We start from the raw sequence: 67,894 nt of genomic DNA on the forward strand, positions 1-67,894 counted from the left end.
CCTCATATAAGTAGAATCATATAATATTTGTCCTTTTCTGCCTGGCTTATTTCACTTACAATGTTTTCAAAAATCATCCATATTTTAGCATGTAGGAGAACTTCATTTCTTTTTATGGCTGAATAACATTCCACTATATGAATATACTACATCCGTTGATATACCTTTTGGCTCTTAGGAGTAATGCTACAATGAACACTGGCATACAAGTATCTGTTTGAGTCCTTGTTTTCAATTAATTTGGATATATGCCTTGGAGTGAGGTTGCTTGGTCCTATGGTAATTATATGTTTAGCTTTTTGAGGAACCCCCATACTGTATTCCACAGTAGCTGTACCATTTTATTGTCCCACCAGCAATGTACGAGGGTTCCAATTTCTCTACATTGTCACCAACACATTATTTTCCATTCTATAAATTACAGTCATTGTATTAGTTTGCTCAGTCTGCCATAACAGAATGCCGCAGATGGGTAGCTTAAACAACATAAATTTATTTTCTCACAGTTCTGAAGGCTAAAAGTCCAAGATCAAGATCAACCCTACTGGTTGGTTTCTGATTAGGCCTCTCTTCCTAGCTTGCAGACAGCAACTTCTCATTTGTCCTCACATGGCCTTTTTTCTGTGCATGCAAGGAGAGACAGAGAGAAAGAGACAGAGAGAGCGTGCTCTGGTGTCTCTTCCTCTTAAGGACATCAGTGCTATTGGATTAGGGTTCTACCCTTATTACATCATTTAACTTTAATGATCTCAAAGGCTCCATCTCCAAACAGTCACATTGGGGGTTAGGGCTCCAACCTATGAATTTGAGGGGGGAGGGCACACACAAATCAGTCCCTAAGAGCCATCCTAAATAGGTGTGAGATGGTATTTCATTGTGGCTTTCTCTAGACATTCTTCTATCTCCTTTGATGATTCAACCTACTCTTCCTAGCCATAAATGTTGGAGGTGTCAAGACTTGTCCAGAAGCCCTCTCTTCTTCTCATCCCACACATGCTCTCTAGGTACATTGTGTTCTTCCCTATCGTTTCAGTTACATGCCACTGAATCCCAATTTTAAAATGGAGAACTCTCTTCTGAATTCCAGACTCTATTACCAAATCTATTCAATACTGGGAGACTTTATATATTGTCTGTGTAAATAAACTCTTCCATAATGCTTACTATGTGCCAGGCACTATTTTAAGTGCTTTATGATCAGCTCATTTTCTGCTCATGACAACCCTAGGAGGAAGGTAGTGTTACTCCCAGTTACAGATGAGGGGGCTGTGTGTAACAGATTTACATTAACTTGAGTGTGCTCCCACAGTTGGTAAATAGCAGAGCCTGGGTCCAAACCCAGGCAGATGGCTCCAGAGTCCATGCTTTTAACTACCTTGTTATGTTGTTTCTCAAATAGCCCCTTAAAGTCAGTTTGTCCAGAGTCAGATTTCTGATTTTCATTCCTATGTTAGTTTCCTAGGGCTCCTATCACAGAGTACCACACACCAGGTGGCTTACAAAACAGAGATTTGTTGTCTCATAGTTCTGGAGGCTAGAAGTCTAGGATCTAGATGTTAGCAGGGTTGGTTCCTGCTGAGGCAATGGGGCATATTCTGTTCCATGCCTCTCTCCCAGCCTCTGGTAGCCTCAGGCATGCCTTTACCTATAGATGGTCTTCTCCCTGTGTTTCACATGGTCTTCTCTCTGTGCATGTCTCTGGGTCCAAATTTCCCCTTTTTATAAGGACATCTATCCTTTTGGAATAGGACCCACCCTAATGACTTCATTTTAACGTGATTACCTCTGTAAAGACACTATTTCCACATGAGGTCACATTCTGAGGTACTGGGGGTTAGGATTTTGACACACCTTTTTTGAGGGGGCACAATTCAACCTGTAATAATCCCCAAACGTGGCCTACCATGTTTTCCTAGCTCAGTGAATACCTTAATCATTTGTTCAAGTTAGGAACCTAGGAGTCATCCTGGCACTTCACTCTCCCCTGCCCCCCATGCCCAGTGCACTGCCAAGTCCTGTTATGGCTCCTAAATCACTCTTCCTGTCTTCACTGCCCTCCGTCTCCATGGCCACCATCACAGGTCATGCTCTCATTCTCTCTCACCTGGACTTCTACAGTAGCCGGGAGGTGGTCTCCACTCACCCGCCCATTCAGTCTCTGTGTTGTAGCCAGCGTGATCTTCCAAACCAGTTCTGACATCTGACTGTAGCCACCCCATCCTCATCCCCTTCCTGAATTAAAATTCTCTGTTACTAGGAACCCCACTTGCTATCAGGATATAAACCAAAAGCCTTAACCTGGCCCACTAATCCTCCTATGATCTGCCCTGGCCCCCTCCCAGCTTCACTGAGGCCATTGGTCCTTCTAGCGCTCCCCCTTCCTCCACTCTGTGCTTCTCTGTTTCTGGATGAGCCTTGCTCCCTCCCACCATTGGCACCTCACCCTTGCCTCTCCTCTGCTTAAGCTCTCTCCAGTCCTTTCTCTCCTCTCTAATCTCCCCCTTGATCTCTCAGCTCTTGTCCTTTTCTCTGGGAAACCTTCTGGGGCTCTCAAAGTTGGTTCAGTTTCCTTCCTTCTACCCTCTGATTGACCTGTGTTCCTTTTCTTCACAGCTCTTCCTTCTGTTTGAATTAGGCTCATTCTCAGTGGCCTTCACCAAACTGTAAGCTCTATGAAGAAAAGATCTGTTCTGTTCATTCCTGTAGGCACTGGACCTGTCATGGACTACACATTCAGTACACATTTGTTGAGGGAATGAATAGCGAGAGAGCTGCCTATTCTCTATTTGCCCCTACCTGATCCATTCCCTACTTCTCTGTACGGGACAGTTGGCCCCTGTGATTGCAGTCCTGGTTCCATTTGGTCATCTGGCTTCTGAGTTGGAGCAGGGGGTGGGCTCCAAAAGATCAGAAGGGCAGAAGAAAGAGATGTTTCCCAGCTGCCTCCTTCCATGGCTATAGCTCCTAAGGAGCGGCAGCTCTGGTGTAGTTTGGCCCTAGGCATGGTTGCAGTTTCTCACTGTTGCTAGTTTCTGGATGTCTCCCTATTACTTAAAAAAATTATTTGCCCTGGGGCGCTTGGGTGGCTCAGTCAGTTAAGCATCCGACTCTTGGTTTCGGCTCAGGTCATGATCTTGGGGTCGTGGGATCAAGCCCAACATCGGGCTTCATGCTCAGCACAGAGTCCACTTACCCCCCTCCCCCAAATAAATAAATTCTTTACATTGCCTACAACTCTGAGTAGATCTCCCATGACCTGGCTAATAACACAGAAGACCAGTTTTTTTTTTCTTTTTAAGATTTTATTTATTTCTTAGAGAGAGAGTGAGAGCAAGGGGGAGGGAGAAAGAATCTGAAGCAGACTTTGTACCAAGCACAGAGTCTGATGCGGGGTTCTATTCCAGGACGGCTGTGAGATCATGAGCTGAGCTGAAACCAAGAATTGGAGCTTAACCAACTGAGCCACCCAGCCTTCCCCAGAAAGACCACTTATAAGACTATTGTCCAGGCAGAGAGGGCCTGTACCAGAGAATCAGAAGAGAAATATGGGGAGAGATACATGAGAAATGAATCCTATACAGTTTAGTGACTGAGTCCATGTATGAACTCTATGCTCTTTGGAAGTGGGAATTGTATTTCATTCATTCTTTAACCCCAATGTCTAGTTCTTATTAGATGCTCAATAAATAGCAGTGGAATGATTGACTGGAAGGATCAACAAAGATTCCAAGGTTCAAGCCTGTGTACTTTCCCTTAAAGAAAGGGGAGATCAAGTCAATTTACAAGCAGTAGTTAAAGTAACAGTAAGAATGACACAGAAAGATACTGTAGAAATAGCATCACTTTTAGAGTCAGATGGATCTAAAGCCCAACTTTCCCACCCAACCTTGGGCAAATGACTTGATATCTCTTTTTGAGGTCAGTTTCTTTCTCTGTAAAATAGGAGTAAAAATCTCCAACTCACAGAGCTGCTATGAGGAGTACCTGAGATTATATATGCGGAGCACATCCGGGACCATTCACGGGGTTTCTCTGGATGTATATTTCAGGTCACCATGAAACAAACCATTAGTTGTGTCTGTTCTGCTCTTCCTGGAATACCACTGCAGATTTAAAAATCTTCCTCTACCTGCCCTCTGTGGAGTCCAACAAAGTTACAGCTTGTGCCATTGTTACTCACTAGCTTATATTTTAGCTCTTAGAGTTCTGGGCTGACGATAGGAGCCTTCCTCCTTTCTTTTTTTTTTTTTTTTTTTTTTAAGATTTTATTTATTTATTCATGAGAGAGAGAGAGAGGCAGAGGGAATAGCAGGCTCCCCACAGAGCAGGGAGCCTGATGCAGGACTCAATCCCAGGACCCCAGGATCATGACCTGAGCTGAAGGCTGATGCTTAACCCACTGAGCCACCCAGGCACCAGAGCCCTCCTCCTTTCATTGTGCTTTTGCCTTAGGCACGTGCCTGCTGACAAGCAGGAATACACTAACTCTGTAGCAGAGATGGAATTCAGACTCAAACCTTCCTTTCACCTTTGGTGCCCTTTTTATCTTTGTCTCCCCTATTCTTCCCTAAATGCGCTTGGCCAGATCAATGCCTATTGGTCTCAAAGAGCTAATTTCCCACCTCCAACTGGACATACGCCTTCATATTTCAGTCTGTTAAGTAACGGTTTGTTATGTCTGTTAAAAAATGGTTGTCTCCACGACTCTACGCTGAATTTGCTGAACTAACCATAAATGCTTCCCCAGGAGACAATGCAGTTGCGGGAACGGGGCAAACAAGAAGAAGAAGTTCCTTTTCAGGATATTTATAATTCAGATAATGACCTCTGTCGACCTGTTACCCAGGATTAACCTTCCCTTCTAACTCATGACAGTTGACTTTCTTATTGTTTTAGTTGTCACTCCTTTCTCCTTTAAGACATCGCTGTTAAGACTTATCTTTCAAAGACCCTCTATCCATCAGGTTTTATTTTAGCATTCCAAGCCTCGGGTGTCCAAGAACTCTTGTTCAGCATATAGCTTACTTACTCTGGTTGAATATTCACAGCTTCCCACCCATGTGAGTTCTGTAAGTTTATTGAAGGCAGTTAGTGACTTTACACTGAGAAAGTATGCTTTAAAGGTGCAGATATTATATATCTTAATATGTATTAATATGTTGGAACAGTAAGACTGAAATACTCAAAGTCCCTAAAATCCAATATAAATCCAATAAAATCCATACTTTTTTTTTTTAAAAGAGTATGTAATGAGTTTTCATTTGAAACATAAAATTTATTCTTTCCTATAATTTCCTATTTTCTGGATTGCTTAGTCTATAGTTTCTTAGGCTTATATGAAAATGCTCCTGCTACCTCATGGAAATATTTGCATTCTAGCCAAATAATTGCAGAACTTCTCAAAGGCAGAGAGGGATCCAGGCTGCCTCCATTATTTTTGGGGTTCCCAGTATATTAATTTTTTAAAAATTGCTAAAAGGATTAAAAACTGTGGTGTTAAGAGTGCCCAGGTGGCTCAGTCGGTTGGGCATCTGCTCAGGTCATGATCCCGGGGTCCTGGGATCAAGTCCCGCATTGGGCTCCCTGCTTCTCCCTCTGCTCCCCCCCCGCCCCAGCTCGTTCTCTCTCTCTCTCAAAAATAAATAAAAATTGTGGTGTTTTAAATGTTCACATTTTGAACAATTGATGACTGTAACACAAAAAAATTACAACAAAAAACAGCTGTGCTAGTCACAAGATAATTTAAAGATTTAATTTTTAAAATCTGTAGTACATTAAAGGCGATATAGTTTAGTCAGGGATCTCAATTTTAAATTTGGATGAGGGTGTCTTCTTTCAATCCCATCAGCATATTTTTGTGTAATCTCCTTTGGAGGTAGCGTCAAAAGCCTAAATTCAAGGCCTTTTATAAATGTAAGGACTGGGCCACATAGCCTTCCAGCTCTGTGCCTGCTTCTCTTCCTCCTCCTTTTCCTTACCATAAGCCAAGAATATTTAATTAGTAATTGGGAAACTACATTATTATTTAGTAATACATAATGAATTAAGGATGATGATCATCAGGTCTTATCCATTTCCAGTGTGTAAAGAAACACTCTGAATAATCCTAACTTGGGGAAGTGTAACAAAGGGCAAATTCTAAGACTAGTTTTTCACACAAATGCTGAGGCCTAGGCTTTTCTTAACTAATTTTTTTTTTTTTAAGATTTTATTTATTTATTTGAGAGAGAGGAGAGACAGTGAGAGAGTACAAGCGGGGAGGAGAGGGAGAAGCAGGCTTCCCGCTGAGCAGGGAGCCCGATGCGGGGCTGGATCCCAGGACCCTGGGATCATGACCAAGCCAAAGGCAGTTGCTTAACCGACTGAGTCACCCCGGAACCCCTTTCTTAACTAATTTTGTAGGTATTGGTTTGATAAGTCTTATTTAGATCACAAGCTCCTTACAAAGGAACTCTATTTATCCTGAGCTGTTACTAAAAACAGTAATTAATCTTATTGGGTAGTTCCCATTTAAACTATTTAAGACTTAAACAGGAAAACAATTTTCCATTTATGATATGGGTTACACTAACATTTACACATACATATTATAGATGTGGAAATATCCTGAACTCTGTGCTTATGAACACACATGCCATCACTGTCAGCCAACATGTAATACATACATACAAGGACACATAAGGAAATACCGTTCACTCAAATGATCGCCTCTGATTTGGAAACACCCTGTCTCAATTTTAGTAGCACAGAAAAGATACTCAACCATCTGTGTGTAATTTGTAGCTGAAACTACCCTTTCGTATAGACAAGTTGGCTGTTCCATGGTGTCAACAGAAACCAGGTAGAGCTGGACTCAGATCCTTAGCCATCGTGCCCTGGGAACTACTGGGTCAGTGGGTCACAGGAGAGAGAGGGTGGATGGTGCACAGAGTTCCTCAAAGCAGCAGCAGAGAAAGGTCTAGGGACCAGGGTCTTCCTAAGAGGCTGAGAAATCTCACTGTAACCTCATCTGCTCCACGCCAGCTGGGGTGGAAAGTGGATAAATGAAGGTCAAGCAACTGGGTCTGAAGTTGAGCTTCTCCTTTTTGTAAAGGAGAAAGAGCCAAGTGCAGATGTAATTTCAGCAGAGATCACAAAAGAGGGCAGAGAACCGAGCGTTTACAGAACAAAAGGAATTGACAAATATATTCCCCTATCAAACACACAGAAAAATCATTTTGAATGTCAACTTCCCCCCTTAACATATTTAAAGGCATATTAAACAAGTAATAACTATTTATTGTTATTTTTAAGGTTACGCATTTTTAAAAGTAATTTTTTTTCTTCTTAACAAAACAAAGAATGTCCCTCCCCACAAAAATACACTGTATTGAATTAATGAATACAAATTCCCCAGCACATAGATCAGAAAGGCCAAGTGGCCTTTGGTGTTGCTTTTCTGAAAAAGAAAGCTGAGTTGTCTTTTTAAGAAATGCAGTTCGTAGGGGCGCCTGGGTGGCTCAGTCCTTAAGCTTCAGCCATCGCTTGGGTCGTGATCCCAGGGGGATCCCTGCTCAGCGGGAAGCCTGCTTCTCCCTCTCCCACTCCCCCTGCTTGTGTTCCCTCTCTCACTGTGTCTCTCTCTTGTCAAATGAATAAATAAAATCTTAAAAAAAAAAAAGAAAAAAAATGCAGTTGGTAAATTGAAAACAATGAAAAGGAAAATGTATCCAACAGAAAAAAAAAGATCCTAAAGATCAAACTTTTTGTTCTCCTTGAATAACTTAAGTGCTAGTTTCTCTAGGTGGATGTTACCACCAAGTATGACGGTAATCCTGAATAAAGCAAACATAGTCATAATTACTTGGAAGGTTAACTGTTTTTACTAAGATGGTTGCAAAGTTGTGTTGTTTGCTGTCTGCTTCTGTAACTAGAGATCTAGATGACAATTTTCAAGGGCTCTGTGGATGAATGCTCCCATGCAAAGTGACAGACTTTAATTGGAAGGAACTTCAAGATCTTTTCTTACTCTAAGACTAGGAATCTACTGTCCATAAAAGGTAGAAAGTTTTGTAGCAATATTTGTCAGGTCTTTTCCCTCTGGAATTTATTCCATTTCTTTTTAACAACAACAAAAAAAAAGAAAAAGAAAAAGAAAGAAAAGGAATATGTTCCGGAGGGAGCTTGTGATTGTTTGCTCAGAAAAAATCGGTCATCAGTCAAGGTTAAACGGTGACTGTGTGGCAGAGAACAGATTGGCAATTATTTGGTTTTAAATTCTGACCTTGAAATTAAAATGAGAGAAAGTTCCTTTTGGTGTCTTGAAGATCCCCACTGGTGTGAAACGTCTGCAGTTGCAAAGGAGGGGTCTTTGGCTGTGCCAGGTGGGCTCTCCTGGGAGCAGGTGCTGAGACAGGGAAAGGATGGGAAAGGCTTCTGGGGGAGTAAAAGCTGTGAAGACAAAGGGGAGGCAAGCCTGCCTGGGCAGGGCTGGGGCGGGGGGGGGGGGGGGGAGGGGGGGGGCGGCCTCTGACCCAGGCTGACTTGACAAAGTCTTGGCCAGAATCACGGACGCTCAAAGCACAGCCTACACGGTAAAGGCGGAAATGTCTAGGCCTTCTCCATGGCCTGCCTCAGTCATTGCTGGGGGCTACCCTGAAAAGAGCGGGACCCCTCCCCACCTCCTAAAAAAAAAAAGCTAGAGTGGCTCCTGAAGGAGGTATAAGTTGGACGCTGTCCACCAACCATGCACCCTGTGGCTCCCAGCTGGGCTGCAAACTGGGGAGGAAGCATCAGAGAAACTCCCAGGCCTCCAGTGCCCTGTGCTGGCTGAGCCTCCCCTTCGCTCTCAAACCCCCTCAAATCTCACCCATTTCCCTGACCCTCCTCTCCTCATGCACTCTAGGAGATGTCCAGCTTCTTCTCACTTTGTTATGCAGAGCAGTTGACACGATAAAAATAACTTCTTTCCTAGTCAGAGGAGTCCCATCTTTTCTATTCCAAGAGGCCTACTACCTGGTCTTTTCCCTGGCTATAAATATAGAACATGAAGCCCCTCCCTTAATATGAGAAAGTGGTTGTGGCAAATTTTTGCTCTAAGTCGCACTTTCCCCTTCTCATTACAAACAGAAACAACCAGGGATGGCAAGAGCAGAGAGTGACATTTGGGGACAAAAGCTGAGAGATTTACTGCCCTGGGTGCACGCCCTGCCTTTCCCACTTCTCACTTAGGTTCACCTTTGGGTGAGAGACTGGGTTAGCGAGGGAATGATAGAGGCCGAAGAGTTATTCTCTTAAATATTCACAACTAAATCCCTACGACAGCATTTCAAGGAATCTGACTATATCCCTTGCCTCTACTTTTTGATTCAATGTTGATTGTGCTATTTAATTAATAATTAATTCTGTAGAGAGCAGGAATTTTACTCCATAAATTCAAAAGTACAACAAATATCATATTCTTGATTTAAAACCAAATGGGCACCCCTAGGTCTTTCCTATATTGAAATTCTGGAGTCTTATTGATGTGTATCATTTTGAGGGCGGACTCTTTTCCTAAACATGGGATTTTGGGGTCAGAAGGTCAATGTATTTCAAATCTGAACATTCCATATACTGTCCCACACCCAAAAGTTTCAAAGTGTCTGATTATCCACACTCTCACCAGCCTGGAAGTTTTCAACTTCCGGCAAGCAGATGGGCAAAAATTCAATTTTGTTATTATTTTAATTTGTATTTCCCTGGCTCCTGGCAAGATTGAGCAACTTTTAATGTTTATATGGCACCTGCACTATCTTTGATCCCCTGAGTCATTTGTCTTCTTAGTGATCTATAAAAGCCTTATGTAAGTAAGGGCTCTTAATTCTTTTTTGTGTGTGTATGCTGCAAATATTTTCTTTTAATTTACCACTTGTCCTTTGACTGCCTATGGGCTAGCAAAGACCGAGCCTCCTGCCCCTCAGCTCATAGTCTAGTGGGGGCATCAGATGAAAGACAGATAATAGTAAGACCACTTGATAAAATTATCTACAGATAGGGGCGCCTGGGTGGCTCAGTCGTTAAGCGTCTGCCTTCGGCTCAGGTCATGATCCCAGGTTCCTGGGATCGAGCCCCACATCGGGCTCCATGCTCAGCGGGGAGTCTGCTTCTCCCCCCATCTCTGCCCCTCCCTCCCACCCCTGCTCATGCTCTCTCTCTATCTCAAATAAATAAATAAAATCTTTAAAAAAAAAAAAGCTTTTCCTGGGGCGCCTGGATGGCTCAGCCGTTAAGCGTCTGCCTTCAGCTCAGGTCATGGTCCCAGGGCCCTGGGATCGAGTCCTGCATCGGGATCCCTGCTCCACGGGAGGCCTGCTTCTCCCTCTCCCACTCCCCCTGCTTGTGTTCCTGCTCTCACTATCTCTCTCTCTGTCAAATAAATAAATAAATAAAATCTTAAAAAAAAATTATCTACAGATAATACATCACAATAAATGCCACAGGGGCCACTTCTAATATCTGCAACAGGCAAAATTTGTTTTCATATTAAATAATGTTTTTTATCTTTATTTTTTATTTTTTAAATATTTTATTTATTTTAGAGAGAAAGAGAGAGCGCACGCACGTAAGTGGGGGGAGGAGCAGAGGGAGAGGGACAAGCAGACTCCACGCTGAGCGCTGAGCGCAGAGCCCCATGCGGGGTTCAATCCCACGACCCTGAGATCATGACCTGAGCGGAAATCAAGAGTCAGATGCTTAACTGACTGTGCCATCCAGGTGCCCCTAAAAATGCTTTTTAATGTGTAATGAACACAATGTAACTCCACTGAAGGCCAGTGGCATACTTTTATCATGAAGTCAGGCATAAAGATCACTACTTTTAGATTTTGCCATAACTTGACCACTTTTAACCTCATTCAACTTCTACCACTTCTTACATGTCCTCTCTCAACCTACCACTCCCAAATTCCATTCTTCCACCGAGTGTTTCTACCCAGTCTTCTATTTTCAAAGTAATGGTATTTGTTAGTTTGTGATAGAGATTTTGGGTAGATCTCCAGTGAGTCTTAGACTCCAAATATGTACATTAAAGAAACTGGAGAAGTCTTAGTTTCTCCAAATTCTTTTTTTTTTAAGGTTTTATTTATTTATTTGACAGAGAGAGATAGCGAGAGCAGGAACACAAGCAGGGAGAGTGGGAGAGGGAGAAGCAGGCTTCCCGTTGAGCAGGGAACCCGATGCAGGGCTCGATCCCAGGACCCTGGGATCATGACCTGGGCTGAAGGCAGACGCTTAACAACTGAGCCACCCAGGCGCCCCTCCAAATTCTTTTTTTAAAAGATTTATTTATTTATTTTAGAGAAACAGAGAGAGAAAGTGTGGGGGGAGGTGCAGAGAGAGAAAGAGTCTTGAGCAGACTCCACACTGAGCGTGGACCCTGAGATCACGACCTGAGCTGAAACCAAGAGTCGGACGCCTAACTAACTGCACCACCCAGGTGCCTCAGTTTCTTCAAATTCTTGACTATGCAAACAGAGTTTCAGACTTTAATATTTTAAAATTGGAGAATCTATTTTCCTGTTTAGTATTTACTCATTTACCAAATATTTGATTGCATACCTTCTATATACTTAGGCACTGTTTTAAATAACATTATAGCCACATGTTCATGGAACTTACATCCTAGTTGGGAGAGAGAGACATTAAATGGTTATAATGTAAGTTTATAATATGTCAGACAGTGATACATACTATAAAGAAAAATAAGGCAAGATAAGAAGGGTATTATGGGTTGAACTGTGTCCTCTCCAAAACTGAAGTCCCAGTACCTGTGAATGTGTGACTTCATTTGGAAATAGGATCTTTGCAGATGATCAAGTCATGATGAGGCCATTAGAGTGGGCCCTAACCCAATGACTAGTGTCCTTATAAAAAGGGGAAGTCTGACACGGAGATATGCACACAGGGAGAACATCATATGAAGATGAAGGCAGAGATCTGCGTGATGCTTCCACAAGCCAAGGAACATCAAAGATTGCCAGCAAACAGCCAGAAGCTAGGAGTGAAACATGGAATAGATTCTCTCTCATGGTCTTCAGAACAAACCAACTCTGTCAACATCTTGACCTCAGACTTCTAGCTTTTAGAACTGTAAGACAATAAATTTCTGTTGTTTAAGCCTCCTAGATTGTAGTACTTTGTTATGACTGCCCTAGGAAACTAATACCGAAGAGGAAAAGTGAGATTTTAGATGGAGTGATGAGGGAAGTTTGCATATGAAAAGAGAACAGAATGTAGTCAAGAAGGTAACTGGGAGAAGCACAGACCAGGCAGATGGAAGAACAAGCACAAATACCTTCTGGTGGGAGCACATGAGTGGCAAGTGTAAGGACTGCCAAGGTCAGAGTTCCTGAAGCATAGTGAGCAAAGTGAAGGAAAGTGGGGGGAGATAAGGTTAGACCACGTAGGGACCAACGGGTCATGTGTGGATAGTTGCTTTCTTCCCTGGGTAAGATGAGAAGCCATTGGAGGGCTGTGGGCAGAGAAATGACACCATTGTCAAAAGTAGCATATGTAGTTTTCTGTTAAGCAGAAAACAAGTTCCAAGTTCCTGATTTATGGTTTCGCTTATGCATCTGTGTCAGCCAGGACTCTTGGGGTTGCAAGTGACAGATTCAGCTCAAACTCTCCTAAGCAAGGGAGGGAACTTATTAGCTCCCTTAACCAAAAAGCCCATGAGTAATTTAGGCAGAGCTGGGGATCAACCCTTATCATCAGTAATCTGTCTCCTTTTCTCCTTCTTTCAGTTCTCCTTTCCTCTATGTTGACTTTATTTGCAGGTAAGCTTTTATTATGTGGCAAAAGAACCACTAGCAGCCCTAGACTTCATGCTTCTTAATATTAGACATCCCAGGAGAGATTCTTTCTCTCCTACCATTCACATAATCCCCCAAAGAATGCTGGTTGGCTCCCTTGGTCATGAACCTAGTCCTACAATAATCAATGGTGGTTTCTTGAGACAGTTCTTTGACTAACTGGCCTAGATCACATGTCTACTTCTGTGGCAAGGAAGCACACCCACAGGTTGGACTAACTAAGTGGATGAGGAGCATTTACCAAAAGAAAAGAGTTATATCAGAGCCACAAAGTTGTACAGCTTCAGAACTCTGATTCATGTTAATGTCTATATGAATGGGACCCGCTGCAGTGCACAATCCATAAGAGACCATACTTGGTGGTCCTTGGTTCTCTAACCTAAGGAAGGGGGAAAAGAAGCTGTGCAGGCAAAAACAGCAGGCATCCCCTAAGATGCCTAGTACATCTAATTACAAAGCTAGTCATTTATAACTTTAAGAACTTTTTTTTTTAAAGACTATTTATGGAAAGTCGGCTGGACTTTTGGCTTCCTGGAACAAAATATGACTCACAAAATGCAAATCTACAACAGATACATAAATACATTTATTTTATCTAAAGAACGATATCCAATAGTCCTCATTATGGCACACTCTTGAGCTTAAAGCAAGCAAATAATTCACCTTTGATAACTAGTATAAATGGAGTTATGATTCACAAATGCATGGTTCTTCCTAAGAACTTTGTGTATTCCTTTATTTCACAGATATAGATTGGCCCCTAATATTGACAGGTATTATGTCAGGAATTACAAATATAGTGGGGAAACCAAACAAACCTGGTTCCCGTCCTCATGGGTGAGATGGACATTGGACAATGAACACACAAATAAATATATACTTACATTGTGATAAGTATGAAGAAGGAAAAGAACTGGGTTCTATAAGAGAAAATTAATAGGAGGTTGGAGGTTAATTTAGATTGGGATCAGGGATTTATCTGAGGTTGTGCCATTTAGGCAGAATGCTGAGGTATAAATAGGAATTTCCTAAGCCAGATGAAGAGTGGGAGAGGAAGGCAGAGTATTCCAGGCAGAAGGAACAGTATGTGCGAAGGCCTTAAAGAGTTTCAGATATCACCAGACATCCCTGCCCAGGCCCAGGGACATTATCCCAGATGCTTACCATTTCTATTGTTTGTTGCTTTCCATGATATTTCAAATTAACTAAATCACACACATTCCCTTTGCATCATTACATAGTAGATGGAATGTTTAGATTTCCCCCCACTGATTATAATTTTTATATATTAATGTATTAGTATACAAAGATGGCAAAGAGACCAAAAGTGATCAAAAATGGAATTGATGAAAGGATGATTGTAATTATTTCATGCTGGCAACATATTTTCAAATGTTTTTCAGTCATTTACCACTTGTTTCCATAACTTCATGGTAGAAAAGAAGAGGATGAAAGGATTTAGAAAGAGCTGAGGACACCAGCTATGGAGAGGAGGTTAGTATTTACAGGTAATTCTCTAAAGTTCTCTTCTGGCATCTGCTAAGTGAAGGACAGAAGCCTTGGTGCTAACTACTGGGGAGGACATAAAACTTGGATGTCATAGTCCAGGCCCTTGATCAATCAGGATCCAAACAGAAAATAGATGGTACACTCAGAAGGGGCTAATTTGGGGTGTCTTAAATATGAAGGGACTGTTTTCAAAGGTGTGTGTATATGAGCTCTTAATACATAAGTCCACAGGGATGAGAAAAGATGGTTACTGGACCTAAGAGGCAAAGATTATCTCTCTCTCTCTCTCTATCTATCTATCTATCTATCTATCTATCTATCTATCTATCTATCTACAGAGAGTCACAGAGTCATGTAGAGTTGCCACTCTGTATCAGAGAGGAGCAATGACCTTCAGTCAAGAGACATAGCCAGCAGGAGGCAACTTTATAGAAAGGGAGCAAGTGGGGGCGCCCGGATAGCTCAGTCGGCTTGGTTTTGGCTCAGGTCATGATCTCAGGGTTGTGAGATCCAGCCCCGTGTCAAGCTTCGTGTGCAGTGAGGAATCTACTTGAAGATTCTCTCTGCCCCTCCCCACACTTGCATGCATGCTCTCTCTCTCAAATAAATAATCTTTAGGAAAAAAAAAAAAAAGAAAGGGAACAAAGGGATCAAGCAATCTGACCTCTTTTCCTCCTTCTTCCCTTTGACTTCTAACTGAACCCAACTAGAAGGCAGAAATCATGAGCATCCACTGATGTGGTCCATACAGGTCAACCTTCCAGGAAGAGAGTAGGATGGAGAAGAGGAAGAGTAGAATTGACCTGAAGGATGAAAAGATACTTTGCCAGAATTCTCTACAGGATTTCTACCAACCCCCAGGTATTTAGCTAGCTAACACCATGTCGCCTAGATTGATCCAATTCTTCTTGACCATATTTCATAATTCATAGAGGCTGGATATGTATTAAAATATTCCAAAGTGCTTATCTGCTGATTCCTAAGATGCCCTGACAACTGGACAAGTAGTGTAATTCCTGCTTTTCTAGTTCCAGAGTTATTTGCTGCCTTTTTCTCCCCCTACCAGTCAACTCCTAAAAATGTACAGCCCAATACACTTCGGCAATCATGTGTACTTGGAACAATTCCCTAATTAAGTGATGAGATACTTGAAGAAAGGCACTTTTGTCATACTGCTATCACCCCTATCATTCATCTTGGTTTTTCAAAATATTGTAGGAATTTTCAAATATGAAAAGCATCATGGAGAGTAACATAATGTGTACTCATATATCCACCACCCTGATTTGGAAAATGTTAATATTTTGACGTTTCCAAATTTTTAAATAAAAATCACAGATAAAGTGTAAGGCTTCTTGTTACTTGTTGTTACCTCCTATTTATTCATTCATTAGTGCCTTCATTCATTCCTCTCATTTTAAAAAGATCTATTGAACAACTACTTAGTATGCTATAAAAGCCACGGGAGAAAAACAAGTAAGTTTGAGACTTATTTCCTTTCCTCAAGGTGTTCTCAATCTAGCAATGATATCCCCCAAACGGCTGACTGTTTTCAGTAGATGGGCGTGAACATAGAAAAGTGGGGGAAAAAAACTAAAGAAATGACAGCTTCTGCATTGAAAAATTGGCAATATAAGGTCACAGTGGGAACCAAAGAGCGAGATGGATAGAACTCCAATTGCACTAACATAGTGACCACTTTGCCTCTTCTTGTTTCTGATGGAATTGTATGGTAGATGCTCTTTTAGCAAATGAAAAGCCTGCCACTAAATAGGTATTTGACATCAGCCAATTTTTATTACAGTTTCTAGTACCTAGTCCGTACTGAGCATATAGACAGTATTAAATTCTCAAAAAAAAAAAAAATCAATAGATAACTTTCAGGTCTAAAATTGTATAACTGTGTACATTTTTTAAATTTTATTTGAGGATAGGTACACTACATTGAAAGCACAGTGCATTCAAATTCCTCTTATCCATACCTGACGGTAAGTTCTCTAAAATCAGATAACTATAAGGCTTGCCTATTAGATGAGTAGTGGAAACTTTTCACAAGGGAAACTATTCCTTTCAAGCTTGAATTTCTTCACATTCTGCCATTCTGCTGGGTCTGGTTTGCCTGGGTCTGCAGTTAGGAAGATTGCAAGTCTATGTAGTATCTTGGTGCAATTTAGGAGGTCCCCCCTCTGGCTCATACAGCCCTGCTAGCTTGTGACTCTGTGGGGGAAAAAATCGACCCCCTTTCCTCAGAGACAGCCCCAAACCAGCCCACAGCAGCCCCACTCACCCCCTTCGCCCGGCCTGTTTGTGCCCTGCACACACTGTACAACCAGGTGCCTTGTTTCTGGTGCCAAAAAACGTGGCTTTCAGCACACTACAGTGAGCACCTCGCAGTGCTGGGCACTTGGCCAGGTGCTGGAAACAAAAAGAGGACTAAGACAGAATCTACCTTTGGTGTCTGGGACGAAGGCCATATAAACAGATTACCACAGCAAGACCTAGTAAAGTGATCAAAGAGAAACACAAACAGGATCACAAATGAAGGAACCACTCATTTTTCTCGGATGGGGCTGTGGTCAAGGAAAATTCAGAAAGGAAGAGGCTTCTGAACTGGGGTTCATAGAATGAGTAGAAGTTCATGAGGTGGGAAAAGGGCATTTGGGATCCTGATGACAAGGATAAGCTAGGGAGTCTCTTCCTGCAGCCTCAGCCTCAGGAAAACCTGGACGGCAGCTTCAGCACTTTGATCTAGGTTTTGGGTCCCACCATTTCTGTTGGGTATGTCTCTTTTTGTCTTTGAAGTGATCCAGACAAGCTCAGCAGTGGGGCTCATATAAACAGTGTAAAAAAAAAAACAGTGTTCACTTGCCAGCACTGTGCCCCCACATAGCTCTCCTGGGAGTCTGCAGAGGCAGGAGGTGGCTGGTCAAAGGCCAGGGAGTTGGGAACACGGCCAAATGGCCTCCTTGAAGATACAGCACACAAGGACATTCCAGGAAGAGGGAGCAGTATAATACCACGGTATTTTGTTTGCCAGATGGAAATATCCTTAGTGACAAACATATTTAATTTGGCTGCAGGTGTGACCTCTGATTATGCAACAGAATTGTGGATCAGCTAGAATGTAATTTTTGAAAGACCGAGACTGCTTATTTCCCTAGAAGGATCAGTTAGTTTTGCCCAGAAAAGCTGTTCAAAGACCGCGGACCACAATTTCTAACTCGAATGAACCTTTCCCTCTGTTGGCATGTTCCGCTGGTTGCTAGAAGAATCGGGAGGAAGCACGTGCACAGCACAGCTCCACGGAAGCCACTGTCACTCTCAGAAAAACAACTAGGTGTGTGTCCCTTCGGCAGGGAGTTAGAGAGCGCTTCCCTGGGTCATTAAGGGAGAGTGGTCAGACGCAGGCATCGGACTGACTATAGAGGGTGGGGGGTCAGTGGCAAAGACCTTTCTTTGTGCCCCTACGGTAGGGACTCTGACGTTGCTGTGATGTACTGAAATGATGGTGTCCTCCGAACCTGTTTGTGGAGTTCAAGGAGGACTAGAAGCTTCACTGGGCACTGTTCAGCACAATAAGGACAACAACAACAAACCTGCTGACTGTGTTTTTACTGATGAGTTCCAAACTAGCTATTCCAGGCCACACACTCATAAACTAGGTTCTCCTTTGATGACCCCTATGTTGAAATAAAAGGAGGTGGTGAGTTATGCAGCACCAGCCCTCAGGAACTGCCTGAGGGCCCTCGTTGCAACAATCTGATAACAGCAGAAAGCACTGAGGAGTACCTCCCCGCCCCTGTTTGTGATCCTCCAGTGCCCGAAACAGCTCCCACTGACTAGGGAATGGAAAACCTTGGCCCATATTAGTACACAGGTAGGAGTCATCAATGAGAACACAAGACAAACTCAAGAACACTTTGTAAACACAAAAGAACATTTCTACCAAGTAGGCAGGCCCATTAAAACATGGCGGTGAAAAAATAAAATAAAATAAAATAGACCAAGGGCAGCCACAGAGAGTTGAGGGATATGTCAGCTTGTATTTAAGTACCCTGCAAAAGGGGATCACATGTCAATGAATAGCATTGGGAAAGTATCATGCACCAAAATGTCCTCCATCACCCTATAAAGACTTGACATTCTTCAGCTCAGGAATGAAAAAGATACCCCATTCCATCAGGTGCATATGCCAAAAATTCAGGAACCAGTATTTAGTTCTCTCTTTTCTCCACTACTTTCCTCCCATCAGTCTGTCAGCAAGCTGACCTCCAAATTATATATTGATCTGTCCACTTCTTTTTATGTCCACTACCACCATCCCAGTCCAAGCCACAATAATCTCTTGCCCAGACAACCTCAATATCCCACCTACTGGTTTCTCCATACTCACTTTGGCTCCCCTTCATCTCTGATTTCAGTATGGGAAGGTCTTTCTAAGCATAAACTGATGGAAGAAATTAACAAAGGAAGAGTTACATATATTTGACAACAAAAAAAGCTTAAAATTTTGAATGTCAAAAAAACATCACCACACATATCCCTTAGCAGAAGTGAAAGCAAAGAGAAATTTCACTTTCTACTATACATGTTTCTGTATTATTTAGTCAGTGCCTATATATGTCTTTTAAATAAAGAAAATTGCACACAACAAAACATGTTATAAACAACTAAAAATAACAAACTGGAAAAGTATTTGACACAAATATGATAAGACTTAATAGATTTGATAGTCTTAATATATAAAAGCTCATACGAATCAAAAAGAAAAATATTAAGACCATCAGTATTAAAATGGGTAAAGAAAGGGGCACCTGGGTGGCTCAGCTGGTTGAGCACCCAACTCTGGGTTTCAGCTCAAGTCATGATCTCATGGGTTGTGGGATCAGGCACTCAGCGGAGAATCGGCTCGAAGATTCTCTCCCTCTGCCCCTCTCCCCGCTTGTGTGCATATATGTACGTGCATGCACGCGCTCTCTCTCTCAAATGAATAAATAAATCTTTCAAAAAATGGGTAAGAAAAAAATTATACTTTGAAATAAGCTACTAGGTTTTTAACAAAAAAATGAGTAAGGATATTGACAATAAATCACTGAAAATCAAATACAAATATGTAGTAAAGAAAAAATGTCCCATCTCACTAATAATCAAATAAATGAAAATTAAAAGCAAGATAACACCTTTTACATTTTAGGGTACCAAGACTTTTTAAAAATTTAATAAATCTATCACTTTCATCCACATTTTGGGGAGTACATAATTTCTTTGGTAAGAATTTTGGCAATGTCAGGTATCTCAAAAGTTTATAGCCTCCCCCCCCTTTTTTTGAAGATTTTATTTATTTATTTAAGAGAGAGAGAGTGAGAGAGAGAGAGTGCGGGCAAGTGCACAAGAGCTCAGGGGGAGAGGCAGAGAGAGAGGGAGAAGCAGACTCCCAGCTGAGCAGGGAGCCCAACACAGGGCTAGATCCCAGGGCCCTGAGATCATGACCTGAACCAAAGGAAGACACTTCACCGACTGAGCCACCCAGGTGCCCCAAAAGTTCACAGCCTTTGACTAGTGATTTTACTTCTAGGAATTTATCACAAGGTAATAAAATCACAGATATGGACAAAGATTAAACTACAGTGGTTCATCCAAGAATTATTTATAAAATCAAAAATTGGGGAAAACATAAGGATCAAATAAGAGCACAGTTAAATCAATGCTGTTAAATCTAACAGTAAGGTAAGTTATAATAGTACCATCAAAAATGTTTATGGGGGCATCTGGATGGCTCGGTTGGTTAAGCGTCTGCCTTCAGCTCAGGTCATGATCTCAGGGTCCTGTGAATGAGCCCTTAGTTGGGCTCTCTGCTCAACAGGGAGTCTGCTTTTCTCTCTCTCGCTCTCAAATAAATAAAATCTTTAAAAAAATGTTTATGAAGGCTCAATATGATAAAAATACCTATTTTCCATAAGTTAAATATAATTTTAACATAATTCCAATAAAAATACTTTCAGAATTTTTTCAATAGAAAACCTGACCCTAAAAGTCAAATGGAAAAATAAACAAGAATGGCCATGAAAACACTGGCAAGGGAGAAGAGCAATGAGAAAGACCAGTATTACCACATATATATGAAAATATATTTTATGCAATAGTTAAGAGAGTACAGTACTAGAATATTAATAGCGAGACAAGTGGAACAGTATAGACACCAAATACATACATTAGTTCATTCCAAGGAAAAGGAAGCATCTTAAGTCAAAGGGGAAAAGGTGGACCCATGAGTAAACGATGTCAAGACAACTAGAAAGATACAAAGAAAACAGTTGGATCCATGTCTTTGCAACATTTATCCCCTCCAAAAAAAACCCAAGAAAGACAAAGAAATATAAAAATTAAAACTATAGAAGTACTAGAAGAAAACAAAGATTAAAAAGTTTTTTAAATGGGAAGGCCTTTATAATGATGATTCAAAATCCAGAAGCCATAAAAATAAATATTAAGTCTGACTATATAAAAATATATTCTAAAATTTCTACATGGGAAGATTCTACAAGAAAAGTCAAAGCCAAAACAAACTGGGAAAAAAGTTGTGATCTATGTCCCAGACATAGGGCTAATCTCCCTCATGTACACAGAGCTCCTATAAATCAATATGGAAGGCCTGTAACCTGTAGAAAAGTGGGCAAAGCTTATGAAATGACAGTTTAGTTCCAACAAATTTTAGGATTGTTTGTTCCAGCTCTGTGAAAAATGTTGATGGTATTTTGGTAGGGATTGCACTGAATGTATAGATTGCTTTGGGTAGCAATATTTGTTCTTCCAATCCATGAGTGTGGAATGTTTTTCCATTTCTTTGTGTCTTCCTCAATTTCTTTCCTAAGTGTTCTATAGTTTTCAGAGTACAAACAAAGAGTACCTGTTTGGTTAGGTTTATTCCTAGGTATCTTAATAGCCAAAGTACTGTTGAAAAAGAAAACCAAAGCTGGAGGCATCACAATTCCAGACTTCAAGCTCTATTACAAAGCTGTAATCATCAAGATAGTATGGTACTGGCACAAAAACAGACACATAGATCAATGGAACAGAATAGAGAACCCAGAAATGGACCCTCAGCTCTATAGTCAACTGATCTTTGACAAAGCAGGAAAGAATATCCAATGGAAAAAAGATAGTCTCTTTAACAAATGGTGTTGGGAAAATTGGACAGCAACATGCAGAAAAATGAAACTCTACCACTTTCTTACACCATACACAAAAATAAATTCAAAATCGACGAAAGACCTAAATGTGAGACAGGAATCTATCAAAACCCTGGAGGAGAACACAGGCAGCAACCTCTTTGACCTTGGCCTCAGCAACTTCTTGCTCTACACGTCTCCAAAGGCAAGGGAAACAAAAGCAAAAATGAACTACTGGGACTTCATCAAGATAAAAAGCTTTTGCACAGCAAAGGAAACCGTTGACAGAACTAAAAGGCAACCTATGGAATGGGAGAAGATATCTGCAAATGACTTATCAGATAAAGGGCTAATGCCCAAAATCTATAAAGAACTTATCAAACTCAACACTCAAAAACCAAAAAATCCAGTCATGAAATGGGCAGAAGACATGAACGGATATTTCTCCAAAGAAGACATCCAAGTGGTTAACAGACAAGTGAAAAAATGCTCAACATTATTAAGCATCAGGGAAATACAAATCAGAACCACAATAAGATACCACCTCACACCAGTCAGAATGGCTAAAATTAACAACTCAGGAAACAACAGATGTTGGTGAGGAGGTAGAGAAAGGGGAACCCTCTTACACTGTTGATGGGAATGCAAACTGGTGCAGCTACTCTGGAAAACAGTATGGAGGTTCCTCAAAATGTGAAAAATAGAGCTACCCTATGACCCAGTAACTGCACTACTGGGTATTTATCCAAAGGATACAAATACAGTGATTTGAAGGGGTACATACACCCCAATGTTTATAGCAGCAGTGTCCACAGTAGCCAAAATATGGAAAGAGCCCAGATGTCCATTGACAGATGAATGGGTAAAGAAGATGTGGTATATATACACCATGGAATATTACTCAGCCATCAAAAAAAAAAAAAAAAAAGAAATCTTGTCATTTGCAACGATGTGGATGGAATGAGAGGGTATTATGCTAAGCGAAATAAGTCAGAAATAAAACAGATGAACATAGGGGAAGGGAAGGAAAAATAAAATAAGATGAAAACAGAGAGGGAGGCAAACCATGAGACTGTTAACTATAGGAAACAAACTGAAGATTTCTGGAGGGGAGGTGGATGGGGGAAATGGGGTAACTAAGTGATGGGCATTAAGGAGGGTACTTGGTGTAATGAGCACTGGTGTTATATGGAACTGATGAATCACTAAATTCTACCCCAAAACTAAAAAAAAAAAAAAAAAAAAAATATGGAAGAATTCTGTACCGGATGTCCTTTTCAAGACTCTTTAAGATTTCATGCCACTTTAAAGAAGTTGAAATTTGAAATTGTGGATAACACATTATAGGTGTGATTTATGCAAAAAAGAGATAGCAAGGATCCCCAGTGAGGGCACCAGGCTCAAAGAAAAGGCTTTGGCTCTATGTCAAAATACTGGCAAATAGGGGTGCCTGGCTGGCTCAGTTGGTAGAGTGTGGGACTCTTGACGTTGGGGTTGAGTTTGAGCCCCATGTTGGGCATAGAGTTTACTTAAAATATACATATATATATATGTTCTTTTTAAAATATTGACAAATAAATGACACGTGTTTTAAGTTAAAATGTTTAAAGATGTAAAATGTAAAAGACAGTTCATAGGAAAGGATTTAAGAATAATTCTAAACTATGAAAGATTCTCATTTTCACTTTTTTTTTAGAGAGGGAGAGAGGGAGGGAGGAGAGGGGCAGAGGGAGATAGAGAATTTTTTTAAAAGATTTATTTATTTATTTATTTGAGGGGGGGGAGTAAGCAGGGGGAGAGGAAGAGAGAGAATCCTCAAGCAGACACCCTGCTGAGTGTGGAGCCCAATGTGGGGTGGCCGGGGGAGGGGGGCGGTGGGGATCCCAGGACCCTGAGATCATGATCTGAGCCAAAATCAAGAGTCAGATGCTTAATTTACTGAGCCACTCAGATGCCCCTCATCTTCACTCTTAATAAGAGAAATGCAAATTGAAACTAAATGGAAATACTACTTTACTTATCCAATTAGCAAAAATGTCCAATCTTTTGGCAAGGCTGCAGAGAACTGGGTTCTCTCACAGCTAGTAAGAGTGCAAAATGCCATAAATCCTATGAAGGGAACTTAGCAGCATCTATCAAAATCATAATTTTGACCCAGAAATTATAACTTTGGGGGGGGGGCCCTGGGTGGCTCAGTTGTTAAGCGTCTGCCTTCGGCTCAGGTCATGATCCCAGGGTCCTGGGATCGAGCCCCGCATCGGGCTCCCTGCTCAGCAGGAAGCCTGCTTCTCCCTCTCCCACTCCCCCTGCTTGTGTTCCCTCTCTCCCTGTCCCTCTCTCTGTCAAATGAATAAATAAGATCTTTAAAAAAAAAAAAAAAAGAAATTCTACTTCTGGGAATTTATTTATGCATTTGCATGCAAAAATAATGTACAAAGCTAATAATTTAAGCACCGGTTGTCATAGGAAATGAATAGAGAAAAACAACTGTCTACCACTAGAAGACTAGTTAAATTAACCAGTATGTACCTATAAAAAAATGGTAAAACTCACTATGGAAATACCTATAAGAGAAATTATGATAATGTGAACAATATACTATCTTTTATGTAAAAAGGTGGGGGAGAGAATAAAATCTATATTCATATTTGCATGACGCTGCAAGGAAGCGTCAGCTGGGGCTGCGGTCATCTGAAGGGGCTGGAACATCCACTACTAAGCTCACTTGTGATGGCTGGCAGGAAGCTTCAGTTCTTGGCCATATGGGCCTCTCCTTAGGGCTGCTCACAAGCATGGCAGCTGGCTTCCCACAGAGCAAGTGATGGGTGGGGTGGGGGTGGGATCCTAAGATGGCAAAATGCAGACCTTTCATCACCTCATCTCAGAAGTGGAATATTGTTCTATTTGTTAGAAGCAAATCCACTTCATGCTCCTGGGGAGGGAAATTAAGCCTAATCTCTCCGAGCAAGGAGTACTATAGAATTTGTGGACATGGTTTTTAAACTACCACGGATACATACTAACTAATGATAATGGTTACCTAGGGGTTATGGGGGAGTGAGGAGATGGGCAGATATGGAATGGGTCAGAGAAACATTTTCACTGGTATCTTTAATTGTGGTAAAATATATATAATAAAATTTATCATCATAACCATTTTTAAGTGTACAGTCCTACATCATTAAGTCCATTCCCACTGTTGTGCAACCATCACCACCACCCAGCTCCAGAATTCTTGTCATTTTGCAAAACTCAAATTCTGTACCCATCGGAAAATAACTGCCCTCTGCTTCCCTACAGCCCTGGCAACCACCATTCTTTCTATCTCTGTGAATCTGACTCCTCCAGGTACCTTATATAAGAGGAATCATATAGTGTGTGTCCTTTTGTGACTGACTTATTTCACTTAGCATGATGTCTTCAAGGGTCATTCACATTATAGCTTGTGTCAGAATTTCCTTCCTTTTTAAGGCTGAATAATATTCCACTGTATGTATAGACCATATTTTTTATCCATTCATCAGTGAACATGTGGTTTGCTTCTACCCCTTGGCTATCATGAATGATGCTGCAAAGAACATCTGTGTACAAATATCTCTTTGAGTCCTCACTTGTGTATTTTTATATTTAAAATTTTTTATACCATGGAAATTGCTTTAATAATCAGTTGCTACATAACAACGACTTAATATTTCTCCTGGTTCTGTGGCTTGGCTGGGTGGTTCTTCTGCTTGTTTACCTAGCCTCAGTCACATGGTAGCATTCAGCTGGGAGATGTGGTGGGCCCGAAGGTCCAAGTTGGCCTTGTTCACATGGCTGCCAGTTGGTCTTGGCTCTTGTTTTCCTCCCTGTGACCTCTAATCCTCTCGTAGGTTAGACCAATTTCCTTACATGGAGGACTCATAGAAGTGTTCAAGACAGGGAAAGCAGAAGCTGCTTTTTTTTTTTTTTTGGAACGCTCTGGAACTTGCACAATGTCACTTCTGCTATCTTCTATTGGTCAAAGCAAATGTCAGACAGCTCAGATTTCAGATAGAGAAAGACCAACGCCACATGATTTCACTTATATGTGAAATCTAAAGCGCAAAACAAACAAGTAAACAACAACAAAAAACCAAGGAGACTCTTAAATACAGAGAACAAACTGGTGGTTACCAGAGGAGAGGTCAACGGGGGAGATGGGTGAAATAGATAAAGGGGTTTAAGAGGTACAAACTTCCGGGTATAAAATAAATGAATCATAGAGATTGCAGACATCATGACACTGTACCCCTACATGATTCAGCCTATATTTCCTTTTTTTTTTTTTAAGATTTTATTTATTTATTTGAGAGAGAGACAGAGCGAGCGCCCAAGTCAGGGGGAGGGGCAGAGCAAGAGGGCCAAGCTGACTCCCCGCTGAGCATGAAGCCTGACATGAGGCTCGATCCCAGGACCCCGAGATCATAACCTGAGCCGAAGTCAGACACTTAACCCACTGAGCCATCCAGGCCCCCCTTCAGCCTATATTTCCTAAGAATAAATATGTCTCCCATAGATCCACAGTAACAGCACACTTAAGAAAAAGCAACAGTAATTCCCTAGTATCGTTTAACATTCAGTCCAAGATCAAATGTCCTCAGTAGTCCTTAAAATGTATTTTAATAAAAAATATTATTTAAATGTATTTAAAATTTATTTTAAAATGCTCATCTTTTTTATACCAGAATCCAATCAAGTTTCATACACTGCATTTGTTTTTATGTTTCTTTGGTCCCTTTTCATTTAGAATATTTCCTCAATTTGATTTCCATTGCATTGTGTTTTTCTTTTGAATCATTCTGATATATTTCCTCATGATGCCATTTATTTTGTTCCTCTTGTCTTTGTATTTCTTATGAACTTCAAAATTAGATTTAGATGCTTGACTAGATTTATGTTAAACCTTTGGCAAGAATATTTCGTAAGTGGTTTACTGTACCTTAATTAGTGAGGAGAATTTCTCAGAAGCCCCATAGCAGACTTTTTCATAAGTGCCATTGGCCAGAGCAGGGAAACATGCACTGGCCTGGACCACTCACTGGTGATAGAAGTGGAAATTTCATGCTAGGTTCATTCATAAGATGTACCTCTGTGGGCTGAGGGTGGTGCCTGGCTCCTCGAGGGAGGAATGTGGATACATGTACAAAAAGGGTTCTGCCAGGTAGAGGAAGCAGGATGCACCCTTTCCCTGACCCCTCCTATGCATTAGCAATTTCCACTGGTGCTACCTTTGCCCACGTGATATCCACCCACTTTTCTCCATCTCCACTACCGTGCCTGTCCAAGTCACCAATGATGCTGGCCCAGGCTCCAGCCACAAGCTCCTAACCAGTCTCCCTGTTTCCAGTCTATTCTCCAGACAGACATGGCAGAGCTGTCTTTTAGAATCTAAGTTGGATTATGCCCAACCCCGCTGTTTTAATCCCTCCAGGAGCTTCTTTGTGCACTTAAGCTAAAATCCTCAAATCTCAACTTGGCCGACAACATACCACATCCCTCAGTTCCTGCTTACCTCTCCACTTTTCACTTGGCCTACCTCCTGCACATTCAGTAAATGCCAGCTACGCAGGCTTTCGCTCTCTGAATGCACTAGGCCCTTACTGATTCAGGGTGTGTGCACATGCAGTTCTTTCTCGTGGAACACTACCCCCCACCCCCCCACATATCTGTGCCTGGTAGCAGACTGTAACAGTGGTTATGGGCTCGGATTGTGTTCGCCCCAAATTCGTATCTAACCTAACCTCCAGTACCTCCGAATGAGACTGTTATTTAGAGATAGGGTTTTCAAAGACGTAATTAAGGTAAAATGAGGTCATTAGGGTGGGTCCTAATCCAATGACTGATGTCCTTATAAAAGATAATATTAGGACACAGACACAGAGGACAGAGCATGTAAAGACACAGGGAGAAGGGGGCCATTTACCAGTCAAGGGAGAGACGCCTCTGAAGAAATCAACCCTGCTGAGACTTTGATCTTGGACATCTAGCCTCTAGAAGTGTAAGAAAATAAATTTCTGTTGTTTAAGAATCCCCCTCCCCCGTCTGTGGTACTTTATTATTGCTGCCCTAGCAAACTAATACAGTAGTGAAGCAGGTAGCTTCTGCAGCAGCCTTCCTAGATGAAAATCTTGCCTCCGCCAGTTACTAGCTGAGTAAATCGGGGCAACTTACTTAACTTTTTCATGCCTTGGTTTCCTTTTCTGCAAAATCGGGATGGTAACAACAGTACCAACACAGTGACAACCATCCAGTTTGCCCCAGACTGAGGGGTTTCCCGGGATGCAGGACTTTCAGCGCTAAAAACTCAACAGTCACCCTAAAGTGAGTATGGTTGTTGTGAGATTGAATGAACACTGGTAGCAAACAAGAAGAATGCCCGGCACTTGGTAAGCACTCAGACAGTAACAAGTGTTGTCACCATTATTATTATTAATTACATTTCAGATCTCAGCTTAATGGTCACTTTCTCAGAGATATTTTCCTGACTCCATAATCTGGATTAAGGCTCCCTGTTAAATTCTTTCATAGTGTAAGGTTCTTTTTTGTTAGTGACACCCCAATATCCACTCTCCTCATTTTCAATAATAATAGGACCCCTGATTTCTAACTGGGCACATGGCCGACTAGAATAAAAACTAATACCCAGGGGCGCCTGGGTGGCTCAGTTGGTTAAGCAGCTGCCTTCGGCTCAGGTCATGATCCTAGGGTCCTGGGATCGAGCCCCACATCGAGCCCCACATCGGGCTCCCTGCTCGGCGGGGAGCCTGCTTCTCCCTCTCACACTCCCTCTGCCTGCCACTCCCCCTGCTTGTGTTCCCTCTCTCTCTGTCTGTCAAATAAATAAATAAAATCTTTAAAAAAAAAAACAAAAACTAATTCCCAGCTTCCCTTGTAGAAAACTAAATTCTGACCAATGGGATATGGGCAGAAGTGATATGTGCAAATTCTGGGGTGTTTCCTTAAAGTAAAAGGTTTTTTTGTTTTGGTTTGGTTTTTTAAAAGATTTTATTTATTTGACAGAGAGAGACACATCGAGAGAGGGAACACAAGCAGGGGGAGGGGGGAGGGAGAAGCAGGCTTCCCTCGGAGCAGGGAGCCCGATGTGGGGCTTGATCCCAGGACCCTGGGATCATAACCTGAGCGGAAGGCAGACACTTAACGACTGAGCCACCCAGGCGCCCCTTGTTGTTGTTGGTTTTTTTTTAAGATTTATTTATTTATTTGAGAGAGAGAGAGAGAGTGCATGGTGGGGAGGGGCAAAGAGAGAGGGAGAGAGAAACTCTAAGCCTACTCTGCACTCAGTACCAAGCCCCACACAGGGCTTGATCTCATGACCCTTAGATCATGACCCGAGCCAAGACCATGAGTCAGAGGCTCAACCAACTGCACCACCTAGGCGCCCCCAGCAAGAGGTTCTTTTTTTTTTTTTTTTGTCTTCATTATTACTGGATAGTTTATTGAAACCAAACGGATAATACAGAGAAGAGACTGAGGTGGCAGCTGCCAGAATCTTGGTGGATTACAGATGCAAACTGGCTGGAGACGAGTCCTTAAACCCACACTTCAGTAACAGACTGATAAATCAGTTGCATAAATACAGAGAACGAAAGACACGAGACATTTCACAGCTTTTCGCTTTGCATTTCTGTTTCAAACATATGTATGTTACAATTTTACATTTTAAATTACCACGCCACGGATTTTGTGACAATGGCTAAGGATGCAATGGTCCCATCCCCCTGATATAAGCAAAGTTTGGTCTGCAACGTACAGCATTTCAGTGAGATACCAAACAAACCCTTAACACATAACACATAAAAAGATCTTTAAAAATCAGATTAACACAATGCTCTTCGGGTTATACAAAGAAGAACGGGAAAGTGGAAAAATAAGACATTAGGGATGCTTTTAATGGATAGTGTCTTTGAGATCTTGAAAGTTTCATTCCCTTACTCTAAGGGCAAAAAAATTTTTTTTAACTAATGGAAAAAAGAAAGCAACATCATAACACCCTACAATGAGGAAAAACACTTATCCTTACAATGCTTAGATGCTTCCATATAATAAATACAGCAGGTAGCAGAGCAAAAGCAGGAGGTTCTTAACCTAAAGAAGTTGTGGATAGAATTCTTGGAGCCTGTGAACTAGAATGGGAAAAAAATTACATCTGTAGTTTTGTGAACGCTAACTAAAATTTAGCATTTTCTTCAATTATGAATATAGGCAACGAAGCACAAAAATATTGGCAGTAACTGTGATCCTGTCACCAAACAAAATCAGACATTTTCATACCACATAATTGTTTTGCAGATATCTAATATATTGTTTATGTTCATCGCCACTATGAAATTTGAAATTAGACTCACTGCAAGTTTATTAGTTAATGCTTAAAGAAGCACATACTTTGCAATATGCCATGGCACAAAAATGACTTCTCCCTTAAAGAGAAAGGCGTTTTGGCCCTTATCCTTTCACTCTTGCTACTGGCTGCCATAGAGAACTACTAGAGAGTCATTTTGGATATACCAGTGAGGGCTACACTCCTCAGATAGTAGAATGACCAGACTGAGAGGGCCTAAGTCTCTGGGATCTTCATCTGAGACTGCTTATACCCAAATGGCTATGTGACAGAGGGATGTTTACCTTGTTTACAGCACTGTGACTTTGTGTCTTTATTTGAGCAGCTGAATTTATATCCTTATTAACATAATAGCAGTTACCACATTTTATGATTACATATTGATTTGTGATGATTTGGGGGTAAATATCTTTACTACTAAAGAATAAGCTCTTTGAGGACATGAAGCATGTCTATTTGCTCACTCTGGAATTCGGGCAACTGCTACCGTGTAGGAACAGAGTAAACTTCCAATAAATGTTTTAAAATAAATGAAATAATAGCATAATAAATGTTTATAACCATGTTTGGCTATTCAAATAATATTGTACAGGCAATATTTAAAAACAAGCAAAAAAGCTTGTACAAAAAAGGTTAGAGCTAATACCAAAATGTAAACAGTAACTGTCTGAATTACTGGTTTTAGCATGATTTTTCCCCTACATACATATGTATACTTTATATACTTTAATTGTATATATATAGACATATATATATTCTTTAATGATTACATATATATCATTAAAGGAAATCTGGAAAATATAGGCAAATGTGTGTGTGTGTGTGTGTGTGTGTATAAAATGAAAAATATGTTTCAAAACAAAATGGACTAAGAAGTCAGTTGATCCCTGAGGGCCTTGGAGAAGGAGAAAGTATGTGAAGTAGTCTTATTCTGGGAGATTTAACCAGCAGTGATCTGGTGTAGACCCTCTCAGACCGTTTAGATGCTCAAGGTGTCATGTAAAAGCCAAAATGCCCGACTGACTCTTAACATAAGGAAAGAAACTCACTTCTTGATGAGAGGGGGAGCAATATTCTGGAACAATAAGGCATAATTCTTTAAAATATAGCAATCAACCATAGGACAATTTTTATTGGGCTAAAGCTTGGAAAGAAGTGTTCTTATATTTCATCCATAATTACACAGATGGCACAGTTATAATCACCATATACTCAGAAAGGCTATAGTGAGCAAATGCCAGGGCTAAAGGCCAAGTTAACAAATTGTGCTCTGTGATCATTTATTTGTAAATGTTAATTCTGGGGTTAAGCATTGAGCTTCTGCCTTGATTGTAACCTTGACTGAATAAAAGTATATGCATACTTCAAGTATATTGGTTTTGATACAAAGTAATTAAACTAAGGAAATATTTTATGTGCTCATAATTCTAAAAAAATAAATTTCAAGATTAGCAAATAATAGATGTTCTTATAAATGTTAGTTGGTGGCAGGGTGTTATCCATAGCATAACTTTAAAAATCCTTAATTTTTCCTCTATTGCCATTATTTGGAATTCTGCCTTAAGGTTTATATATCTATAGGCTCATAGTATGTATTACTTAGATTTGCATTAATTTGTGATTACTAGAAAAATGGTATTTTTCAATACAGACTGACTGACTTGGAGATAAGGAAACAAATGAAATATGTCCATCAGAAAGATGTGAAACTAGGTACTGGGAATAAAATGGAAGAGAAGTTAATAATATCTAATGGTAGTTGTTAAACAACAATTTTTAACAAGATTATATAACCACAACTCTCATACAGATATAAAATGATCACATGTCAAAAATTTCATTTAAAGGGCACCTAGCTGGCTCAGTCAGTAGAGCATGAGACTCTTGATCGTGGGGTTGTGAGTTTGAGCCCCATGTTGGGTGCAGAGATTACTTAAAAATCTTTTTTTTTTTTTTTTTTAAGATTTATTTGTTTAGGGGCGCCTGGGTGGCTCAGTCGTTAAGCATCTGTCTTCGGCTCAGGTCATGATCCCGGGGTCCTGGGATCCAGCCCCGCATCGGGCTCCCTGCTTGGCCGGGATCCTGCTTCTCCCTCTCCCACTCACCCTGCTTGTGTTCCCTCTCTCTCTGTGTCTCTCCCTGTCAAATAAATAAATAAAATCTAAAAAAAAAAAAAAAAGATGTATTTATTTATTTGAGAGTGGGGAGAGAGAGAGAGCGAGCATGAGTGGGAGGGGCAGAGGGAGAGAGAGAGAGAATCTCAAGCAGATGCCATGCTCAGTGTGGAGCCTGATGCAGGGCTCGATCTCACAACCCTGAGATCATGACCTGAACCGAAACCAAGAGTCAGATGCTTAACCGACTGTGCCATCCAGGAGCCCCAAAAATAAAATCTTAAAAGTTTTTTTTCATTTAACTCATTAATTAATGTGGGAACCAGTAAGATGTTGTAACCAATTCAAAGAAGTAATCAAAGTACCATACTATATAGGCAGTTAGGAATGCTTAAGTAAATCTGCTTAACAGACACAAAACTGGTCAATATCCATAGAACAATAATCAACAGTGAACATAATTTGCATATTTATGGACAAGAATTATTTGCATTATTGTCAATATCCTGCAACTTACGGAATTGTAAAATAGCTCAAAGATGATGAAAGGCACAAAGACCCCACAGAATCAAATAACCTGAACAATGCCTAGCTTCCCACTGGGACACCCAGCAATCTTTTTGCTCCTTTTAGTTTTTTAGAGAGGGAGAGAGAGCACATGGGGGGCCAAGGGGCAGAGGGAAAGGGAGAGAGAGAATCTGAAGCAGGCTCCACACTCAGCATGGAGCCCAATGCAGGGCTCTATCTCACAACCCTGAGATCATGACCTGAGCTAAAATCAAGAGTTGGACACCTAATGGACTGAGCCACCAAAACACCCCTTTTTGCTCCTTTTAAACAGTCTTTCGTAATATTTCCCCTACATAGCTGACTTGTGTTAAGTGCTGTTTATGGGCCAGACACTGCCTAGGTGCCTTAAATGCATTAGCTTATTTAATTCTCATAAGAACCTTATGAGGTAGGATTTATTATTATTTCCATTTCGTAGGGAAGGAATCTGAGGCACAAGATAAGGTAAATCTGTCACCCAAGGTCACAGAGATAGGAAGTGGAGCCAGGATCTGAGTCCAGGTTTCTCATCAGCTATGAAGCCATGGATGTGAGTATGAAGGAAAAAAAATTAATGTACCTGACCAACTATACTACATTAGATATAGAAGAAGGAAAAGGGAAGGATGACTCCAAAGTGTTTCCTCTGGTGTGAGAGGGGGAATACTGTTCAGATAAATAAGGAGACTAAGAAGGGCAGTAATTTGATTTGGTTTTTAGACAGGTAGACTTTGAAGTAATGGCAAGATGTCTAGATGGAAAAGTCTTGCTGGGCAGGAGATCAGAATTGGAGATGTAGATGAGTGATTTTTTTTTTTTTTTTTACTTTTATGGATCAGGTTTAAATTGTGGTACTGAAAACACTAGTGTGTGTCTGTCACAACTAAAGGACAGAAACCCAGAGGGAAAAGAGAACATTATGCAGGAGGGACTGAGGTCCTGCACAGGCTCTCAGGGAGTAAAACTAAAGCGGGGTAAACTGGCTAGAGTTCGTAGGTCCAGGCAACAGGGAACACTCCTTCGGGTTTAAGGAGGTGGAGTCACAAATGCAAACAGCTAGGGTTGAGGCTGAAAAGTAAACAGAGGCCATATCATGGAGGGGCGTTATCCAATCCACAGTAAAGACTGTCAAGCAAGCAAGGATCATGATGAGATGTACACTTTAGAAAGAACCAGTCTGGTTACCGCACGAATAGTCCGGGCAAATCTGCAGGCAGGGATCACTGGGATTCAGATGTAGGCAGGGATGGCTTGGACCAGGGCAGGTCTTGGCAACTAGACCCAGCTCTAATATTTGAAAGGCCGCGGGTAAGAGTACCAAAGAAGGCTCACACACCACGTGATAAATACTTAAGAGTTTTAAGTTAATCTAGTAAACAGTCAAACAACATATCCTCTATCCTCCTACCTCGATAAATACATTTTCAGAAGGACCTGGAAGCAAGGCGGAGAGCCGGGGCGGGGTCCGCCGGATTTAGGCGGGGTGTTTCTGGAACCCAAGAGGCAGAAGAGCGCGGCGACGGCCCAGATGCAGAGGACCACAGCGACACCTGGCTCCCCTCCGAGCTGCGACCCCGGCCGCCTGCCCGCTGCCGAGAGCGGGCGGGTGGACCTGCGGAGGCGTGGCGGGGTCGGAGGGCACGCGGCGTCGGTGTCATGGCGGCGTCCGTGCTGGGCTCCGCCTGCGGTCCGCTGAGGGTCGGCGTTGCCGGCCTGTGCCGCCGCCGGCCGCCCCGGAGCCTGGGGGCGCGCGCGCGGCGGCTCCCGGGGCCCGCAGGGTCCGGGCGGAGCGTGGCCGCGGCCAGCGGATCGGGCGCCTCGGGCGCCGACCGCTACTGCATGGAGCTGCTGCGGTGAGCGAGCGGCCCGAGGGGGCCCGGGTGGGCGCGGCGCGACTCGGGGCCGGCCGGGGCGAGCGGACCATTGCCTTGCTGCGCTCGGGTTGGCGGGGAGCGAGGCCAAGGGAACTTTCACGCCGGTCACAGAATTGTGGCAAAACTCCTTTGTCTGTCACCTTGACCGAAACTTAATTTTTACCTAGTTAAACGTACTGCATGCACACCTTTTAAAAATTTGACAGACGACTAGTAATTTTTAGCTAAGTGAGTTCTTACTATGTCAGGCACTATGCAAAGGACAAGTAATTTACTTACTCTTCGTTACAAATTGTGACGCACAAATGTAGACCTACCAGTTAGGGTTTTGAGGATTAAAGCGTTTAGAACAATGCCTGGCACAAAGCAAGGGCACAGTGAGTACAATATAAGCCATTATTATCATATTTAATGGATGAGGATACGAAGGTTTCGAGAGATTAGGGAATTTACCTGAGATCAGTAGAATAGTCTCATAAAGTCAAGGCCTGATGACAATTTTGCTCACCCTGGTAACACCAGAAAGGCTTGGCACATGGCAGTCGCTGTTATGTGTGTGCAGTCGAGTTAGATGAATCAGGTCACCAGGTGACCAGTGGATCTGGGCAGGCTCCAGCCTTGGAATTGGGCCTGACTGCAAAGACCAGTGGCTTAGGCCCTGCTGCCCTTCTGCTGCCTTTGATTTATAACAGTGGTGAAATGCTCAAAGTACCTGGTCTTAACTTCTAAGAAGTGCGAGGATCATTAAGCTACCTTGGATTTGATTGGGCTAATAAATCCAATTTTTTTTGAATTTCATTGTAGCACAGTGTAGCGTAACAAAACAGAATTCCCATGCATTTCAGAATTTTGCTTTTAATCACTTTTAAAAATAATGCTCCTGCCCCACTCTATTTGTTGATTACTTATAACTGAAACAAGGTAACAATTGTGGAAATCAGAGCAATAAGAGCTTGTAAAAGCCAAAACTGCTAAAAAGTTATATTCATTTTTATATATTTTAAAGTTACCATTTTTTTGATGATAAAAAGACACAAGTTACCAAAATGTTTACCACCCATATCCACTTGTCTAGTGCAATTTTTGACACCTGTAGTGGCCTACCTTCCCTATCCAGAGGTGAATAATCACTCTTCCTTCTTTTTTTTTTTCTTTTTAAGATTTTATATATTTTATTTGAGAGAGAGAGTGAGCGAGAGAAAGAGCATGAGGAGGTGAGGAGCAGAGGGAGGGGAGAAGCAGACTCCCTGGTCAGTCCCGGGACTCCAGAATCATGACCTGAGCTGAAGGCAGACGCTTAACTGACTGAGCCACCCAGGCACCTTCACTCTACCTAATTTCTTATGTATTATTATACGTAAGTAATAGTATGATCATTGTATTACATGTATATATTACTATATATATGTAGTATATATACTACATGTATTACATATATATTACTACATATATGTAGTATATATTTCTACATATATAGTGTGTATATATATACTACATATATATAGTATGTATATAAAATGATCATACTGTTCTAGGGTATCACATGACAGTTTTCTCAAATATATATTTACAAATGGGCAGATATTTAATCTGTCCATATAGGTATTTGAGTGGAATGGACGCTTTTGACTCTAGGGATTTATTAAAAAGCCTGGATTTTGCAGGCAGACCTGATCTGAGTTTATTAATCCTAGGTCCATCGCTTGGAAAAGTTACTCACATTAAGATTCAGCTATTTCCTCATTTGTAAATTTCTACTCCTCCTTTATAGCCTGGTTATGAGGATTAAATGCAACGATGTATATAAAAATGCTGGCATATAACATATGCACAGTAGTAGTTTTTATTTTTATTTATTTTTATTATTTTTTTATTATTATGTTAATCACCATACATTACATCATTAGTTTTTGATGTAGTGTTCCATGATTCATTGTTTGCTGTAGTAGTTTTTAAATAAAAACCAAAATTTGTTTTTGTTTAGAAAGATTTTATTTTTTTAAAGATTTTATGTATTTATTTGAGAGACAGAGAATGAGAGAGAGAGAGAAGAGAGAGAGCACATGAGAGGGGGGAGGGTCAGAGGGAGAAGCAGACTCCCCGCTGAGCAGGGAGCCCAATGCAGGACTTGATCCTGGGACTCCAGGATCATGACCTGAGTCGAAGGCAGTAGCTTAACCAACTGAGCTACCCAGGTGCCCCTAGAAAGATTTTAGAAAGAATTTAGAAAGATTACAATTTCTAGCTTCTGATTGTCCATTAATCTTTGCAGGATTTGGCCTCTGAAATGATCTGGGTAGGGTTGTTTTGGACATGTATCTTATGTAAGGCTTCCAAATACTGAAAAAGATACCAGGCCAGAAGTTCAGGTTAGCCAGGCAGAGCTCTGCTGGGAGGCTAGGTTCCTGGGACTATCTCAAACCTAATTTACATAGGTTTCTTGGGGGTATGGTTTTGAGGAACCCCAAGGCTGCCTCAGGCCTTGGGATTAGCGCTATAAGGAGGTAAGGAGGTGCTAATGGTGATGTCTGAAAGTGTACCCGTTCTCCATTCTCCCACAGCCACACTGGGGAACCACTTTTTTGTGCCTTGATGGCACAGTCCATGGAACTGGAACTAGCACAGCAATCCTAACACCATATGTGCTTATTTTTCATATATCTGCCTCTCTCTACCAGACTGAAATCTATACCTTAGTGTCTAGCACACTGCTGGTGCATAGTGGGCACTGGATAAATGTTACAGTGAATGAATGAATGAAAGGTTTTTGGCCCTGTTGCTGTATAAAACCATCATAGTATGGAATTTCTCACGATCTGGAACAGTTCTCCAATAACTGGACCTTGTTTGGCTACTTAAGATACCCTTGTCTACCAATAATCGGTATTTATAACAGTGATCCTGAGTGATGAAGAAATGGTTAAATATTCAGTATATTTTACTTAGTATAAAGAGGTTGGTAATATTGTTTAGAAAAATTTCCAGCCAAAATTTTAAAAATTTTAAATTAAAATTAAAAAAAAAAAAACAACTTTACAGGGAAACCCTTCTCTGTAGAGTATCTTATTTCCCAAAGGTGGTTACCATACTAGTGTATTTCCCTGTAAGAAACCTGAAGTACGTCACATATTGATTATTTTTAGGAGATATGAAACAGGTTATCAAGCCTCATTTTGCAAATTAGGAAATAGATGTGTCAGGTATCATTTCTGTCAACTACCTGAATGGAAACTAAGATTGTAGTCTTGATTCCGAGTCACTATTTTCTCACTGTTTCATATTAACATCCTAGTGTTTTAAACAGTTTTGAAATTCAGAGACTTTTATATTAAAATTTAAAATACATCTATATGTATTTAAAAGTAGAAATTATAGAGCTGTTTTGCCCACACTGTCCATTTTGTAGCTGCAACCATTTATGGTGAGATTTTTTTAGTAGAGCTATTTTGTGATAGCAGGGTTACTTGTCATTATTGCTTCCTTTTGTTTATGTGGAAGTTGGAGGAAATTGTGAAGGGTGCGACTAGAAGAGGTTTAAGTTCTCTGTTAGGCAGACAACAAAATGTAACCAGTTGAGGGGTGCCTGGGTGGTTTAGTCAGTTGAGCGTCCAACTCTTGAATCCGGCTCAGGTGGTGATCTCAGGGTGGTGAGATTAAGTCCCAAGTCGGGCTCTGCACTGAGCATGGAGCCTGCTTGGGATTCTCTCTCTCTCCCTCTGCCCCTCCCTCCTGCTCACATTCTTTCTCTCTCTCTCAAAAAACAAAATTAAATTAAACTGAAAAAAAAAGGTGAACCAGTTGAAACGTGGGAGTAATCTGAATTTCAGTAGCTAAACTCCATGGAAGGAGGTTGGACCCCCTTTATTTAGATTACTGTTTTATAGGAAATAATGTTATATTAAAGTTCCAATGTATTATAGTGAAAGTAGCCTTGTCGATAGGCAGTCATCCTATGATGTATATAATAAGGATTATATCGTTTTAAACTTTTTATTTTGAAGTAATTTCAAATTGATAGAAATTACAGAGATAATACACAGAGCTCCAATATACTTTTCATCCAAATTCCCTCATTGTTAACATTCTGAGCCATTTGAGAATAAGATGTAGACATGATGCCCCATTCCCTCCCCTTAATATGTTGGTGTGTATTTTTTTTAAGATTGATTTATTTATTTAGAGCGAGCAAGTGAGAGAGAGAGAGTGCACGTGTGAGTGGGGGAGAGGGAGAGAGAGAGAATCTCAAGCTGACTTCCTGCCAAGTGCAGAGCCTGACGTCGGGCTTGATCCCACAACCCCAAGATCATGACCTGAGCCAAAAGCAAAAGTTGGTCACTCAACCGACTGAACCACCCAGGTGTCCCTTGGTGTGTATTTTTTAATACACACAAGGGCCCTCTTCCATGTAACTATAGTACAACCATCAAAATCAGGATATTAAAATCAATCCAGTATTACCATTGAATCCACAGACTCCATTCAAATTTTGCTGATTATTCGATTATGATTTTCATGCATCCAGGATCATATGCTACATTTGTCAAATCTCTTTAGTCTTCTTCAGCCTTGAACAATTTCTCAGTCTTTCCTTATCTTTCATGAGCTTGACAGTTTTTGAAGAGAACAGGCCAGTTACTATGTAGAATTTTCCTCAGTTGGGTTTAATGTTTCCTTGTGATTTACACATTTTTGGCAGGAATATTACAGAAGCGATGCTGTGTTTTTCTCAGTATCGTTTCAGGAAGCACATGATGTTGATTATCCTATTTCTGTGGTGTGAACCTTTTATTACTTGGTTGAAAATGTATCTTTTGGGTTTCTCCCCTGTACATTTAGTTAATAAGAAGGTTAATTAGTAACATGTATTTTGTGAGGATATTCTTCACAGGTATGTCAACATTCTGTTTTTATCAAACTTTCACCCATTTAACATTTTAAGATATTAATTGATGATTTTTGACTGAATTGTTACTTTGATAGTTATCCAATGATTATTTAAAATTTTTTTCAGCATGTCTTCTAGATTTATCAGTTGGTATTGTACTTCTGTCAAGTTTCCTTCTCTTCCTATTCATCCATTCTTTTATATTGGTGTGGGCTTACAGCATTCTGTTACAATCTGTTACTATCATTTTTTTTTTAAAGATTTTATTTATTTATTTGATAGAGACACAGTGAGAGAGGGAACACAAGCAGGGGGAGTGGGAGAGGGAGAAGCTGAGCCCAATGTGGGGCTCGATCCCAGGACCCTGGGACCATGACCTGAGCTGAAGGCAGACGCTTAACAACTGAGCCACCCACGTGCCCCTATCATTTTTTTTGATGCTCAGATTGTCCCAGACTTAGTCAGTGAGAACTTTGTCAGGCCAGTTTCTTTGTCATTTTGACAAGTCCCTCCACTCTGAATATTTCATTACTTTCTGTCCAGGAAGATGTTTCTGGCTTATCTTGTATTTTCCCTGCCCCAGCCCTGACTTAGTTCCTCCTCCAATGAGCCCTAGTTTCTTCCAATGGAGAATGGTACTTAGGAACCAAAGATCTAGGTGTTAGGTGTGTTCACAGATACTGGGGGCTTGGGGGATACCATTGCTTCTAGGCTCTCTCAGCAGATGCTGCTAGGAAACATAAGTGTACGCCCAGGCACACACACCCACACGCTCCATATTATTTTCTGTTTTTATGTCTTATCTGTGTCTTTGTCTATGTATTAAAAACTGTGAGTTCGTACCAGTACTTGCTGGTATTGCTTTCTTGATTTCTACCTCAGTAGGTCATTTGAATTCTTACTAAAACCAAAGTGATTCTGAAACAATAAAAATTATAAGTAGTATATAAATCCAAATAAATTAATAGAGATTATTCTTTTTAACTGGTCTGGGATTGGGGGCAGATACATTTTTTGTAATTTTAAGGAAACAAGTATAAAATACAAGAAATTTCAGGCCTATTTTGAATTGAAGCCTCGATTTTTTTTTCCAGTTAATTCTAGTCAGCATTTTTGTGTGTGTGTACAGTTTAGAAAGTGAAAAGTGACTGTCTTTTTTTGCCTGTTTGTTATAGGAAACGAGATTATGAAGGCTATTTATGTTCTCTGTTGCTCCCTGCAGAATCCAGAAGCTCTGCTTTTGCACTGAGGGCCTTCAATGTGGAACTGGCTCAGGCTGGTATTAAAATACCTTAAAAAATTATTTGCAAAAATGGTGATAAAATGTGTTTAATGCTGAACAATAAAGAAATAGTTATAACTTAGATGTGCATAAGGTCTCTGCTGGTGATTTCTTTGTCCGGATATTTAGACTTAACCAATTCAATCCCCAAAATAAACTAGCTAACAAACTTAATGTTTGTCATGATATCAGGGTTGTGGGATCCAGCCTGGGTAGGGCTCCTCGCTGAGTGTGGAGTCCGCTTAAGATTCTCTCTCTCCCTCCCCCTCCACCCCTTCCCTGCTTGCATGTGTGCTCTCTCTTGCTCTCTAAAAAAAAAAGAGAAAAAAATTACTTAGTAAAGGAATGAGTTTATTTAAATGTACATACAGTAAAATTCACTTTTTGTGGTATACAGTTCTGTAGGTTTCATACATGCATAGAGTGATGCATTCACCACCATAGTCATGAAAAAAGAAAAACTCCATCAATCCCCCAAAATTCCCTCATGTGCCTCTTTGTAGTCAGATGCTCCCCTCACCCATAATCTTTTGCATACCCTTCTGGTTCCATTATAAGAGCTGTGAGCATGCAGAGCATGAGATAAACTACTACTTTTTTGAGCCATAATTTCTCTATTTGTAAATAGGTATATTGGTAATGACCCTGTGGGTTTGTGGTGAGGACTGCGATCAGATAATCTCTGGGATAGAACCTAGTAAAGGGCCTCACACTCTTGGACATTTGATACATGTTACTTCCTTCCCTGCTTCCTCTAGAAAGCCCCTGTTCTATTTCCTAGGTTTATCTCCACACTTGACATAATTTTACCATCACTAATCCAATGAAGATTGTTTTTCTTCTCTTCCACTTATTTTTAAAAAAATTTTTATTATGGAAAACTTTGAACATATATAGAATTAGAGAGTGTATTATAATAAATTCCCATAAACCCATTACCCAGCTCCACCAGTTACTAATTTGTGGCCAATCTTGATTTTTCTTCTCTATCCCCACCTACCCCATCCTCACCTCCATCTCAGATAAATTTTTTCATCTGTAAATATTTCAGTATGTATCTCTAAAAGATAACTCATTAAAAAAATAACTATAATACCATTGTCATACATTAAAAATTTAATAACTCCTTAATATCATTAAACATCCAGTGTTCAGATTTTTCCCAGTTGTCTCTCTTCAAATCAGGATTCAGATAAACTCCACGTACTGCAACTGGTTCCTCTATCAAATTTCTTTTAATCTAAATGTCCCCCCGCCCCTGTTTTTTTCTTGCAATTTATTTCTAGAAGAAATCTCTTATTTTGGAATGCAAACCTTGAAGATATTGGAAGTAATTTGCAGGTTACTTAGGAAACTCTTAATGACAACAATTTAATTGATATATAGCTTCAAGGAAAAATTAAATTAAATGTAAAGAACTAAACTTCGTTTTTGGCTGAATTATGTGATTATGCAGTCACAGATACTGATTTTGAGACTGTGAAGAGTGCATTTATTAAGGTTTTTGAACGCTGTATACAGGTTAAGGACTCCGTCTCTGAGAAAACAATTGGACTGATGAGAATGGAGTTTTGGAAAAAAACAGTGGACGACATATACTGTGACAACCCACCCCAGCAGCCTGTGGCCCTCGAGCTATGGAAGGTAAAAACAAAATGCTACTTTTAATTTTTAAGTGTTATTTGAGCATACCTTTTGGTGCATACAGTTTGGCTAGTGGCGATGGGGAATCTATCCTGAAAATAATCTTAGGATCATGTAATGTTCAGAGCTCTGTTAGTTTTGACAAAGAATTTAAAATCATCTGCTAATAATTTGCACAGATCTTTAGTGAATTTCTTTATTAAAGGAAAAAAAAGGAATTTGGTCTCTGTGTTATAAGTTATGTATTTATTTTCCACATATTTGCTGTAGAAATTAAGCCCCACAAATTTTGAAGCAGTGGCAGGTTAATTGTCTGTTCTGTCTGCCCAGCACCTCCTTATTCCAGTGCTCCGATCCATACTGTGGGCTGTAGAAAAACACATACTGATCTTTGGTGAAGGGAGACTTGCCCTCACCATTGTCCAGACACAAATATAAAACTGTCTTGTTGAGTTTGATAGAGTTGCATATTCACTGATGAATTTGAAGCATTAGAGAATGGAAACCTATGGGCTAGAGAATTCTTTGGGTAGCTAGATGGATCTAGTGAATAGTTTCATGCACAGCTCTGCAGAGTTTGGAAATGTGCTACACCATGACTGAAGGAAGGGAATTAGGTGTCTTTTGTCAATGATCTGTGTCCCCACTGTAGTGTCATGAGTGCCAAAAGACAGGTTCTGTGACGGAGCCACCAAACAGACCTGACCTGCACCTCTTCTCAGGTCTGCCCACCAGCAGAGGCAGACCCTGTTCCTGGGCCCCTGATTGACTTCACAGAGCCCCAGTAAGGATGGAAAGCCAGGCCCCCCACAACTGGGGACTGAGAAGAAAAAGTGGATGGGAAGCTATGAGTATTAGATTAGTTGTTTACCTCTGTTCATCTCACTTTAAGAACCTCAACCTTGGTGACTCCGTTTAAAGAAAAGTTTCTCTAAAGCCTAGAAACACAATGAGTTTATACACAAACATCAGTGCAATGGGGGTTTATGCTAAGACTTGCATCGAAGGTCCTGGCGTTTGTCAGGAAACATCATGGAAGACCAGAGATTCCTTCAACACAAATTTATCTTGTTCTTGGCCTCTCTTTAAAAAAAACCCAGAAGACGTATCTGAATTGTAGAATGCTTACACATGTGCCAATTTGTCCAATTTTAATAGCTGCTTAAATTTGGATGATTGCTGTTGGGCAGCTTTCTGATATGACCAGTGTTGAAGTTAATATGAATATTTGAAAGAAGCAGGTAGTGTGCAGAGCAGTTGTCCCCACTGCATGTTCTCTCCTCCCCATTCTGCTGGAGCGTATGCTTCTTGGGCCACTGCAGTAAAACCTTCCATTGGTTCTTGGAGAGGGGCAGGTTCTTTCAGAAGATTAGATAGGGAAAGAGAACAGCAGGTTGTTCAGAGAGCACTTTTCTGCCACAGTGATTCATTGGTGCTTTTAGGGTACAAAATAGTTGCGTATCTATAATTACATATATATTTCATATGGGCTTCTTCATTTCTCCGTGTATTAATGTTAGTTGCAGTTTGAATTTATGTTTATAGCCAAGGTTATTATTCTATTTGGCATCTGTTTCCAAAATTGTTGATACTTTATTCAGCAGATTTTCAGCTTCTTATTAAATACTTGTTTTTTACCTTGATCTCTGATTTCCCCCAGAATCAGACAGAAGAATTATATTTTGCGGTCAAGGAACAGCAGCCAGTATGGGTTCAGCCTTGAGTAAACAGGAATCTGACTTTCAGTGGTTAAATATTTCTTGAGTACTTTATGTACCAGGAATGGTGCTTGATGGTGGTTGCAAAGATCAAATATGCCTCACTCCACTTAGACATGTACAAAATAAAGCAATATGAGGATTCTGTATGACTGAGGAATCCCAGGCTGATTCCTGGGACTGGGGAGAGACCTGTGGGGAGTTCTACCATGTAATAATGGCAGGGCTGAGAGCACTTTGCAGCCAAGGCCATGCAGCACTTGGAGCTTCTGTTAGGTTCCTGCCGAGCAAAATGGGCTCTGTGCTCCCTGCTTCCACCCTTTGTCACATAGATGTGTGTTGATGAGCATGCTAACTTTTACATTTTAGTATCGTGACATCTTAGAGTCTTAGGTGGAGTATGGGATAGTCCTAAGATTTTGTTTCACTACCATATTTATTTATTATGAAAACATACCTCATTGTTGACTTGATAAGGAAACAATGTTTTTAAAACTTATTTGGAAATAATTTCAAACTTTCAGAAAGGTTGCAAAATTTAAAATAGTACAAAGAACACTTCTATAAGCTATATCCAGATTCACCTGTTAACATTTTATCCTATTTGTTAATGATTTGTGCAGTGCTCACTTACATGTGCATGTGTGCTCTGTGTGTGTGCGTGCAACATGTGCATTTACACACTCATAATTTTCATCTGAATCACTTGAGTGGAAGTTATATACATCATGGCCCTTTATCCCTAAATACTTTAAATGAGTATTTCCTAAGAAGAGGGATATGCTCTTCTGTAACCAGAACAGTTATTGACTTTTGTAAATTTAACTTTGATATAATACTTCTATCTAATTTTCCATTTATGTTCCATGTTTGTCAGTTTCTCTGGTAATGTCTATGATAGTATTTTTCCCCCTCCAGTATTGGATCCAATCTAGGGTCAGGTATTCGTTGTCATGTCTCTTTCACCTGCTTAATCGGGAACATTTCCATAGCTTCTCTTTGTCTTCTAAGACATTGACATTTTTGAAGAGTATATAGCCCCTTCCCCCCTGGTGTTCTAAAGTATTTCTCATTTTGGTATTGTTTGATGTTTTCTCATGACTAATTCGGTTTATGTGTATTTGGCCAGAATACTGTGAAGGTAACATGTTCTCAGGGTGTCATGTCTGGAGGCACACTTTGTCCATCTGTCCTTTATTGGCATTGTTAATTTTCATTACCTGGTCAAGGTGTTGCCTGGTTTTCCCAGTCTATAATTATAATTCCTCTTACAAAGTAATTGACTTTAAGACTATGCATGTATCTTCCTCCTCATCAGTTTCTTCCTAAACTTAGTATTCATTGATGGTTCTTGTCTGATTCACTCTTTACCTTTGATGATTGCAAAATGATAATTTCCAGACTCTAGCACTCCGTCAATATTACTGGTTGGCACTTGGCATTCTACCCTGAGGAAGAGCTCTCAATCTCCTGTGTTTATTTATTTGTTTATTAATTATTGCTATGAACTCATGAATTCCTATTTTTTCCAGTAGTTTATAATTCATTACTATATTTAATTATTTTGGTGTTCAAACTGGCCCAGATTTGGATAGTGGGAGCCCTTTCAAACTGGCTCCTGTGTCCTTGTAACGTGCACCCCCATCACTTTTGGGGGCACTTTCTATTTTCTGGCACAGTAAAATATTCTAGGATCACCTTGAATCTCCCCTGCCCCAGCTCTGGAATCACCCATTTCTCTAGAGTCTCGTTTCCTTTGAGAGAAATGGGACTGCTGACCATGATCTGAGCACTAGATGTGCTTTTTCCTACTGAGTGTCTTTGTTTGCTAAGATAACACTGTGCCCTGTGGATTATTTTCTTTAGACCTTTAGTTATTCTTTTCATGTTTGGAGAAGTGGTTATTTTCACTAAGTAGAATTTTTATCCTATGGAAAAAAGTTTATGTGGGATAAAGAAGCATAGAAGTCAAGACGCATCATGTAGCATAAGAAAAAAAGTCTAGTGGAAATGTTTTGGATGTATCATCTGTACTTGGAAATGTTTTGAAATGTTTGCTAGGGACATTTTCTTTTCCTCTGATATTTCTTTAACATGGCTGTTTATCTGGTGATGAGTTATTACAAATGTTTCCTTACCTAGTTTTGTATTTGGTTTGTTTATTTTATTCAGGTCTGCTTAAGTCATTTCTAGTACTTTCTAAAAATTTACAACACTCTTGTTTTTTTAGGCTGTCAAAAGACATAATCTGACCAAAAGATGGCTTATGAAAATCATTGATGAAAGAGTAAGTTGAAATTGCTCAAGTCTTAAGTGTTTTCTTCCTTTTTAATCTGTAAGCTAATTCCTCAGGGAGGAACTGTCTTAATATGTGTATTATATTTTGGAGGAAGGAAACTTTTAGAGGACTGTGCCATTCTGTCCCTTCTCCCTCACTGCATGCCACCCACCTTAGCCCCCTGCCCCTGTGTCTTGAGTCAGACAGGCAAACACAAGCACCCAGGCAGAGGCATATGTGTGCACACCTACATGCTACTGTTTTGTGGGTTTTGGTTTTTTTTTTTTTAATGGAAATTTTCGGACTTACACAAAAGTAGAAAGAATAGTGTAATATACTTTATCTGTAACCCAGCTTTAGCTATGAACACATGTCTACTTTTGTTTCATCTATATTCTACCAACTCCTCTCATTAAACCCTACAGGATTATTTTAAGGCCAACCCCAGATATCATATTAGTCAATCTGCAAATGTATATGTATCTTGAAAAGATTTAAAAAAGGCTTTTAGAAAACATACCCACAATAAATGATCATACCTTAAAAAATGACAGATAATTCCTTAATATCAAAACTTGAGTAGTCATGCACATACTTTTTTTTTTTTTAAGATTTTATTTATTTACCTGACAGAAACACAGCGAGAGAGGGAACACAAGCAGGAGGAGTGGGAGAGGGAGAAGCAGGCTTCCCGCCAAGCAGGAGCCCGATGCGGGGCTCGATCCCAGGACCCTGGGATCATGACCTGAGCTGAAGGCAGATGCTTAACGACGGAGCCGCCCAGGCACCCCAGTCATGCACATACTTTTATGTACACCTAATATTTGGATCTCTATCCAGATAGTAGAGGCAGTAAGGAAAGTCTGATGGTTCTAGTGAATGGAGTACTATACTACATTCTAAGAACTGAGTTCTAGGTCCAACCAAGCATGCAAATTGCTCTCTGTCCTGGGCTAACTTATATAATCTTTCTGACACATTGTTGGCTCAGTGTTCTCATCAGCCTGATATTTATCACATACTGTTGTCATGAAAATGTTAAGTTTAGTTTATTTGGCTACAACCCATTAATAACCATAGGCTATAGTAATTATAATACAAGCCAAAATGGGAGATAATGATTCAGCATTTAAAAAAAAATTGCTCAGTTGGCCTACGGAGTTAATTGGCACTAAAAAGATCTATTTTTCAGGTGTTTTCTGTTTTGTTTTTTTATGATTTATTTATTTTAGAGAGACAGTGCATGTGCACGTGTGGGGTGGGGTGCGGTGCAGAGGAAGAGGGAGAGAATCTCAAGCAGACTCCCCACTGAGTGTGGAGCTTGTTGGGGGGGTGGAGGGGCTCAATCTCATGACCCTGAGATCATGAGATCATGACCTGAGCCAAAACAAAGAGTCAGAGGCCTAACTGATTGAGACACCCAAGCACCAAAGGTGTTTTCTGTTTTTATGAGGTAAAGACAGAGATAACTTTTTGGTTTAATGGAAAATAACATTTGGCATTTGTAGGGAGGGATATTTAAGAGTAAAAGACTGGGGTCAGTCTCCCACGTTGATCTTTAAATTCGATGTAATCCCTATAAAAATTCCAGCTGCCTTTTTGCATAAATTGACTAGCTGATCCTGAAATCCATATGGAAATGCAAGAGACCCAGAATCACTAAAGCAATCTTGAAAAAGAAGAAAGTTAGCTCCAAAGTTACAATAATCAGACTATGGCGTATTGGCATGGCATAGACATATAGATCAATGGCAGAGAATTGAGAGTCCAGAAATAAACCCATATATTTATAGTTAATTGATTTTTTTGGCAGGGGTGTGAAGATAATCCAATGGGGAAAGAATAGCCTTTTCAACAAATAATGCCAGGACAACTGGATATCCACATGCAAAGGAATGAATTTGGATCCCTATTTAACACCATATACAGAAACTAATTCCAAATAGGTCAAACACCTAAATGTAAGAGTTAAAACTGTAAAACACTTAGGAAAAAACATTGGCATAAATCTTTGGAATTGCAGGTTAGGCAGTGATTTCTTAGATACGATACTAAAAGCCTAAGCAATAAAAGGAAAAAACAGGTAATTGGACTTCAGCAAAATTAAAAATTTCAAGAAAGTGAAAGGCAGCCCATGGAATGGGAGAAAATATTTGCAAGTTATGTATTTGATAAGGAACAAGTATCTAGAATATGTAAACAACTCATAACTCAACAATAAAAAGACAACCAATTTAAAATTGGGCAAAGGATTTGAGTAAACATTTCTTTTTTTTTTTTTTTTTTTTTAAAGATTTTATTTATTTATTTGAGAGAGAGAGAGCACATGAGAGGGGGGAGGGTCAGAGGGAGAAGCAGACCCCCCGCTGAGCAAGGAGCCCGATATGGGACTCGATCCCGGGACTCCAGGATCATGACCTGAGCCGAAGGCAGTTGCTTAACCAACTGAGCCACCCAGGCGCCCTTGAGTAAACATTTCTGCAAGGAAGATCTACAAATGACTTTCATTAGGGAAATGCAAATCAAATCCAGAATAAATGACTTCTTTACACTCATTAGGATGGCTGTAATAAAAGAAATGAACAATAACGAGTGTTGGTGAGGATACAGAGAAATTAGAGACCTTCATACATTGCTGATGGGAATAGGAAATGGTGCAGCCACTTTGGAAAAACTGTTTGGCAGTTTTTCAGAAAGTTAGACATAGAGGTACCATTGACCCAGCAATTCACTCCTATATTTATATGCAAGAGAAATGAAAACATGTGTCCACACAAAACTTGCACACAGACGTTCATAGCAGCGTTATTCATAACAGTCCAAAAGTGAGAACAACTCAGAGTCTATCGATGAGTAAATAAAAACATAATGTATATCCATACATGCAATATTATTAATAATTTCTTCAGTTAAAAAGAATCAGGTACTGACCTTGGAAATCCCTTTTACGAAGATGGTGCTGAAGGCTAAGAAGGAAGCCCCTGCCCCTCCCAAAGCCGAAGCCAAAGCAAAGGCTTTGAAGGCCAAGAAAGTGGTGCTGAAAGGCGTCCACAGTCACAAAAAAGATCCGCATGTCACCTACATTCCGATGACCCAAGACACTGTGTCTGCAAAGGCAGCCCAGATATCCTCGAAAGAGCGCCCCCAGGAGAAACAAGCTTGATCACTACGCCATCGTCAAGATCCCCCTGACTACTGAGTCAGCCATGAAGAAAATAGAAGACAACAACACACTTGTGTTCATTGTGGATGTCCAGGCCAACAAGCACCAGATCAAACAGGCTGTGAAGAAGCTCTGCATTGACGTGGCCAAGGTCAACACCTTGATCTGGCCTGATGGAGAGAAGAAGGCATATGTTTGACTGGCTCCTGACTGTGATGCTTTGGATGTTGCCAACAAAATTGGAATCATCTAAACTGAGTCCAGCTGGCTAAATCTAAGTTTTTTCACCAAAGGAAAAAAAAAAAAATCAGGTACTGATACATGCTCCAACACAGATGAACCTTGAAAACCTGCTAACCGAAAGAAGCCAGATACAAAAAACTACATATCGTATCCCTGCATTTTTTTTTTAAAGATTTTATTTATTTGAGAGAGAGAGAGCGCACAAGCAGGAGGGAGGGGCAGAGGGAGAAGCAGAGTCCCCGAAGAGCAGGGAGCCCAATGTGGGGCTCGATCCCAGGACCATGAGATCATGACCTGAGCCGAAGGCAGACGCTTAACCAACTGAGCCACCCAGGTGCCCCATGTATCAGTGCATTTTTATAAAACGTCCAGAACAAACAAATCCATGGAGACAGAAAGTAGATGAGTGGTTTGCTGGGGGATGAGGGAAGGGGGAGATGGGAAGTAACTGCTTCATGGGTACAGGGTTTCTTTTTGAGGCGGGGAAGACATCTTGGGGTTAGATCGTGGTGATGGTTGTACAACTTGGTGAATATATGTTACCACTGAATTGTACATTTGAAAAGGATGTATTTTATGGTATGTGAATTAAGTCTCAAGTTTTTTAAAAATGTGAAAGATCAGACATAATTTTTTTCCCTGGGATCATTGCTGGTGCCATTTTCTTCTGATTAAAAAAAAAGGAAAGGGTATGTTTCCTTAGCAATAGAGTCTTTGTAAATGTATTATTATAAAAGTAGCTAGATGTTCTTGCTCTGAGATGTACATTTTTCTGTTTCTGGAATATAGTGTGATCAGGTAACATAATCATCCCTGTCACTTTATTGAACATGGTTTCTTTGGGGTGGGGGCTGGTTATGATCTCCTTTCCTCTTCTAGGCACCTTTTCTTTATTAAGAACATGGACTTAACAGTTAAAATATATGGGTTTGAATCCTGTCCCTACCACTTATTAGCTATGTGACCTCGGGCATATTACTTAATGTATCTGTGACTCAGTTTCTTCATCTGCCACGTGGAAAAAGCATTAATTCCTTATCTTTTGGGAAGAGGTTTTTAGGATTAAAAAGATAATGTCTAAGGTGCTTAAGTGAGAATTCAGTTCTGTTTCTCATGATTCCTTGGGCTTTCAAAGGAATGAAAAATTAAACTAACCCCATGTCTGTGTGATTTGTACGCTGACATTATTCCCAAGGTATTATTTTGAGGGGTGATTTGTAAGTATTGAACGTGTAGGACTTTAATATTTTAATTTTAAACTTATTGTGTACTAAACAATATATACTAATTTTTTTATTCTTTATTAGTTCTTTAGGGCCAAAACAATGGTGCCTTTTCTTTATAAAATATTGACAATTCATCAAACTTTATTTGCATTTTGTTTGACTATAGGAAAAAAATTTGGATGACAGAGCATATCGTAATATCCAGGAACTGGAAAATTACGCCGAAAACACACAGAGCTCTCTTCTTTACTTAACACTAGAAATACTGGGTAAGTCTTTTTTCTGTTTTATAATTCTCTTTTTCAAAGAAAATACCCTTCAGACTTGACTCATAATGTGACAGTCTGATTAGTTTAACACTGAAGTTTTTCTTTGTACCACCAATAAAGGAAGTTTTTTTTTGTTTTTAAACAGGAAGGGGAATATATAGCTTTCTTTGGAGTACGGACTAATCACAATACTCAGGCTCTCATAAAAGTACTTTAGCTGCCTCATGGGAATACTGTGATTAATACTCTGGTAATTGCAGATGATTTTTCTTTTTTAAGTGTCTCCTACAATTTGGAAGGCCTGGGGCCTGACTCTTCCTGTCAATAATACTTCCCTACATTTAAAAAAAAAAAAAAAGAGTAGAAAATATAACACTGCATTTCTCAAAGTTTTTATGAGATTTTTCTTTTTCTTTCCTCTTAAAAATAAATAAATTTAGGGCGCCTGGGTGGCTCAGTTGGTTAAGCGACTGCCTTCGGCTCAGGTCATGATCCCAGGGTCCTGGGATCGAGTCCCGCATCGGGCTCCCTGCTCTGTGGGGAGCCTGCTTCTCCCTCTCCCACTCCCCCTGCTTGTGTTCCCTCTCTCGCTGTGTCTCTCCCTGTCAAATAAATAAATAAAATCTTTAAAAAAAATAAAAAATAAAAAAAAAATAAATAAATTTAGATGATACTTTTCCTCACCTGACTTTAAGTTGGTGAAGTCTTATTGTAATGAGGAAATTATTTGGACCAAAGACAATAGCCTCTCTTTTGAAGAAGGTCATATATCTTTATGTCACCCTAAAGGAATAACACAAGTCCCTATTGAGATTCCCAGGCCTCTTTTGCCTGTACACCCGGTGACATGTTTGCCAACACAATGAAAGGAGGGAGCAAAGAGCAGAATGTTTGTGAGGCGTATATTTAAAATGAGGTCATATGGAAATTGCATGGAGGAGAAGAAATGCAAGACTTGTGATGGTTTTCCAAGACAGCTGATTAAAATTCCAAATGTGTTCTCGGTGTGCTGTAGTCCGAGGAAGACTCTTTTATTTAAAAGTTGAGGTTCGGAAACCTGTTCATTGGTTAAACAGTCAGCTTGTTCTCATGCCCAGTTTTGCTCAAAGAAGTCCTGTTTTTCAGATATAAAACATAGGATCAGCACCTGCTTTTCCATGCGTAGGTGGTTTCTCCAAGCTGCTTCTATTGAGTTGTTGTGCATATAAGGAGTAAAGAGCAGCCCTGTTGCTTAATTTCTGAAATCATAGGTGTAAAGGATCTTCATGCAGATCATGCCGCAAGTCACATTGGAAAAGCCCAGGGCATTGTGACTTGCTTGAGAGCAACGCCCTATCATGGAAGCAGAAGAAGGGTGTTCCTTCCCATGGATATTTGTATGCTGGTAAGACTGTTACTTGTTTCCTCTCATGATTTACCTCAGGAACTCCGGGAGGGCCGAGGTCTCTTGGTTCTTTGCTTCATCTATTCAAATAACTGCTTTGAAATGAATGCTGATTGCCTTTTGGCTCCGGTTAGCAAGTCAGAATTTTATCAGTCAGGCACTTTGGACTCTGAGGGATACATATGTTTGTTTTCTTGCTTGTATAATTTTGTTCTACCTGCAGCGGTGGTTAATTAACATCTTGTTGCATATTCTTCTAGGTGTGTGTGTGTGTGCATGTGTGTGTGTACACACACGTGCATCTACGTATATGTTCAAAGCAGAACAGGCATTATACTGTACATACTATTCTATCACCTGTTTTTCTTGAACTAAGTTAAAGTGTGCCTTTAGATTCCTAACGTGATACGTATTTTCCCACACAGCATGGGGTTTCACAAGAGGATTTTGTACGGAAGAGCCAGGATAAAAACGTGAGAGATGTCATATATGACATTGCTGGCCAGGCACACTTGCACCTGAAGCACGTAAGTAGCCTCTCTGCCGGACCATTTGGGAGACGGCCATTCTAGACGTGGCCATTGCTAGAGCGTGGTTATGGTCCCCAGCCTTCATTCCGCTTCTCCCTGAAATCCCAGTAGGTTTATCTCAGGGACTATTGTGAACTCTCTCCAGTTTTTTATGGTCCCGCTTTCTCCTTCTCAGCGGATTAACACATCCTTCCTCAGCTTCCTCGCTGAGCCCCTGCCTGCCTGTGCCCCCACCAGCTCTTGCTCGCAGGGGACAGGCTGTTTCTCTGCCTTGCCAGGGCCGATGGCTCCTTTCCCGGGGGCTCATGGTCTCAGCGTCTGCAGCTGGCCTGATAATTCGCCCCTTTTCTGGGCAGCCTGTGGACCCTTCTGTGGCTCATTTCCCCCTCCCAGTTAAACTTTTGTGAATAAGTGGTCCATATTCATCATTCCTTCAAGGCCAGCATCACCCTGGCACTGTTCATCATGCTCTCATTTCGCTTCCCTCCCGCCTACTCTGATAAGCACAACTAAATAATCTCCTTATTGCCACGTTTAATGGCACCTAAAACTCTCATTCACATTAACTCTTTCCGCTTTTGACACCACAGACATTTTTTCCTCCTTGAAACTTTCTAAAATCTTTTTCCCTTGATTCCCTGACCTAAACTGGTTCCTGATTTCTCCTGCATACCACTTGCAGTGATTCCTAAGAGTTAGTTCTTCATGTTTTCTCAAACTGTAACTTGTCTTCTGTTGACTCCCCCCACCCCACTTTCTTTTTTTTTAAAGATTTTTAAGCCATCTCTACACCCAGTGTGGGGCTTGAACTCACAACCCTGAGATCAGGAGTCACGTGCTCCACTGACTGAGCCAGCCAGGCGCACGCAACCCCCCCTTTCTTGAAACTATGTCCTTTATTCCAATAATGCTATTCCTTCCCGATTCTCCTGGAACTATTCCTTGATTCTCATGATGCTGTTTCTTCCTGGTTCTTCTTGTGAATCCCACCTCCCTTTTTTTTTTTTTTGAGCTTCAGTGGATCCTAAAGACTTATCATTTACCTGCAAATCTCAGGGCCTTTGTACTTGCTGTTTATCTGCCTGGAAGATGCTCTCCACCCCCCCAACTCCTTCACCCCAACCCCATAGTCAGTATTAAATATCACCTTATCAGAAAGATCTTTCTTGGCCACCGTATCTAAAATAACATCCTCCTGGGGCACCTGGGTGGCTCAGTCATTAAGCATCTGCCTTTGGCTCAGGTCATGATCCCAGGGTCCTGGGATCGAGCCCCCACATCGGGCTCCCTGTTTGGTGGGAAGCCTGCTTCCCACGCCCCTTGCTTGTGTTCCCTCTCTCACTGTGTCTCTCTCTGTCAAATAAATAAATAAAAATATTTTTAAAAAATAAAAAAATAAAATAAAATAACAGCCTCCCTTTCCATCACCCTCAGTCCCTTTACCTGGCTTAGGACTTTTCACTACCTGACATACTAAAAGTTTGTTTAATGCGTCCCTACCTCATAGAATGTAAGTGACTTTGGTTCTATGCTGTATTTCTTCAGCATCTAAAGTGCCTGGTACATTATAGGCACTCAGTAAATACTAGTGAAATATTAAATAGGTAATCAGATTGTAAGCTTTTTGAAGGCGAAGAGTCTATCTTAATCTTTTTTTTAATTTCCTGAAGCACGGTGTAGATAAAATACATGGAACTTTAGATGAAAAATTACTTAAAACTAGCAGAGTTTTAGGTAAGATCTGAGAACACAACAGAATCATTAAATCAGCCCTGTGTTGGAACCTTGGAACCTGAACAGTCGCCAGCTGATGGACACTTAAGGCACCTGAAAAATACAGATTCCTAGGCCTCACCCCCTGGAGATACAGTCAATCTGGGATGGGGCCAGGAATTAAAATTTCCAAATGATTTTATTTATTTATTTATTTATTTTTTTTTTTTAAAGATTTTATTTATTTATTTGAGAGAGAGAGTGAGAGAGAGAGCACAAGAGGGGGGAGCGGGAGAGGGAGAAGCAGATTCCCTGCTGAGCAGGTAGCCCGATGCGGGACTCGATCCCGGGTCTCCAGGATCATGACCTGAGCCGAAGGCAGTCAGTCGCTTAACCAACTGAGCCACCCAGGTGCCCCTCCAAATGATTTTAAACAGCCACATGTGAAAACTACTAGTTTGTAGGTTATGTGAACTAGGGCCCTGGAAAACAGGTTTGGAGAAGAGTATTGAAGGACTGAAGAAAGAGTATGGAGTTTGGGAGGCTTTTGAGAGGCACTGGAGCATGGGAGATGAGAGTGCAGACTCTGGAGCCGGAACCTCACTTTCAGTCCTAGCTCTGCAGTTTACTAATCATGTGATCTTAACCTCTGTGCCTCAGTTTCCTCCTCTGGGAAAGAGGGTTATATTAGTACCTAACTCAAAGGGCTGTGATTTGGATAAATGGGTTAGCATGCATAAAGACTTCATAACTGTGCCTGGCATATCATAAGTGACATGTTTCCTCATTGTCACCATCAAGTAGAGCAGGGACAGTCGTGTTGTACATGGGAGAACCTGGCCAGATTTACACACACACACAATAGAGGTGGAATCAACTAGACTCGATGACAGATTGGGTTGTGGCAGGATCAGGGAGAGGGAAGGCTGCAGAGTTCAAGTTTAGGTAGTGGTGGTTCCATTCAGAGACTACAGTGACAAGAAGCAGTGGGGTGCTGGTGCTGATCAGTAGCCTCTGGACCAGCTGTTGGACATCACTGAATTTAAGGGGATTCGAGAACACTAAGGGAGACAGGCTATTGAAGATGGCTGGATTGTGACTTTGAAGGGAGGTCAGAACTGGAGATAGAGATTTAGGAGTCATCCACATAGAAAGCCTGTGGTTAAAGCTCTAACTGTGGATGGTATCAAGGAGAATGTACATCTAGACATGAGGACCGAGGGCAGAACCCGAGGCCCACCTCCGCCTCTCAGGTCAAAGGAATAAGGGCCATTTATTAGGAAGAAGGGCCATTTATTAGTGATCAAAGAAGTAGGTGCACTAAGAATCAGTCTCTTGGAAACCAAGGGAGGAGAAAATTCTAAGAAAGGGGAATATTAAAGTTTTGCATGCTGTAGAGAGGTTGAAAAGAAGGGTATGGTGATTAAGTAAATCTTGGATGATCTTGAAAAGAGCAATTTTAGTAGACAGCTGAGGGTAAAACCAGAGTGCAGGCTGTAAAGGTGTCAGGAAGTAGAGGCAATGTCTGATTGCTGAAAACGAAGACCTGTAGACAAGAGCGGGCGTGGTGAGTGCAGGATGATGGGCATCAGTGTGAGTGCATCAGGGCTTCACAGTCCAGGGTAGTAGTGACTCAGGTGGAATAGGTGAAGTTGGAGCCAAGATGTGGAGGCCCTGGAACTCCAAAATGAAGACATAAGACTTGGTGTATCTCAGAGAGTTAAGTTAAAGAAAGTAAAAATAAAATAGTGACTAAGAACGTTCATTTGGCTGCCTGAGTGAACTGAACAAAAGGTTGAGAATGAAGGCAGGAGATCAGTTAGGAGGCTCTTAAGTTCACGTAACCAGGACATGCCCACCATCTAAGCTAGGGCGGTGCCGGGCCTTGTGAGTGCAAGTATTTCTTCCTTCCCCCTCTCGCTACAGAGCTACAGGGCCAGAGTTGTAAGATGTTGTAAGGCAGCTGGAAAAGGCCAAAGCCATTCTGCAAGAAAGAATGGGATTCTTATTAAAGTACTTTTTCCTGAGTCCTTTAGGCTTAAGAAATTAATTTTAATTGGCAAGAGAGCTATTTTCTTGCCTTTGAGAGAGGCCCTAGCTGTGCTGTTAAACTTGTAGTGTTGCTTTGTGATCATTTTTAGAGGCAGAGTGTTTATTTCCAGAAATATTTACATTTGAAACCAGTTTCCTTTTGTCTTCCTTTGTAGGCTAGGTCCTTCCAGAAAAGTGTTCCTGTGAGAGCATTTCCTGCTTTTCTTCAGACGGTAAGTAGATTAACAGAGAAGGCTGTTGAATTAATGAAACAGATGTGTGTGATCTCTTTTTCTATTTTGTAAGGTTCCCAGTGCAGTTCTTTAGCGTGGGACTTTGTTTTTGCTTCCCTCCCTTCTGGTGGGTTTTGTTCATTACGTTCTGCTTTTGGTCACAGCCGTGCCTGTGTTTCTGGGGCAGGTGAGTGGAGTCACCAGCCTGGATAGGTCTGTATGGGTGTGTGCGTGTGTGTGTACGTGTGTGTGTGTGTGTGTGTACACGAGTCACCAGACTGCATAGGTCTATGTGTGTGTGTGTACGTGTACACACACACCATTAGCCAGACTTTCCTTTGGATCAAATCCTTATTTGTGAATGTCCAGCTGAGCTCTGATTCAGAGGTCACGTTTCTTCTGTATTTTAATGGAATTTTCTCCTAGTTGTAAAAACTACATCCTCAGAACAGAGATTTGGACGATATAAAAAAAAAAATGAGAAGGAGAGAACAATCACCTATAATGCCGGGACCCAGACATAACCACTGCTTATTCTGTTCTTTTTTTATTTTCAATGAATTTTTGTGTATAGTTGAAATCACACTTTATATGTCATTGTTCTACTTATCAAGCCATCTAGTGACATCATTAAAAATATTTATAAATACAATATTTAATGGCTATATAATATTCTATCATGTGCCGGCACCTTAATTTCATTAACTATTCCTTATAAGTAGATACTATAAACTATTAAAATGAACATAGAATCCTTAAAGATGGAAAGTTGATCACAAAATATTAACTATTTATCACTTAATGTTACAGAATGTTATGAATAACATGAGCTCTTTTTTCCAAAAAAAAGAGAGAACGTGTGAAAGTATATTAAAATATCTTCAAAGTTTTTTTCTTTCTCATTCTCTTCTAAAAGTTTTAATATTTGATATCTACAAATGAATATGGTCTATCTATATATGTGTGCACGTGTTAAAGCATAATGTCACGAACACCCATGAGCTCACCACTCAATCCAGGAGCGAGAATGTCACCATCAAACCACACTTGTGTGCTTTCCCCCATCTCATCCCCCTGCCTCTGCTTGCCTCCCCCAAATAGCTCTCTGAATTTTGAATTTATTATTCTTTTTTTTTTTTTTTAAAGATTTTATTTATTTATTTGACAGAGAGAGACACAGCGAGAAAGGGAACACAAGCAGGAGGAGTGGGAGAGGGAGAAGCAGGCTTCCCACGGAGCAGGGAGCCCGATGCGGGGCTCGATCCCAGGACTCTGGGATCATGACCTGAGCTGAAGGCAGACGCTTAATGACTGAGCCACCCAGGCGCCCCTGAATTTATTATTCTGTTGCTTTTATTCCACAAGGGCTCTTCCCCGTTTTATATATTCCTAAACAACATATTGTTTAGTTTTGGTTTTGAGCTTTATAAAAATGGATCATACCTGTATGTCTTCTAGGTCACACATTTCACTGCAGTACATTTCATTGTGTGACTAGTGCTTTTTTTTTTTTTTGTCAAAGACCTGGATTGTTGGCAGGTTTTTGGCTAATACAACACACAGCAGCTGTGCACGTATCTCCTGTTGTACACATCACTAAGTTTAGGGTGTAAAATGTCGATGCTAAATTTGTACGTACACTTGTCTGTCTGTGTGTGTATGTAGGAAAAGAATCTGGGAGAAAATACAATCCCTTTTGTTGTCTTTTGGCTCATCAGATATTCTAGCGAATCCAGAGCAGGGCCTCTGCGGGATCACACAGCTTGTCCTGCAGACACTAGGGGGTGCTGTGCACGTGGACTGAGAAGGCAAGAGGTGCCTCAGCATTGTGCAGTGCAAAACTAAGTGGTTTCTCTGTTTAATCAAGTTATTGCAATAAACTTAAAATGTACAAATTAATAAAAATAACTGAAAACCATAAAATAAAGAGCACGGTCCATTGCCACTGTTTTCCATCCTACTCCCCAATCCCCATGAAAGCTTAATCAAGTTTTGTGTGATGGGGGAAGCGTGGGGTGACATTTATAGGGACCTGTGGTTGTTCTCCCAGGTTGCAAATTGTTTTCTAACAAGAACATGGAGACCCATTAAACTTTTCCACAAAATAATTTTTTTTTTTTAAAGATTTTATTTATTTATTTGAGAGAGAGAATGAGAGAGAGCATGAGGGGTCAGAGGGAGAGGCAGACTCCCTGCTGAGCAGGGAGCCCGATGTGGGACTCGATCCCGGGACTCCAGGATCATGACCTGAGCCGAAGGCAGTCAGTCGCTTAACCAACTGAGCCACCCAAGCGCCCCCACAAAATAATTTTTTTTTAACAAACAACTTAAGCTCGTCCTCAGGGCACAATGCATTTGTACAGGGGGAGGTGGTGGTGGTGTTCAGTGTCCTTGATGGAAACACCTCTTCTGTTTTCTACAGAATATAGTAATAATACCTGACAAACAATAATTTCTCTAATTTTTTACACATTTTGTGTAAAACAGATTGTAATAAATTTACGTTCTAAAAGTTATGATCAGAATTGACTTGAAATTTCTAGTGCTAGCTCTTTGATGCTGTTTTACCGGTCTAATAGAAACTTCTTAGATGTCTTTATTTTCTTTCTCCCTTTTAAAATTCTCATTTAAATTCTTAGTACATAGAAGACCATCTCAGAAACTAAAATAGCCTTAATACTTAGAATTTTTCTTTAGTTTCTCTAAAAACCTTAATCATTCTGTGACCTCATGACCATTATTCTCCTTTTCCAGGTTGCTCTGGAGGACTACTTAAAGAAAATTCAACAGGTGGATTTTGACATATTCCACCCATCTTTACAGCGGAAGAATACGTTACTTCCATTATCATTGTATATTCAGTCATGGAGAAAAGGTTATTAAAATAATTTTATGGCACTGCTCTTTACTTTTATTAGTTTTACAAGAGTATACTGGTTAGGGTTCTTGTTCAGAGAAAACAGGAGCTGACTATTTACTTGAGGAGAAAGCGGATTTTTAGGCTGGGTGGCGTGGCTCACAGAATCGATGAGACGTTGCTGGGGGGCGAGGGCGCCACAACGCCGCTCAGAGTGAGCCACAGGCACTCCCGCGGTCTCCGGCAGCCCGGACCCAGTGTGCTGTGCTCTCTGTCAGGTCGGAGCCCCCAAGGGGCTGTGGTTTCAGCTGCATGGAGCCTGCAGGCCGAGCTTCAGCCACCAGGGGGCAGGGAGAGGGACCGTCTCCTCCCTTCCCCCCGCCCTTGGAGACCAGGTGGGGAGCTCAGGTGACCCCCGCGTGCTCGTGGAGCAGCCACAACTCGAGGGGCCGGTCCAGCTAGGAAGTGCCTTTCCTTAGGGTCACGGAGAATGAAGTTAATACTGAAGACTGTCAGTCACTATGGTGAGGGCTTCGTATCCCAAACATTTCACCTTTACAACTCTGACAATTTACCCATGATGAGAAAATAACTTCCTTAAGGTAAGCTAGCTGGCTGTCCAGAGCTAGAGCCCTAATTTGACTTTAGGTCTGGCTGACTTGAAAGCTTTTGTTTTGTTAACTCCGCTGCTTTACTCTCTGTCCTTTAGCATTATCCTGATCACGACCCAAACTGTATTAACAAAATGTGTACTAATGTAAAGTATATTACCGAAATCATATTGAGGGTTACTATAGGGCGCCTGGGTGGCTCAGTCGGTTAAGCGTCGGCCTTCAGCTCAGGTCATGATCTCAGGATCCTGGGATCGAGTCCCGCATGGGGCTCCCTGCTCAGCAGAGTCTGCTTCTCCCTCGGCCTCTGCCCCTCCCCCACGCATGCTCGCTCACTCTCTCAAATAACATCTTTAAAAAAGGGGGGGAAATACTACATTTTTAAAAAACTAGTATACTAGTTGAGCTTCGCAGGGATAAGCTCTGCTCTATACTTTCATCAGTGTCCTCATCTGATATTTTAAAAAGAAATAAGGATTGTTTTAGTAATTAAAAACTTTCAAGCATCGAATACATACTAACGGCAAAAACCACACCTGTGCGCACTGCTGCTCGTCGTTGGCAGATCTGCACTCCGAGTCTGACTCCCAAGACCAGGATTATGCCCGTTTCCTTCTGCCCTCTCAGTGGTCCTGTCTGCTGCCCACTCACGCCTCTGGTGTTCTGTCCCCCCACCTCCTCTCTCCTAATTACTTTGGTTTGAATTAGTGCCCACTTCAATGGTGAACTAGCGATAGCTTTAAAGACTACATGGTTGCAAATAAAACTCAAACTGGGAGCTGCTTGAGGGCAAAACTGCACTGTTTTATGCATCTTGGGGTCCCGCAGCACCTAGAATGGCTTCTAATTTAGAGCAAGTAGAGAAATGAGAGATTAATAAATGTATACCCATGTGAACATGCATTGTGCTTGTATATGTTAATATAGTCTCGGTTGATACTGATGCCGAAAGAATATCCTCTTGTTTAATTCTGTGGCTTTAGAGGGCCTTTTAGCTTATCTAAAAGAGGCAAGTACAAGGAAATAGGACACATTTCCTCCTGGGATTCTGAGTTGAGTTCATTAGAGACATTCTTTGTCAGGAAACATCGTCTGTGCATCTTCCCAGGTTAAATCTGGCAGCAATCAGCTACTAAGCATTTGGGTTCCTGTCTAAGGGTCTTAAAAAGAAGGGTTTAAACAAGAAGTGGATTATTGGATTCTTTACTGGCCCAGAAACCAATTTACTATTAAGTAAATAATTTCAAAATACTCTCTAAGCCGTTCTAAATTTGATGCTTAGAAATTTGGATGAACCGAGGTTTCCAGTCTTCTAGAGATTAAAATGGGGTCTTACTCAGTGACATTTACTGTACTATTAACTTCACAGCAGAAAAGACACTCCCTTAGATGGTGCCAACATTCTCTTTCATTTTTTGAATTTCTTCTTATTTGAGCATTTTAAAGGAGTCTGATACATTTTCAGACCATTTAAGATGTATTTCAATATTGAATAGGTGGAGAGCAACAGGTAACATGTTGGATATAAATTACAGATTAATCTCAATGTAGGTAAAGTGCATATCATAAAATACGTATTGAGTAATTCCTACTCAACTGGCAGGATTCTTCCTCTCTTTTTGATTCAGTGTCTCCTTTTCACAAAATTAAATTCCCCTTGAAAAGCACAAAAGCTGCTGACACTCAGCTGAGCATGAATTTGGGCAGGTGACAGCTCTGCACCCTTATGCATTAATCGTCACAGAGAAGGAAGTCTTTACTTTCCAAAGGATAAAACCGCCTCAAGATGTTAAGTTCAAGGTCACGTAGCCGTTAGAACTGGAGTTGGATGCCAAACCCACATGCGTTCAACGCCAAAGCCCACAACCCAGGTATTTTTACCATTCTTGAGATTGTAAAATAAACTGCCAACTTTAAAAGCTCGAGGGCACAACTTTTTTCAGAAGTAAGTATGACTGTATGTATTTTAGGTACAAATAAGGTTAAAAAGTATAGTTCCAACTTCAAATTAGGTGAGAGAGAAATAAATAGGCAACTAAAATAGATACTAAGTGTCGGGCATGGGATATATACAGGGGAGACACGTCACCACTTGGGAGGTCAGGGGATGTGGCATGAGAAGAGTGTCAGGAAGGTTGGGTAGGAGCCAGAGTTTGGGGAGGGGGTGTAGATGTAGAGAGGTCCTGGCTGAGGGTGCAGTAGGAACAAAAGCCAGGAGGCAAAATGGATAGCCTCTGGCAAGACTCCTAATATTTTGGCTTTAACGTAAGTAAAAACAGAATGTAATGTCCAGAGTTCTCAGAAAAGTCTGTGAATAAAATGTGGCCACGTCCCCTGGTCCAGTGAAACATTTTGAATGAAGATCAAAGAGTTGGGAGTTTATATTTTGCCCGTTTCACCAAATCCCCGAGTGCCCTTGGATTTGTTTTAGCTCACATAAATAGGATTTCTCTGAAGACACTGGCCTAATAACCGATTGCCTTGTCCAGAAAGATCCACAGAGTTGTAAACATTACACAGGCAGTTATTGAAAAGAAAGCATTATCCTGTTGGTACCTGTAAGGAGGATTGAGAAGAAAGCACTAATCCCCAGACTTGGGAAGGGTATTTGCAGTGGGTCAGAAGGAGGGCAAGGAGTTGAAGAGAGGGAATCCATTAAGCACCAGACCCTTCCTGGGCCTGCTTTCTCATCTGAGGAACACAATATTAGGATCCTTCAGATCAGAAAGATGGTGATAAGCAGGGAATGTGATTATGTTTATGAAACAATGGATAGATGGACATGAATTTTTCCATCAAAACTGTATACCCCAGATAAAAGAGTTTGTTCAACAAAATGGAAGAATATTTGGCACACTAAAACATTAACTATGTAACTCATTTGTATGATAAGCTGAATAAAGAAATGCTAAAAGTTCAGATACAGAGCAGTAGAGTGCCTTCACTTCTTTTAAGGGTGTGGGCTCTGGAGACTGGCTGGTGTCAACTCCACCACCCGACTAGCTGTGCAACCTCAGCAAGGAACAGGATCCTAAATTGTTTTAGGATTCATAATCCTAAAATGTTTCCTAAGCACTGTAAATTTATAACTGCCATCTCCAACTACATCCTTATGATGTTATTTGGTAAAAATAAAATTAAGATAATTATTTAACCTAAAAACCTAAAAGTATTTTCAATTACTTGATTTCTCAGTTATAAGACTCAAGAATTTTCAATAAGAATATCCTATTCTATATTCTAAGGATTAATGTGTGATTATAGTGTCCACTTGTCATTATTTTTTAAATTGATGGACTTGAAAAGTATTCAGACATTTAAATGGATGCATAGATATACTGCTAGTTCAGCTATAGATTGGAGTTTGCATATTGTAATGTAAATGTATGTCAACACTATTCTAGTTCATTATGACTGAAGTGTAATTAAATAAAAAAGGTTGTAAAATGTGATGTGTATGTGTATATACTATATGTGTACTTTTTAAACTAGGTATATGTCCTGACCCCTTTTTATACAGGTTGAATTTGAAATTACATTATATATACATATACTTTATTGTTCTAAATAAAGAATTTTATGCACTCTCAAAAAAAAAAAAAATCTCAGCAAGGGACAGGATCTCTCCAGTGCCTCAGTCGGTCCGTTTATAAAATGGGCAAAATCGTGATATCAATCTCAACGGTCGTGAGGAGTACATGAATTAACACAGGTAAAGTGCCTAGAACAAGGATTTACATGTACTAAACATTAAATGATGTGTCGTCAATATTATACACTGGCGGCCTGAACCCAGTGAGGCCTGCAGGTAGATTTTATTTTGCAGGCATGGCATCTGAAAAAGGAGACCTTGAGTGACTTTGGACAGAATGTGTACTCTCCATCTGACCTCAGCCCCAGCAGGCGCTCCAACAGCCAGCCTGATGCATGCATCCATGTTACTCGCTTACTCTCTAAGCACTCATGTTTGCTGGAGAATTTGTGGACTGTGGGTCCATGACAAGTGGTCACCAATCTGAGGCTGGCTTCACAAGCATGCCCCCCCTTTCTCCACCAAAGCCAACCGGCTTGTAACTATTGTTGGTATGTCGGTCCCTCGCTCGGCCCAAGTTCTTTGAGCGCATGACAATGTTTTATTCATCTTTCTATTCATCCCCAGAACCTCCCATAAATCCTGATGCTGCTCCATGCATCTTTGTATCTGAATGAACACGCTGTAGTATGAGGCGGGATGCTGGGCTCTGAGGAAATGTGAACACATTGAGGCTCGTACATGCAGGCTGAACTGGAAATGCATGTCGAAGGTGTGGTGGCTTAGGCAGTGCCCATGGCGTTCAAGAAACGAGGTTGTTGGGTATCCCTGCAAAGGAGGGTGTGAGGAAGGAAAGAGAAATCACAGACACAGTCAGGTGTTTGGCTTTTAAGAATGGGCGTGAAATCTGAAAACAAACACTTCGCAAATGGTCCATAATACATGTATTCTGTGTATATGCTCATGGATAGTATTTGCATTAATTCCAGTGTAAACATTTCTTTGGATAAGCAGTACCTTTTGAGTCAAATATGAGATACAATGTCTTATTCTTATTTGATAAGTCTGTGGGTTGACTTTTCATTACCCTGTACAAATACTGTTTTCTTTCAAGTTACCCTTTTCTCATTAAACAGTCCTGCCTTGGTGTACTGTGTGTTTTCCCTTTTTATTTTTAATCACAATTAATCTTCCCAGCTGCTTAGTTATATAATAATATTCTGTGCGTTTAAACACAGGCCTACAGATTAAATTTCTCAGAGAGCAAGTTCAAGAGCTGTTTAAAACCACAGGCTCCCTTTTACGGGTGCTACAAAGATTTTTTAGGAAGTCAACATTAATGATTTGAGAAACTATTTCACTACATCTTATATTAATTTCTTATTGTAGTGGTTCTATCCTATATTAATCTCCTAAGTTGACAAACAAGTTGAGAAAGTTCTCACTTAAATTAATCAACATAAAGACACTTCCTCCATTCTTTTTAAGTTATTCCATGTGGTTGTTAGAAATCTGTTTGAGTCTTGGCTTGGAGAAATGTATCATGCACTCTTTCCTGGGAGAGATTTTTTTTTTTTAATTAATGTGCATATTTTTTTTTACACAAGTAATGTACATGTGCTCATTGCAGAAATATTGGGAAAAAGAAATACAAAAGAATAACAGGAAAAGCATTTTAAAAATCAACTATAATTTTACTAGATAAGAGATGACCACCATTAACATTTTGGTCTATGTTCTTCCAATTTTTTCCTTGGCATACAAAATTGGGGGGGCGCCTGGGTGGCTCAGTTGTTAAGCATCTGCCTTCGGCTCAGGTCATGATCCCAGGGTCCTGGGATCGAGCCCCACATCGGGCTCCCTGCTTGGCGGGAAGCCTGCTTCTCCCTCTCCCACTCCCCCTGCTTGTGTTCCCTCTCTCACTGTCTCTGTCTCTCTCTGTCAAATAAATAAATAAAATCTTAAAAAATATATATATACACAAAATTGGTATATTCTATATGCTGTTTTTTAGCCTGCATTTTAGCTTAGTAATACAATGTAAAAAGATACTAGAAAACTATTCTTAATTTTTATTCTATAGAACATTAATTTAGTAGGAATATGTTCTCCTGTTTTGCAATTACAATCTAAATTGCAATCAAGGCCCTCAGCCATCTGAAGTCAATCTTTCCTTGAATAACCAAATAAAGTGGTGTAGGCCACATCCCATGGAATGTTCTGTGAAAAGCCAGCATAATAACCTTTGCCAATATTTATAAGATTTCCAGGGTAAAATGGAACACAGGATTTACAGACTTCTATCACTTCTCCATATAGTTTCATTTGCCTTTCTCTTATGATGGATGAATTTGAATATCTTTTTATGTATTTAAAAGTCATTTGTTTATCCTTTAATTCCTTATATTCTTTGCCCACTGGAAGGTTATAAAAAAACATTTCTCTCACAATTTCTTTTAATGTTTTTGTGTTTGTTTTTTTTTACATGTGAACCCACATGAAATGAATGTGAGGCAAGATGTGAAGTATGGATCCACAGATGGTTGCCCAATTGAACCAATACCATCAGCCATGTTGAGCATACACTCAATTTCCAATTTGAATCTGAAGGGTATTTTAAATCAATTAGAGGAGGTCACTTTTTAAAGAAATGTTCTAACTCCCCTTTGTTAAAAGTAAAGGACTCTTTGAGAATTGGGCAGTGACTCTCAACATATTACACAGTTCTAAATCACCTTGACCTTTTTCTTTTTTTCTTAGTTTGGGCAGCTACAAAAGATAACAGGATTTTCCTTTTGTTTCCTGAAGTGTTAGCTCAGACGTGAGCCGTCATAAGAGGAAGGGCATGCTTGGTCCTGGGCTTGACCCAGGAATGTGAGGCAGACTAATAATTTAGCGCCATCCAAACTAATACTCATTTAAATAAAATTTCATGATTCATTTAGTGTGGATGGAGCCGGTGCCCATGAGGACCATTTTTCCCCACTCAAGTCACCGTCTTCTTCTTCTGTGGGAATGGGACCAGTTTCCATTTACTGGGTATGTGAGGAGATGCTTGTGGGAACCTGTTATTCCTGTGACGTTTACTGGTTCATCTGGACCAAACACACCCCACACAGCTGTTCAGCTCACCTCTTAAACTAGTTTGGGGGGTGGGGGGCAAGCTCTTATTCTCTCTTTTTCATGAGCGTGCCTGTGTGTGTGTGTGATAGAGAGAGAGAGAGAGAGAATGGATGAGGAGTAGATGAAATTTATCTTGTGTTGCCTGAATGTCACAGGCAAAATTACACCAGTGTGTGCCTCAGGCCATATGGGCTCCAAAGGATCCACCCAGCTGGGTCCTGGTGAGAACCAAAGACAGATACTTATTTTGCTCCCTCCAGAGGAAGAGTTTCTTTTTCTTTTTCTTTTTTTTTAATTTTTTTTTTTTAAGATTTTATTTATTTGAGAGAGAGAGAATGAGAGACAGAGAGTATGAGAGGGAGGAGGGTCAGAGGGAGAAGCAGACCCCCTGCCGAGCAGGGAGCCCGATGCGGGACTCGATCCAGAGACTCCAGGATCATGACCTGAGCCGAAGGCAGTCGCTTAACCGACTTAACCCAGGCGCCCCAGAGGAAGAGTTTCTTTTTTCTTTTTTTTTTTTTTAAAGATTTTATTTACTTATTTGAGAGAGAGAGAGAATGAGAGACAGAGAGCATGAGAAGGAGGAAGGTCAGAGGGAGAAGTAGACTCCCTGCCGAGCAGGGAGCCCGATGCGGGACTCGATCCGGAGACTCCAGGATCATGACCTGAGCCGAAGGCAGTCGCTTAACCGACTTAACCCAGGCGCCCCAGAGGAAGAGTTTCTTTTTTCTTTTTTTTTTTTTT

General features: G+C 40.7%; 1 protein-coding gene across 3 annotated transcripts; it reads left to right on the forward strand.

Moving 5' to 3' along the window:
• Positions 1-34,201: 34,201 nt before the first annotated feature.
• Positions 34,202-59,976, forward strand: NDUFAF6 (NADH:ubiquinone oxidoreductase complex assembly factor 6). Of its 3 annotated transcripts, XM_021688248.2 has the most exons (9): positions 34,202-34,407; positions 40,489-40,588; positions 42,117-42,239; positions 46,188-46,244; positions 51,034-51,136; positions 52,387-52,520; positions 52,946-53,047; positions 56,971-57,027; positions 59,782-59,976. In XM_021688248.2, the coding sequence occupies exons 1-9, from the start codon at positions 34,211-34,213 to the stop codon at positions 59,908-59,910; spliced, it is 1,002 nt and encodes a 333-aa protein (XP_021543923.1). In that variant the 5' UTR covers positions 34,202-34,210; the 3' UTR covers positions 59,911-59,976. The 3 variants fall into 3 exon arrangements, with proteins under 3 accessions (XP_021543923.1, XP_021543922.1, XP_044770195.1); XM_021688247.1 differs by lacking the exon at positions 34,202-34,407 and having other exon boundaries at positions 40,515-40,592; XM_044914260.1 differs by lacking the exons at positions 34,202-34,407; positions 56,971-57,027 and having other exon boundaries at positions 40,515-40,592.
• The last annotated feature ends 7,918 nt before the right edge of the window (positions 59,977-67,894 follow it).

This window comes from Neomonachus schauinslandi, chromosome 4 (genome assembly GCF_002201575.2).
Source record: "Neomonachus schauinslandi chromosome 4, ASM220157v2, whole genome shotgun sequence".
Taxonomy (NCBI): Eukaryota; Metazoa; Chordata; class Mammalia; order Carnivora; family Phocidae; genus Neomonachus; species Neomonachus schauinslandi.

Bases quoted from the DNA above. Each gene is read 5' to 3' on its own strand.
- NDUFAF6 (XM_021688248.2), top strand. From the start codon at position 34,211: ATGGCGGCGTCCGTGCTGGGCTCCGCCTGCGGTCCGCTGAGGGTCGGC. The intron at 34,408-40,488 runs GTGAGCGAGCGG...TGTTTGTTATAG, and splicing joins TACTGCATGGAGCTGCTGCG to GAAACGAGATTATGAAGGCT. The intron at 53,048-56,970 runs GTAAGTAGCCTC...CTTCCTTTGTAG, and splicing joins CACACTTGCACCTGAAGCAC to GCTAGGTCCTTCCAGAAAAG.